The 71,712-nt window shown below is 43.4% G+C and overlaps 2 protein-coding genes across 3 annotated transcripts; both read left to right on the top strand.

Annotated features, from left to right (window-relative positions):
• The first annotated feature begins 13,518 nt into the window (after positions 1 to 13,518).
• On the top strand, positions 13,519 to 15,093 carry LOC130882514 (heterogeneous nuclear ribonucleoprotein A3). Of its 2 annotated transcripts, XM_057782697.1 has the most exons (2): positions 13,519 to 13,570; positions 13,637 to 15,093. In XM_057782697.1, exons 1-2 carry the CDS (start codon positions 13,565 to 13,567, stop codon positions 14,702 to 14,704), a joined length of 1,074 nt encoding a protein of 357 aa, XP_057638680.1. In that variant the 5' UTR covers positions 13,519 to 13,564; the 3' UTR covers positions 14,705 to 15,093. The 2 variants fall into 2 exon arrangements, with proteins under 2 accessions (XP_057638680.1, XP_057638679.1); XM_057782696.1 differs by having other exon boundaries at positions 13,528 to 15,093.
• An 18,418-nt stretch (positions 15,094 to 33,511) lies between these two features.
• Tmx1 (thioredoxin related transmembrane protein 1) lies at positions 33,512 to 43,632 on the top strand. The gene is made up of 8 exons (XM_057783085.1): positions 33,512 to 33,719; positions 36,380 to 36,495; positions 36,990 to 37,035; positions 38,462 to 38,590; positions 39,963 to 40,008; positions 40,093 to 40,194; positions 40,304 to 40,379; positions 41,545 to 43,632. Exons 1-8 carry the CDS (start codon positions 33,568 to 33,570, stop codon positions 41,724 to 41,726), a joined length of 849 nt encoding a protein of 282 aa, XP_057639068.1. The 5' UTR covers positions 33,512 to 33,567; the 3' UTR covers positions 41,727 to 43,632.
• Positions 43,633 to 71,712: the final 28,080 nt, after the last annotated feature.

Genomic DNA, 71,712 nt, shown 5'->3' with positions numbered 1-71,712 from the left:
TGTTGTTTAGGCAGTAACCGCACCCTAGACCAAGTGTTCTGAAGGCTGTCACTCCCAAGGTCAAACCTCCTATTTCAAAAAAAGGAGCAGAAGTTGCTTGAATTTCCTGACCTTTGATCAGGGCAAGGTAGATCTAGCTGTATGGGCCATCTTAATTTCAAAAGAACCAAGTAACCACGTCCTGATTCAGGATGTGTAGCCCTGATTGTTGTTAACAACTAAGCAACTTCAAACTCTCTGACCTTCACATAAGGTAGAAATAGGCTCACATTTTTGGGACTCCTCAGTCTACATAGCAAGTTCTAGGACAGATGGGGCTGTTACACAGAGAAACCCTGTCTCAGAAAAAAAATAAAAAAGGAGCTAGCATAAGATAAGGCCAAGCATTTATAACTAATAAGAAGTCTCTGTGCTTCTATGCTATGATTTAGGAGCTTGTTGGTGCCCCAAAAGAAAAAGTCTGCTGTACTACCATCTTCTATGACCCCACTAGTATGGCCAATTAAGCCCTATTTAAAGTGTTCAACTGCTTTTCTAATCCAAGATTCAAAAGTCTATATTCCTCCAAACAAAAGGATGGTCAGGCCTATCACAACAATGCCCCAGTCACTGGTACCAACTTCTGCCTTAGTTAGGATTTTATTGTTGTAAAGAGACACCATGACCACAGTAACTCTTACAAAGAAAAACACTTAATTGGCACTGGCTTACAGTTTCAGAGGGTTACTTCATTATCATTATGAAAAGAAACATGCTGGCATGCAGGCAGACATGATGCTGGAGAAGAAGCTAAGCATTTTATATCTTTGATCTACAAGCAACAGGAAGAGAGCTGAAATGCTGGGCATGGCTTGAGCATATGAGACCTCAAAGCCTGCCTCCACAGTAATACACTTTCTCCAACAAGGCCATCCCTACTCCAACAAAGCAACACCTCCTAATAGTGTCATTCCCCATGAGCAAAGCATTCAAACACACGAGTTTACAGGAATGGCCCCAATAGAGTCTTTGCTCCCTTGAAACTACACAAGTCAGGCTTCCACTATCTGCATCTCTTTTGGCATTCCCATCTTTCAAGCTCCCACAATAGTCCATTAAGCTCTGAGCATTCAATGGCTTTTCCAGTTCAGAGTATCCTCCACCGAACAACACGTTTAGGTCCATCACAGCAACATTCCACAAACCTGGTTACCAATTTTTGTCTTAGTCTCCTGTTTATTGCTGTGATGTAACACTGGTCAAAAGCAACTTAGGAGAAAGGAGTTTTTTTTTTTTTTTTTTAACTTACATATTTTAGGTAACAGTCCATTGAGATAAGTCAAGCAAGGAACTCAAGGCTGGAACAAGGAGGCAGGAGCTGAAGCAGAGACCATAGAGGGATGCTGTTTATTGACTTGCTCCCCCTGGCTTCCACATTTTGCTTTCTTATATATCCCGTGACCACCTTCCTAGGTGTGGTGTCGCTCATAGTAGCCTGGGCCTTTTGTTTTGTTTTATTTTGTTTTGTTTCTTCAAGACAAGGTTTTTCTGTAGCTTTGGTGCCTGTCCAGGAACTAGCGCTTGTAGACCAGGCTGGCCTCGAACTCACAGAGATCTGCCTGCCTCTGCCTCCCTAGTGCTAGGATTAAAGGCGTGCACCACCACTGCCTGACTGGGCCTTCTTATAGTAATCATTAATCAAAAAATGCCCTACAGACTTGCTGCTTCCAGGCAATCTGGACGGAGACATTTACTCAATTGATGTTCCTTGTACCAGATAACTCTAGCCTGTAAATTTGCACACACACACACATACACACACACACACCAAACACACCTCCAACCAGGACATTCACTTACTATTAACTCACAGAGTCAGTCTCCTCAAAGCTTTGCATATAAATACGTGCGTTTGGTTGCAAGTGGATAAAAGTCAGTCACTCTAGCTAAGTCAGGCAGAAAATAGTGTGCCCAATGACAGCAGTAGCACAAGAACCTTCAGAAAAACTAGAGAGTCTGCTCTGAATTTGAGACAGCCCCAGGCAATATGCAAATCCTATTCCTGGTTGACCTTTGAGGAACCAACAGAAGCCAGCAGATGAGTCACGCTGTGGCTGCCCCAGAAAAGCTTATCAAATGTCTTGGCTCCTCAGTCACTTTTCCCAGAATGAATCTGCCGGGCGCCAGCTTAGGTGGGTCACCAGCTTTGATTGGAGGTATTGCAGCAGAGTATCTAGTTGGGGCAGTCACTGCCACTTGCTGGTGTTGGTTGCACACGCAATGGGAAGGAGTACCTGAATTCTCTAGTGGGGAGGCCATGACTCAAAGGATGAAGAACGTATCTGCCCAGGAAGTGTTCCGTGGGTAAGGCATTAGCATGTATTAACTATCCAGGATGGGACCAATGTTTTCCTTCCAACATACTCACGCTCCTTTCTTCAAGTCTAAGGTGTGGAATACTAGAAATATTGAGATAATTTTCCTACAACAGTTGAAGAATACAAATTAAAGACCTAAGAAACTCTGAGAACTTCCTAGTTCTAGAGCAGATTTTAGGCAGTGATTTAACAGGACAGAGGCAAAGGCAATCTGGTCGGGTTCCAGTGCTGGACGTCATTAGCACTTTCAGCCACACCATCTCTTAAGTGACATTTGGTCTCTAGCTTCTCTCTCGCCTCAGTCTTTTTCTTTCCAAAGCAGCATTATATTTCTTGTTTTTCCCTAAGCATCCCTTGATAGATATTTACTAATAGTAAAATTTCATTCTTCTTGCAAAGTTATATTTTTTTCTAACTCACAAATGCATCTAAAAGATTAATTGGAAGTAAAAAAAAAACCCAGAATATTGTACATATGGTTTTATATATGCATACATCTTTAAAAAGAAAAATAGTGGTTATTATAAAGCACAATAGGATATTATCAAATTATAATGAAAAGGGATTAATTAATAAAATTCATTTGAATGATCTACATTGGTTATGAACATGATGAACTTCTAGATGTTTGGCTAGCTTGGGTCTCCCAGAGTAAGACCAGAATGCACCTGGTGTCTTTAAGAGGTGGAAGAAGCCCTGATAAGAGAATCAAGAATGAAGACAACAACAACAAAAAGGGCATGCCATCTGGAGCTTATCCATGCAAGGACCTTGGGGAGCCGCTTAGGGCCCCTGAGGAGGGAGGAAATGCTGTGGGCTTCTCCTAGGGAGTGTTCATTTCCAGGTGGCAGACTTCACAAAGTAGGATGGACCTGTTACTAGAGCCCTAACAAGCCACCACGGTGGGCAGGCTGGCACCAGGGCCCTTTCCTTTGCCAATGAGGTACATTTCTTGTAGGCAACAAACAGATGGGTCCTGTGTTTTAAGCCAGCTTACTACTCTGTTCCTTTTTATTGGAGAATTAAGACCATTGGCTTTCAAATGTATCATCGAAAGATGTGTATTAATTGAAAGAAACCAAGGACACGATCACTCCCAGGTCTGGTTGAGGAAACTTTTATTGTAGACACGAGGGAGAGAGCAGACAGAGGCATCTGCAAAAGTCCAGACTGAACATGGCCAGCAGATTGAACTGGGCCATGAGAGCAGGGGGAGAGGCAAGAGGAGAAGAAGAAAAGAGACAGGGGCAGGTTTTTATATGAAAGAGAAGCTGGGGGAAGGAAAGCAAAGCTAGAGAGATTTAGGGTGGGGGTATAGTGAGAAGAACAGAGAGGAGTCATGGTGGAGTGAGCCTGGTGGCCAGTGTGCTCCTTGTATGCTGATAGGCACCATGGTTAGCCATTTGTCCTGAGTTTCTTTGGAACCTGACATTAATTCCTGTCATTTCGTTGATTTGTCATGTTTGGTACATTCATAGTATCTACTTGTTTATCAGCTATTCTAGTGCAGCTTACTCTTTCTGGAGACTTCATGGATGTGCTTATCTTTCTTTGCAGTCTATAAAATTCCTTCAAGTGTCTTCTACCCTGCTGTCTTAGTAGACATTAATTCTCATTGTTTCTGTTTGTCAGGGAAAGATTTCCCTTCTTCTTCAATCATGAAGGATAGTTTTGTTGGGTATAGTAATCAGAGTTGACACATGCTGCCTTTCAGAGCTTGGAATACTTCCTCTCATCCGCCCCCCTCCGGCTTTTAGCCTTTGTGCACAAGTCTGATGCTTTCTGATCTTGCTGCCTTTGTATGACTTAGTTCTTCTGTGTTGAAACTTTCAATATTCTTTGTTACGTGTTCTTGGTAGTTTATAATATGATGTGGGGAGATTATTTTCTTGTCCTGTCTGTTTAGCATTCCAAATATTTCCTGCATCTAGATGACAATTTATCACCCTAGATTAAAATTAGTTCCTGCTATGATTTTATTTAACATATTTCATCTTTAGTTTGTACTTTTCCTTCTATATCCATGATTCATAAACTTGATATTTTAATGACATCCTTAAGAGCTCATGTTTTGCTCATATGTATTATCTTTCTTTAAAAGATTTTATTATTTTTAATTATGTATATGTGACTGAGTAGGTGTCTTAGTTAGGGTTTCTATTGCTGTGAAAAGGCACCATGACCACAGCAACTCTCATAAAGGAAAACATTTCACTGGCATTGTTAGCATTCAGGCATCTGTATGGGCTTGCCCTTGGGGTCCTGACAGGATGCATCCTCAGCTGCAGCTACTAAGAGCACCCCGTGCACATTCATTCTCTATGTTCCCTTTTAAAAGGTGGGCATGCCCACCTCCTCTTTCTCTCTCTCTCTCTCTCTCTCTCTCTCTCTCTCTCTCTCTCTCTCTCTCTCTCCACTTTTGTCCCCAGGGACCAGTCTCTGCCTCCCCCACCCCACTCTCTGCCCCTTTCTCTCTCCTCTTGGGGCTGGAGAGATGGCTCAGAGGTTAAGAGCATTTCCTGCTCTCTCCTCTTCCAATAAACCTCCCATGTGAATTCTACTGCATGGAGCGACTTCTCTTCATGGCATTTTAAAACTTACAAAAGGGTGGCTTACACATTCAGAGGTTTAGTCCATTACCATTATGGAACGCCATGACAGCTTGCAGGCAGACATGGTGCTGGAGAAGGAGCTGAGAGTGGAGAGGAGCTACATCTGAATCTGCAGGCCGCAGGGAGAGACTGTCCACTGGGTATGACTTGAACATATATGAGACCTCAAAACCCACCTCCACAGTGACACACTTCCTCCAGCAAGGCCACACCCACTCCAACAAAGCCACACCTCCTAATAGTGCCATTCCCCATGAGCTTATGGGGGCCAATTATAGTCAGACTACCACAGTGGGTTAATGTGTACGTGAATGAAGATGCCTTTGGAGGCCTCATATCCCTGTGGATTTGAGGAACTACAGGCAATTGTGGTATCCTTGATGTGTGCTGAGAATCCAATTCATCCTCTCTAAGAGCAATATCCACTCTTAATTGTTGAACTCTATCTCCAGATTCCCCACACTTATCTTTATTTTAGTCTAAATATTCTAATTCATCTACTTTGTTTTCAATCTGTTATATTCTGTCTTACAGTAGTTCTTTTTATTGGTAGCTTTTACATTGGATTTTTGTTTGACTTACTGTGTTGGTTTGAGTAGGTATGGCCCCGTAGACTCACGTGTTTGAATGCTTGGCCCATAGGGAGTGTCACTATTAGGAGGTGTGGCCCTGTTGGAGTGGGCATGGCATTGTTGTAGGAAGTGTGTCACTCACTGTGAAGATGATCTTGAGGTCTCAAATATGCTCTAACCACACCCAGCGGACAGTCTTTTTCTGCTGCCTGCGAATGAAGATGCTGCTTCTTCTCCAGCACCATGTCTGCCTGCGTGCTGTTCTATTTCCTGCCACGATGATAATGGACTAATCCTCTGAAACTGTGAGCCACCCCAATGAAATGTTTTCTTTTGTAAGAGTTGCTGTGGTCATGGTGTCTCTTCCCAGCAATAGAAACCCTAACTAAGACACTTACTAAGGTTTTTATTTCTGAATGTCAATTTAACTTCTTTCAACATTTCTTCTTCTTCTTTTTTTTTTTTTTTTTGAGACAGGGTTTCTCTGTGGTTTTTTTTGGAGCCTGTCCTGGAACTAGCTCTTGTAGACCAGGCTGGTCTCAAACTCACAGAGATCCGCCTGCCTCTGCCTCCCAAGTGCTGGGATTAAAGGCGTGCGCCACCACCGCCCGGCTTCAACATTTCTTCTTATTGAAGTCCTCTTCCATATCCTATATTGATTTTCTTCTTATTTCACTTAGCTATTTGTGTGTCTTTGAACTATTTAACTTTATTTCTATCCTCTTTGGTTTTGCTAAACATTCTTACATTCTTGTAATCATTTTATTAGATTCTTTTTTTTTTTTTTGTGACAGGGTTTCTCTGTGTTGCCCAGGCTGTCCTCAAACTCAGAGATTCACCTGCCTCTGCCTCTGGAGTGCTGGAATTAAAGTTGTTTGCTACACCACCTGACTCGATTCTTTATCTGGGAATTGATCTAATTTATTTTCATTGAAATCCATTACTAAAGAACTTGCTGTTTTGTGAGAAGTCATGTTTCCTTGGGTTTTCATGTTTCTGCAGTGGGATTTGCACATCTGGTCTTAGGCTGTGAGCTGTGTTTTCTGATCACCTGTGTTCTTTCAGTAGGAGTATTTACAATGTTCTAGTCCGACTATGTTGTCGGATTTAAGGCCGAGGTGTTGTTCCTCTCCACTGGACTGGCGTGGAACATGTGTGCATGGTCCTCACACAGTGCCTAGCACCACTCCAAGAGTAGAATACTAAGTGCAGAAGCAATCAAAACTGATGTATAGACCTGCTATAGAATGATCACCCATTCGGTTCTAATAAATGATACTGTGTTTTGTATATGATGTTAGCTATTATGGGTAAAAATGGAAGGAAAATAAGTGCGTAAGCCTAATGATTAATATTATACTGACAAGTAAGAAATAGAAGAAAGTTGATAGGAAGGGGAACTATAAAGAAGAAGGGAAGAGCTGATGCTGTTCTAGTTAAAGGCAAAATGCAAAAAGAAAGGGATAAATAAATACAATCATGTGACATAAAACCCTGAAATTGGGAGGCTGTGACAAAGGGATTCCCAGCCCTAGGCCAATTGTGTCCATAGGAAGAGTCCATCTCAAAACAAAACACAACGCAAGGAGAGACAGAAGACAAAGCGGCCTGCAGCGTTTTTTTTTTTTTTTTTTTTTGATTTCTCGAGACAGGGTTTCTCCGTAGTTTTTTGGTTCCTGTCCTGGAACTAGCTCTTGTAGACCAGGCTGGCCTCGAACTCACAGAGATCCACCTGCCTCTGCCTCCCGGGTGCTGGGATTAAAGGCCTGCACCACCACCGGGAATTTTTAGATATTGAGTAGTCAATGTCTTGATGTGGTCACTTGCCCTAGCACTGGGGCAAAGTGTCTCTACGAAGTCACTTGCCTGGGTAAAGGCACGACATATGTCTATGCTGTCACTTGATCTTGTCTCTCCCCCACCTTCTTTTCCCTTCTCTAACCATTCTGACCAGTGTGCTCTGATGACAGCTAACCCTTCGTGGTATTGTGCTTCCTGCATGGATCACCCTGTAGCCAGACGATGTGGCTCATGGTCCTGTAATCAGGTCTTTCTGTCTCTAGGTGCTGAAAAGGACAGACCACAGGTTTTCTGCTGGTCACTAACACTGGAGAAAAAGGAAATCCCCGTCACCAAGAGACCACACTTTTATCCTCCCCTAATTATTTCTGTCAGAAATTCCTTCCACTGTGGCCTCAGTCTAATTATCACTGCCCTGGACTACATGTGAGAATCCCTTCTACCCATTTCTGCGCATGATCGCCCATATTTCACTAATTTATTCCTGGCTTGTTTCCAGTCACCTGTATTCTGCACTGAGAATGAATTCAATGTAAACATGGGTCCTGAGGAATTTGAAATCCTAAAGCAGTTTGACATTTCCTTTTCAAACACATCACCAGTCATTCTCTGGGTAGTAATTTATCTCTGTAAACTTAATTTTCTCTATGTTAAAATACAAAGCAGATAGAATATTTATCTCATAAAGGATCTTAAGTCTGCAACTTCAACAACTTCTCCCAAAGATATTACAGGGCATACTTACCAGTCCCTGTCTTAGTTGTTGGCATGTGCCAGCCAGCAAGGTCTGCCTTGTTGGGTCAAAGACTATGCCAAAGACCTGCATGGGATAACCAGGGAACTCTAAGCATTTTGAGTTCAAAAGAAGGACAAATAAAACACTTATCATCTTTATTACTAAAGGAAGAAAAACATGAGGAGGCATTAACAGCTTAAATACAGGTACAGTGAGTGTAGACAGCTGGTGTTGTATCTTGTCATTTTTTGGCCATGTGAAAATAACCAAGAATATTCCTCCCAGGCCTTTGCCTTCCCCACAGAGATAATGCAGTCATACTGGAGGCAGAGAGAGCCAGCTGGGGCACAGGCTTTTAAAACTTCAAAGCCCACGCCCCCCGCCCCCCCCCCCCCGTGACACAAGGCCACACCTCTGAATCCTTCCAAAACAGTTCCAGTAACTGAACAGACCAAGCACTCAAACACATGCGCCTAGGAGGGCCCTTCTCATTCAAACCACCATAGTTCCCTTTACTTCATTATCCATCCATTCTTTCTAAGCATTTAAGTGTATTTTAGGAAATAAACTTTTGGCAAATGAATGTACTAGATGAATACAGAATAAACCTGAATAAACTTTAGCCTGAGGAATGCAAGATATTCTTGCCTATGTGAACAAAAAGTTATTTTTCCCAACTGAATCCATTATATTTGGAAAATGCACTGAAAGATGACTTGTTCCAGAAGTTCAGCTGGAATTAGACATGCAGGTTCATCAGCCTCCCAAGGTTTTATGTTCAGAATATTTCTGTGAACATGGGTATTTTGTATCAGCAATTTGAAAAGAGAGATGGGGATAGGGAAATATCTGAGTAATTGCTACGCCAGTGTGAGGATGTGTGTTTGATCCCTGGGACTCGCAGAACTTCCACTGTTCACCTAAACAAGCTGTAATACCCGGACTGGGGAGCCGGAGACAGGAGGATCCCTGGACTGTTCCCTACCAGTCCAGCCACTCTCAGAAAGTACAGTGGAGAGTGGCTGAGGAAGACAGTCAGTGCCAACCTCTGCCCTCCACACACGTGCATTCCCACATGGTCTCATGCCCATGCCTTACAAAACTTTTCTGAGCTAACCACAAAGCTCTAGAGGAACAAATAGCTGGGGTTGAACTCAGAGTTTCCCTCACAGTAAATCTGAGTTTTAGCATGGAGCATCCACATCCCTTACAGGAAACATTTTGGTCCAGCAGTCATCAGCTGCTGCCTGTCATTAAACTGTTGTAGTTATGCGCAAAAAAAAGGAAACCATCGTATTTTTAATAACTACTTCCTAAATAAAAGCCACCACACAGCCTGTTCAACCCCGAGTTCTAGGACTTTATGAAATTCTTTGTGTGTCTAGCTGGAATCAGTTGTGTAATCTTTTAACCCCCATCCCCAACCAGGAGCCCTTTGGCCCAAGCTTTTCTAAAGAACTCCAGAAAACATCACTGCTATTTGGTAGTTTGCTGATTGGCTTGAAACAACGTGGATTTTTTTCTTACCCACCCATATTTCACAGGAGGACACAAGACTTATTAACAGAAGCTAGGCAGGACCTTTCAGGGGAAACAAAGGCCCCAGAGGGGTGGATGTCTAGGGAGTTTGGTTTAATAAGAAGCCCTTGAATTCCCCTGGCTTCCTACCCATAATCTGATACTCTCCCATAGCACGAAATTTCTGACTCTTTTTCCCCATGTATTATTTCCAGAAAGAACATTGGCTATAATAGTAAGTAACCCACAGTGTCAGAAGAAAGAATAAATGTTAAAAAAAAAAATGGCTAGTGGGTAAATGTGGAGTTTCCTGACTCGCATATCAATTATCCCAGGTGAGATGGAGAGTGGGCGGGCTTAACAAGCCTTTAAAATCTGAATCTCCAGTGACATGTACTCACAGTCCCTCTGAACATATGCAAAGTATGAATTACTTTCATTACATGGAATTTTAAGAAAAAACAGTTTTTAAGTGTGCAGTATAATTTATTGAACATAAGACAGAAGACCCCATATTGCCCATTAAGGAAGTCAGAGCCCTTAATACAGGACTCTAATTTAGTGGCATTTACCAGTAATATAAAATAGCTCATAATTTCCCCTCCTAAAAATGTTGACTCCTGATGCATGCCAATCTTGCTGATAATTTTCATTGATTAGTAATTCTTTTTCAGATGATACAAATAAAGTTTATGTGGGACTCCCTGTTTCCAGAAAAAAAAATACAGGTACAAAATTAGTGTATTAAAAATGTCGATTATTTTGTCTTCAGGGGAGCATAACTCATAGGCGACCTTGAAATTCTGAAGACTATCCAACTAGGAAATGTAAAATCTTGCTTAATCTTTGTTTTTGAAAGTTCAGTCTTGGAGTTGAGGGCAGATTTCTCCCTGCACATTTGGCTATAAAACATTTATGCAAATATATTAATGAGTAATTTTCATACCTATACTTCCTTGATTAATTATTATTTGCCACACTATTATTTTGTAATACTTATGAACACAGAATAAATTATTGATTATTATTTTTACTGTATTTACATAAAGTAGTAACCTCTGTGCTAGGAGATATCGAGGAATCTTCAGAATAAAGAGTATGAACATATTATATATTTATTTGTATATAGATACATCTCACTTCTTTATGGAAATCTGAGAAAGGAAATACCAGTGAAAAATTGAATGCAATCCATATACATTTTCTTCTTGTTTAAGAAAAATTAATGATCTAATCAATCTACACATTTATCACATTTGAAGCCTTATACTCTATAATGAGGAAATACTTTTTTTGGGCTTAGTCTCTTTGCATAGAGAGTACATTTTTTTATTCAGAAATTTCTGGCTCTGAAGTGTGGTGAGCATATTGGTAGTGATGTGGAAGTTAGCTGGATGTGTTCTTGAGTTTTACTAGTACTTGAGCTTGGCAGTTCTCTCTTATAAAAATGATGAAAATGTGAATCTCTCTAAGATATGGTGAAAACTATGGGCATCTCTTAGTATTATGAGTACCTCCCAGCATCTAGCGTCCACAACCAAGTCTTGGGAGGCCAAGAGCCCACCCCAGGGTGCAGAAGTCACGCCAGAAACAGGTGAGGACAAGGGACTCTAGTGACGAACAAGCTGGTTCCCATCCCCCAGTGGCACTGACTCTTTCTAGTCTCCACGGCTTCTTACAGCACATTACCAGATCCTGCACGGTGGCCACACCGGCTAGCAGTGGCAGGAAAGCAGCCATGGCAAGAGAAGATGGAGGAAGGGGAAGCGAGGAAGGGCTGCATGTAGCATGAGCTCTAATAGGTCCTAGTAATAAAAGCCTGGAGTCAGATATTGGGATAAAGGCGGAGAGATCAGTGAGACCATTGAGCAAAACCACAGCCGTCTTAGCTACTCAACTTCCCAGCGGAAAAGAGACTGAGTTCCAGTCTCCTCCCGCCTTATCACTTCCTCTCTAGCCCCTGGCCACGTCACTTCCCGCCTGACTCTCCAGACCTCTAAGGGTAGCTCGTGGCTAGCTCCGCCCCCTGACCTTCAGACGTGCTTGATTTGTACTATTCGCCACCACGGTTGCCTCTCAGTCACAATCAGTGATTGTGCCGCAGCGTGGAAGAAGGGCTTGTTATACATAAGAAAAACTTAAAATCTCAAACACTTTTCCCTCTCTCACACCCACTGCTCACCGCTTAATATTTTCCTTGACAGCAAATTTGTGGCCTTTCCCCTACACTGAGCAAGTCTTGTTCAGACACGGAACGGGCACCCTATACTTCCATTCTAACATTGTCTACCTGGAGTTAAAGTCAGATTCCTACAGCTTGAGGCCTCAGCTTTTAGGACTTGGTTATGGTTATTTCACTACAAAGGACCTGAGATGAATTTCGATCTGAAGTATCTCATCTGTGCGTCTCTGCTTCTGTTTCGATTTATATGGCTCCAGAACTTCCTTCCTGAATTTTAATAATCACTGTTTACAGCTGTTCCATTGATTCCCTCTCATTTATTTCCCAGAAGTCAAGTTTTCTTTAAAAGTACCCCATAAATCATACAGCCAGCCTCCTATGTGGGCAGGATGTGTTCTTTACTAAAGATGAATGCGATGGTACAGTTTGTTCTCAATACAAATGGCATAAAATTGGCTGTGAGCCAGTGCTCAGATTTCTATTTTTGTATCTCTCCCTGCTTTTGTAAAAGACACCTCCTTAGAACACAACTCAGATTTCTGATCCCCTTCATAAGCTGCATACAACATCTTAAATTTATATTTTGCTTTTAGAAATCTTTTTTGTTCATCTAATTATAATGATCCCTGTCTCCATTGGAATCAGGTTCTCTGTAGAGTCATGTCATGTAACTGATGAATCCTCAGACGTTCTTACACTACCCGTGGATGACGGCAATTGTGTCATCTCTCATGCTGTCAGGAGAAAGCCTGGAACGTTCTTACAATGCTCACGGATGACGGCAATTGTGTCATGCTGTAAGAGAAGGCCTAACTGAGCTGCTGGAAGACTGTTCCATTTTATGAAGAGAATCAGGGGTGTTGGGTTTTAGTACCAATATCCGCATGTAGACTTCATGTATGTGGGGCTCCTCCCAGTTCAAGACCAAGAACTCTTCTCTTTCCCTCTCCCCCTTGAAACAAAAGTGGGCTCTTCCCATAGAAGCCGGAACTATCTCTTCCTGTGTTTTTCTCTTTTGTCTCTTCTTCCTCTCTCGCAGCTGTTGTTTGAATGCCTGCATCGATTATAGATTGAGGCTCACACTGACCTGTTGGAGTCCATGAGACATTTGGATCTATTTTTAAAATACTCCTCCCAGCCGGGCGGTGGTGGCGCACACCTTTAATCCCAGCACTCGGGAGGCAGAGGCAGGCGGATCTCTGGGAGTTCGAGGCCAGCCTGGTCTACAAGAGCTAGTTCCGGGACAGGCACCAAAGCTACAGAGAAACCCTGTCTCGAAAAACCAAAAAAAAATAAAAATAAAAATAAATAAATAAATAAAATATTCCTCCCAACTTCCCGGGATCCTGGAGACCTGTTCTGCTCTGTCTTCTTTATGAGCAGAAGCATAGCCTGGACTATAGTTTGAGTTTCTAGACCAAACTCACAAGCTAACACTAGGTCGCTAGTGACATTTCTGCTCTTGAAGAGTATGACTCCATAACTGTGGTCCTTCTGTAGAGTCACACACCACAAGGCCAGTGACAGACTGCATACACAACAGTTTCCCCGTAAGATTGTAATGGGGTTGTCTGTTTCACTCTAACACTTTATTCATTGGTTTGTGCTTGTTTGTAAACAAATCTACTGTCTGCCATATAGAAACACAGCACAGATTCTTGTGTGCAACATATAATACTTGAAACTACACTTTTGACATTATTTTAGAGTGCAGTACTACTTCTTAAAGAAACAGATAACTGGTCCCATATTGAACTCGAGTTGGAAGAGGCGAGTCCGGTCTCAAAATGGAGGTAAAACCGCCGCCCGGTCGCCCCCAGCCTGACTCCGGCCGTCGCCGCCGCCGCCGGGGGGAGGAGGGCCATGATCCAAAGGAACCAGAACAGTTGAGGAAACTGTTTATTGGTGGTCTGAGCTTTGAAACCACAGATGATAGCTTAAGAGAACATTTTGAGAAATGGGGCACACTTACAGATTGTGTGGTAATGAGAGATCCCCAAACAAAACGTTCCAGGGGCTTTGGTTTTGTGACCTACTCTTGTGTTGAAGAGGTGGATGCTGCAATGTGTGCTCGGCCACACAAAGTTGATGGGCGTGTGGTGGAACCAAAGAGAGCCGTTTCTAGAGAGGATTCTGTAAAGCCTGGTGCCCATTTAACAGTGAAGAAAATCTTTGTTGGTGGTATTAAAGAGGATACAGAAGAGTACAACCTGAGAGACTACTTTGAAAAGTATGGCAAGATTGAAACCATAGAAGTTATGGAAGACAGGCAGAGTGGGAAAAAGAGAGGATTTGCTTTTGTGACTTTTGATGACCATGACACAGTTGATAAAATTGTTGTTCAGAAATACCACACTATTAATGGGCATAATTGTGAAGTGAAAAAGGCCCTTTCTAAACAAGAGATGCAGTCTGCTGGATCACAGAGAGGCCGTGGAGGTGGATCTGGCAATTTTATGGGTCGTGGAGGGAACTTTGGAGGTGGTGGAGGTAATTTTGGTCGTGGTGGAAACTTTGGTGGAAGAGGAGGCTATGGTGGTGGAGGTGGTGGCAGCAGAGGTAGTTATGGAGGTGGTGATGGTGGATATAATGGATTTGGAGGTGATGGTGGCAACTATGGTGGTGGTCCTGGTTACAGCAGTAGAGGAGGCTATGGTGGTGGTGGACCAGGCTATGGAAACCAAGGTGGTGGATATGGTGGTGGTGGAGGAGGAGGATATGACGGTTACAATGAAGGAGGAAATTTTGGTGGAGGTAACTATGGTGGTGGGAACTATAATGACTTTGGAAATTATAGTGGACAACAGCAATCAAATTATGGACCCATGAAAGGGGGCAGTTTTGGTGGAAGAAGCTCAGGCAGTCCCTATGGTGGTGGCTATGGATCAGGTGGTGGAAGTGGTGGATATGGTAGCAGAAGGTTTTAAAAAAAAAACAGCAGAAAAGGGCTACAGTTCTTAGCAGGAGAGAGAGCGAGGAGTTGTCAGGAAAGCTGCAGGTTACTTTGAGACAGTCGTCCTAAATGCATTAGAGGAACTGTAAAAATCTGCCACAGAAGGAGCGATGATCCATAGTCAGAAAAGTTACCGCAGCTTAAACAGGAGGCCCTTCTTGTTCAGGACTGTCAGAGCCACAGTTTGCAAAAAGTGCAGCTATTGATTAATGCAATGTAGTGTCAATTAGATGTACATTCCTGAGGTCTTTTATCTGTTGTAGCTTTGTCTTTCTTTTTCTTTTCATTACATCAGGTATATTGCCCTGTAAATTGTGGTAGTGGTACCAGGAATAAAAAATTAAGGAATTTTTAACTTTTCAAAAAAAAAAAAAAAAGAAACAGATAACTGAGCTGGGCGGTGGTGACACACGCCTTTAACCCCAACACTCAGGAGTCACAGACAGGCAGATCTCTGTGAGTTCAAGGCCAGCCTGGTCTACAAAGCAAGTAAGAAAGAGGTAACTAAAACGTTACACAGGCAGCAGCTGTGCATGTCCTGTACCTGCCTTGTCTCTGGATTGCATCAGGAGGCCTTGATGAGTTATGCAGGTAACCATCTGGGTACATGCAATGGTAAAGCTGCCCCCCGATGTACCCCCATCTTCAAATGACTCATGCCTGTAGCTCCTACAGAAATGGGAAGGGCCTGAAAAGAAGACAGAAAGCTGTTCTCTATTTATGGTTTCCTTCATGGGGAAGAGATTTTCTAATTTCACTGAAGTTACAAGAGTTGTCAGTTTGTTCTGGATCCAGTTGCTCCTGCCGCTCAGTTCATATTCTCCAACATATTTCCTCTGTCTAAATAGTGTGTTTCCTTTGGAAATGAAAATTATAATCCGTTTATAATGTTTTTCTGTAGTCAACTGCTTCCTCGGCTTCTGTCGGCTGCACTTCATGGTGGAGAGTCGGGACAGTAATTGATTGTCTGAATGATGTAAGAGCAATCAGCATAACACATAAAATACTCTGTAATGTAGATAGTGGCCTCAAATAGCCCCACGCCTATGCCCCTCAAAAACATCAACTAAGAGACAGAAGCCCCATCCAAAGGAAGTCAAAACAAAGTAAGGCACTACAGTCATACGCTCCATTCATGAAACCAAATCCCGAATTCTGGAAACACTACAAAGTTCCGCTTTAAGGATGGAAGAATCTTTTACTAGAGTGTCATCTCTCTAAGAGAGGTGCTATTGGGTAGAACGTCAGTTGGCTGTATAAAAATGTTCATTTTTATAGAGGAAGAGTTTTACATTTTGCAAGATTAAGGTCATTAAAATTTCGTAGTATAATAGAGGGAATAACAGGGTTCCCAGCTGGACTCGGGAGTGGCAAATGGAAAACCACGAGCTCTCACAACGGGCCACAAAAAACACAGCAAGTAATTTATGGGCTTCTTCTCCTCATTTCCGCTCTACACCGTGCCAGACATGGTGACCTACAACCGTGGTGTTAATATATTTCATGTAACGTATTAATCAGGGACACCCCGATGTGTCAGGCAGCCAACTGTGACCAGCAGGTGGCTGTGACCTAGCAGATGGCCCACCATTCAAGCACATGGCAGCACCTGCTCTTGAGTGGCACTCCCTAACGCAGGCCCTTTCCCTAAATTCAAAAATGTTTTCAACAGTTGTACAAGTCACTCTCTTGTACTTTATTGCACAATAAAGGGGAACTTATATCTCGGTCTCTATTGGGAGTTGGAGAGGCAGAGACAAAAGGGAGCACTTTTGAGCCTACAGTAGTCAGTAAATAGAAATGAAACAAATGTATGGACGGAGAGAAAGAGACAAAGAGATTTTTGTAGCCTGTGAGCACAAATCCAGGCTCCCCCTGCCCCCAGCTGGCCTCTGTTCGCTGAACCGTCTGCTCTGCAACTGGGCACCACCAGAGGCTGTGGTGGACAATTAAATTAGCCCCACAGATGGCCGCTCCTGAGCCAGATGCTGAACTATCTTCCCAGAGGATGTGTTAGTGATGATCTATAATCTACTGGGAATCTTAAGATAAAAAATGTCTGAAGAGACTCAGGCACCAGGTCATTAAAAGGATCTTTCCCTCTTGAACTTTTATTTCTTCCATTCTGATTATTTGAAGGTACAAGTTTGAATGTTTAGATAAATTATCCCCAGTGGCATAAATGGAAGAACTGGGTACAGATCTCTGAACTATCTTTATCGTAAAACACCTTAGGAAGATTGATGGGGAACAAGGCAAAAAAACAAAAACAGAAACAAAAACCCTTGAACTCTGCAGTTTAAGAGTGATAAATGTCTGACACAAGTATGTAGTCCAACTGTATCAATTCAGAATTTCTATATACTCAACAGCAACACAAAATGCAGGTGCCCTTGTTGGTTTGAATTAGGACACGATGCTAATCTACAATTTAAAACAGAATATATCCAAGGTCAGTTGCATTAAAAAACAAAACAAAGTTGTTCATTAAGCAGAGAGTTGAATGAGGTCACGGGACAGGAGTTCTAGGAAACAAACCAAAGCAGGTCGCTAGGTTGACTCTTGACAGCAAAGGCAGCCGAATGGCAAGTCTCTGGGACGGAAGCTCTTAATGAAGTGTCAGCCGAGGATGAGGGCAAAGAGGAAGAACTCTGGGTGGGGGCGAAGGAAAGCCTTAATGAAGCCTTTGCGCACGCGCGTGTATGTGTGTCCTTCTCCACCCAAGAGCTACTTGGGGTAATTTTATCTAATATATATTCTAGAACATTTTCTAAGTCTTTCGGGGAACTTGGGAAGGGTTGGGGCAGCAAGGCTGGGAAGCACTGGTTCCTAACTACAAGGTGGACTATCTAGAATCAAATGGGCAAGGAGAGGGACCTGCCCTTGGCTGCATGCGGAAAGCAGGGATTGTTTGAAGGGTACTGTGTGGCATTAGTGTTGGTATGTGAGTCAAGATAGGTCTTCCTTGCTGTGGTTGGGTGCTGGGCTTCCTACGGAGGCAGTAGAGGTTAGCAGGAAAGAAAGAATAGATTTGGGCAGTTGCCGTATTTCCCCATACCCATGCTCCCATGTTAGGAGTGAGAAAGCAGGGAAAGGAAGAACAGATACGGAGCTGAATAAGAGAGGAGAGAATACTTTTAAAAGTGAACAAGTCGGGGTTGCAGTTAAGAGCTGCAGTTGAGAATTCGCTCAGCTCTGCAGAGGACCCAGCAGGTATGGTTCCGCAGGAGCTCCGGAACTCCAGTTCCAGGGAATCTGATGCCCTCTTCTGGATGCCACAGGCACTGCATGCATGTGGAGGCAAAAATAAGCGTACACATAGAATAAAAATAAGCTAAATAAATAAGTCAGAAATAATTGTTAATATAGTTTGAGAATTAAAATTGACAATTTTATCTTGTTTTATCAAACAATCATACTTGTTTGATAATATACACACACTAAACATGTTTATATAATAACAAATAACCATTGTATTTTATATTTTTTTTCTTTTTTTAACGATTTATTTTTATTTTGTGTACATTGGTGTTTTGCTTGTATATATGTCTATGTGAGGATGCCAGATCCCCTGGAACTGGAGTTACAGACAATTGTGAACTGCCATGTGGGTAATGGGAGTTGAAACCCAGGTCCTCTGGAAGAGCAGCCAGTGTTCTTAACCACTGAGCCATCTCTCCAGCCCCTGTGTATTATAAACTTATATAGAAAACACATTGTATTAAATATATTAGTAAAATTAAATATATTTAAAATATTTTAAATATGGTAAATCCTAAAAATGCTATGGGCAGTAGTTTACTGGTTAAATTTTAACAACAACTTTCAAAACAAACAAAAGTCTGAATTGCAGTGTTCACTGATTTCTTCTGACCACCAACCTGAGATGCCGCTGAACAGTCAGTATCCCAGCATTGCGTGTTATTAGTCCATATGGACACAGAAGACATAGCCAACTTCGAAAACATAGTTGTTGGCAAAATAGTCAAATATTTTTGAAGTGATGACCTTTGAGCATTTATTTTAGACTCTACATAATTTTCTTACTAAATTACTGATTTCTAATAAGAGTGACAGTTAACAATGACTTGGAAATCCTAAAATTTCAGCGAGAGCTTTTATAAACATAATAGATTAAGTCCTAGCAATACCTACGTAATAAGGACTATTATTATCTACGTTTTACATGAAGAGAAAACTAAATAATGGAGTTTAGGAAATTGCATGAGATTCTGTAAGTTGTGTGTGGCCGAGCTAGGATAACAACTCGGGCTCTAGGCTTTAGACTCTAAAGCTTTTCTGCTCGGTTGATGGAAACACACAAACTTCAATCAGTCCCAGTGGCCCCAGTGTAACTCCATTTGCAGTCTAGTTACTGATGTGGCCGGAACTGTTTTCATAGACCCCTCAAGTTAAAGGCCTACGTGAGGAAGGAGTGGCTGCTTCTATAGCCTGTGTGAGTAGGAGCTGGTTAGGGGAGAGCCCCAGAATGAAGGGGATACTGCTTCCATTGTGTGTCCAGGCGGAGGCCGCATGCTGATCAACCTCGGTGTGCAGAATCTTGTGGAACGCACTTGGGAGAGAATAGCAACATGAATCCATCTCGTTCTTAGAGTTCGCATGCGACATCATTCCTGGTTAAGACAGATGGACTGGTGGGCACATAACAGTCGCTGGGATAAATCCATATGTTTGTCAGTGCAAAAGAGTCCTCTGAGTGAGGGAAAACTCTAAATTAAAAAGACAATATTTGTGGAAGAAATATTTTCATTTGACCAGAGTCTTTGACAAGCGCTATCTAAATACTGCTGGTCATGGCCATTAATAACAACACGCAGGTAAATGGTAGGCTTTCTGTCATGATTTTTAGTGATCTCGTTTTATGCATATATCTTGAAATAATTATCTCAAAACTTAGAATAAAATAAATGCATTCTACAAAAAGTAGATTGCCTAGAGCATTTACATTAGTTTTATTATGTATGATACTCCATTATAGTTATATGTTTTAAGAACCCAACTGAGAAAATAAATTTAATCACTGGATTGCTTTTTTTTGTTGAAAATAGATTTTTTTTTCGCATAATACATCATGATTAGTTTCCCCTCACTCCACTCCTCCCAGTTCTTCCCCACCTTCCCTCCTATCCGGATCCACCCCCTCCTGTCTCTCATTAGAAAACAAACAGGTTTCTAAGGGAATATAATAGAACCTACAATATAATATGATTTTTTTTTAAAAAAAAAAAAAACCGAACACACTGGAATAGGACAAAGCAAACAAAAGGAAAAGAGCCCAAGAAAAAGAGACTCACTCATTCACATCCTCAGAAATCCCATAAAAACACTAAACTGGAAGCCACAATAGACACACAAAGGACGTGTGGAATAAATACAGAAAAGAAAAATAATAAAATAAAAATAAAAAAACAAGATAAAATTAAAATAATAACCAAACAAACAAAAGAAAAGCCCCAACATAATACCATGTGACAAGGAACCTCCACGGATGTCTTCGAATTGTTTTTGTTGGCATTTACTGCTGGGCAAAATGTAGCCTACCTACCCTGAAGAGTGACTTGTTTCCCCAGGGAGACTCCCTATTGGAGACTGCTTCTGAGCTGGGGATGGGGCCTGTGTTCATGTTTCCTTTCTGCTCTCGGACCCCATTTATATTATTTTTTTGTTGTGGCATTTTGTGGTAAGTTGATGAGTAACTCGAGACTGGTAAATTAATATTTCAATGTTTTACTTTTATATTTATAATCTATGAGCTTTGACTGCATATTTAAAAGCTCAAGCAATTACAAAACAATCCATACTCATTTTGACCAAAAATGTAGGATTATTTCAAAATCTATTATAGTGAAAAGCTCTATAAAAACATTAGTTGCGTGGAAGCAAATTTATTTGGGTTATTAATTTAAAGAGGGAGTGCCTGTGCTGGCTAATTTTTATGTCAACTTGTCCCAGGTTGATATAATTGTGCATACATATACATACATATAAACATATATACTTACATGTATGTAACAATAATCAAAGACAAAGAGGCTATCAACTTGAAAGGGGAAGCATGGGAGGAGTTAAAGTATGGGAGGGACTGAGGACGGAAAGGAAGGAAGAAAAGGGATACAATTCTATTTCAATTAAAATGTTTTTAATTATATATATATTCATATATACTGAAGTTGCTAAAATCTACAGTAAGAACGGGTATTCTGGTGAAATTGTGAAGAAGAAGAAAAAACAATGCTAGTTCTGCTGTCACACGTCCAGCTGTAAGAACTGTGGCTAAGAACTGGAGAGGTGGCTCAGTAGTTAAGAACACTGACTGTTTTTCCAAAGGTCCTGAGTTCAATTCCCAGCAACCACATAGTGGCTCACAACCATCTGTAATGAGATCTGGTGCCCTCTTCTGGCCTATGGGCATACATGCAGGCAGAACACTGTAAACATAATAAATCTTAAAAGAAGAACTGTGGCTATGGTGTGGAATGAGCGCTCAGGGAAACGGATAGTGGATTAAATGTGCGTATGTGAATATGGGAAACACAGCATGTGAAGGACTTGGTATTACCTGTGGTTTCAGTGTACTGGGATTCTTGAAGTAAATCTGCTGTGTATATGGGAAATTAAGCATAAACACTTTAAAAGTTCAAAGTGTAGGGGTGGAGTGGGGCAGGGCTACGGCTTGAAAGACCCTCCAGTCTCAGGATCAAAGACACTTCTGTATTAAAAAAGACTTACTGGGAGAAACTTCTTTTGTAGGATGGCTACCATGGGCACGACAAAGGCTACCACATGCTCAAAGTTTTCCATTTCTTTTTCTCCTGACCATGGGCTAAAATATCACTTCCTGGCCTTCCTTGCACATAACTGAATGGAAGCCAATGCAATTAGGGCAGAACCCCAGTGCCCGATCCCAGGCTTATCGAGCAAGCATGCCACATGATCCACTGTATCTTTTTTTTTTTTTTTTTTTTTTTGGTTTTTCGAGACAGGGTTTCTCTGTAGCTTTGGTGCCTGTCCTGGAACTAGCTCTTGTAGACCAGGCTGGCCTCGAACTCCCAGAGATCCACCTGCCTCTGCCTCCTGAGAGCTGGGATTAAAGGCGTGCGCCACCACCGCCCGGCTGATCCACTGTTTCTTTCTTTTTTTTTTTTTTTTATTTATTTATTGTGTATACAATATTCTTTCTGTGTGTATGCCTGCAGGCCAGAAGAGGGCACCAGACCTCATTGCAGATGGTTGTGAGCCACCATGTGGTTGCTGGGAATTGAACTCAGGACCTTTGGAAGAGCAGGCAATGCTCTTAACCGCTGAGCCATCTCTCCAGCCCCGATCCACTGTTTCTTTACAGCCCTCGTTTGCCAACTGGATGCGGAGGATCCAGCAGAGGAGCCAAGGGTTCTGGTGGAGCCCTAGATAGGAGAAGCGTCTCCCTGCATGGCGACCCTGAAGGCTGGCTCCAAGCCAGAACCCCCTTCGCAGACTGCACGACAACAGATATAAACGGTTCGGCTAAGCTGCCAGCACTCTGAGGTTTGGGTTTCACAGCAGCTAGCCCTACTTGTCTGAATAATGGGGAAGAGGATACACTATTTGGGAAAAACAAAAGTGAAAACAAGCCAGGTATGCCAGCAACCTCCTTTAATCCCAGCACAGAGGCAGAGTCAGGTGGATCTTTGCGAGTTTGAAACCAGCCTGGCCTACAGAGTGAGTTCCAGGACAGCCACAGCTACTTAGAGAGAAACACTATCTCAACAACAACAACAATACAAACACACACACACAAAAACCAGAACACACACACACACACCCTCTTGTTTATGCCTTTGGCAACACTGCCCCCTTTTCACTAAAATGAAACTACTATCTCTGATAGAGAGATGATGGTTCTTGATGCTTAGTAGGGAACTGAAGCACAGCTATTTTTAGCAGAAAAGAGGAAGGGGGCATCGGAGAGAGACAGAAAATGAGAAAAGTCCTGACAGATACACATTTTTTTTTCCAAAGGAAAAGAGAGAACAAAAGAATAAGTAAACATAGGAACCAAGTAAAACATGTAGTTAACAGGAGGACCAGTTCTGAGAGACTGCCTCTAAGTTACACGGTCCTATAAAATTCTGCACGAATTAAAACCGATAACATGTATGGATGAAACCCTTACCTTGCATGCTAACTTTAAGCATTAATTAGATAATACTATGTAAAACCAGATAAATACACACACAAAAGAAAATGTTCACTGGGTACTGGTGGTGCACGCCTTTAATCCCAGCACTCGGGAAGCAGAGGCAGGTGGATCTCTGTGAGTTCGAGGCCAGCCTGGTCTACAGAATGAGTTCCAGGACAGGATCTAAAACTACAGAAAAACCCTGTCTTGAGAGACAAAACAAAACAAAACAAAAAAAATGAATTAAACTCATTGGTTTTGGAGTGACATTAAAAATATATTATATCAGAAGCCAATATATGCCTAAACTAAAGCCATGATGGATTGAGTCTCCCCAAAATAAAACATCCCCCCTTCTGAACCTATCGAGATAGATCACTCATGCTTCAGAGTCCAGATCTGGCCGGAATCACACCCTCTTCAAGGCTCAGCCTCCTCTTCTGGATAAATGGAGAGTCTTATCTGGCTGCTGGGTGGAGTAAACAGCTCACGGTGTTACCCCTCTTATTCTGGGCCTAGTACCTAACGCACACTGAATCTCTGTGGCCTGGCTGCCATTATCCATGTCATTACCACAATACACACAGTAGGCTATTTGCTCCTAGTAGGGTCATTACAGAAATGACAAATACATCTATGACATTTGTAATGTGATTTTTTACTAAAGTTCTTTAAAACCCTTTCCTCCTGAAATTCTTAAAACTAACAAGAGGGCCCCCTGGTGGCACCACATGGTCAATCAAGAAAAAGAAACAAACAATGACATTAAAGTTACTTTAAACAAAACTATACTGTATATTTTTTTGGAAAGAAATGATACAATCAAAACACGATTTCTTAATTTTAAATATTGAACCACTGTTACGGTCTTTCTTCCCGGTATCGTGGTGATCACACTGCATTTTTATGTTGAAATGCTGCCACCATCTGGTAAGGAATCCGTGTAGGCCGTAGCTGAAGTCCTTGGCTTCTTCATGGTGGTAGTGAGAACAGCAACACACAATTATATTCTCTAAGCTTTAAAACTACAAATGGAAAAGATACTGAATTTAAAAAAAAAATGTGGAGTGCCCAAGGGCCTCTGTTTATCTCTTAACCTTGGGCAGGGGTGGGGAAGTCCATGTTTATTTTATTAGTCTTTAAACTAATTTGTATTCATATAAGAATGATGGCGCTTGGCCAATTAAAAGAAACAAGAACACAGTTTAGAGAGAGAAGGTACTGCATGTATTTAGGATTCTCCAGAACCCGCGTAAGTGTGCCTGGCAATGATGGTGGTGGTGTTGAGAGAGGAGATAGGGGAGGGAGGGAAGGAGGGAGGGAGGAAAAGAGGAGCAGACAGAGACAGAGAGACTGAGATTTGTTGTAGAGACCTGCCCAACAACCCCGGAGCCTGGCATGTCCCAGCAAGCTCAGGGGAGTGGAGACTTTAGCTTAGCTTCATCCTCCAGCCCGAGACCATGCAGAGGTCTGCGGCAGGGACAGACTCATGGAGAGCTGCTCCTGAGGCGAGGTCGTGAGAGGCGGTGCGTTCCTTCTTTGCCTTCTTAGATGGCTTGCTCTGGAGGACGCCAGTCATGAGGAGCTCAGGCAGCCTCCGGAGAGGCCGTGGTGAAAGGGAACTGTGACAATACTGATTGCCAGTCACATGACAGCTACTTTAGGGTCTTCTAGCATAGGCGGAGCTTTCAGACAATGGCTTCCTGATCAACATTTTAACACATGAAACGTTCTGATCCTGACCGTCAGGATTAAGCCACTCCTGATGTTTACTGCCACAAAGAAGCTCAGAGAGACAATGGTGGCGGCGGTGGCTGATATCTGAGGTAATTAGTGTCTCTGAAAGATAACTAATACACTATACTTTTAAAAAAATGATGAATGAGAAAGCCCTCTTACAAACGGTTTTAAATTTATTTTTGTGTGGGGGGGTTATGTCTCCGAAACCATGTGTGTGCAGTACCTGCAGTGGCCAGAAGAGGGCATCAGACCCCTCGGAACTAGAGTAACAGGTGATTGTGAGCAGGAGGAACTGAGGCCAGGTCCTCGGGAAGGGTAGCCAGTGTTTTCAACTGCTGAACCATCTTTCTAGCCCCAACACACGATAATTTTGTAAAACAATTGCCCCTGACACGCTTGAATCCAAACAGTATGCAGACTGGAAATATTAAAACCCCAAAGTATGATGATTTCCTTACTTCATTTCCCTTGAGTAACTTGACAGTTTCTAGAATTACTGAATTTTATAAAGTAAATGGAACATCAGTTTGCACACACAAAGTTTATTGTTCACCAACATAATACGTAGGTATAATTCAGTGTTGTTACTTATTTAACCACCCATACCCAAGGGCAGGGCGTGCCCTGCAGAGCTAGGAGGAGCCACACACCCACTCCTGTGCTGCCCTAATTCAAACATTTGCTGCTGTCGTCTTAGCCTTGCATCTCTTCGATCATCTTCTCTCCCCTGGGCCATCTGCCTAGCAAGGGCTGCTACCCGCGTCTGCACCTCACATGCCTCGGACTGAGAATTTAAACTCGGTGTCTATAGCCCTGGCTTTCCTCGTGTCCACTGGACAATGATAGTAACATAGAGAACTAATCTTGAGCTACAAACCCCCTGCAACTTGCCCTAAGTACTGCAGCAATTAGTGAGAAAACAAAGGAGGACAAATCCTTATTTACTAACTCTAGTTTAGGGATTCCCCTGGAAAGATCTCTGAAACTTCAAGTTTTTCTCTGGGAAAACCACTATGATTTAAATATTTTATGCAGGAGTGGGAACACTGTAAAATATTTAACAAGCTTTTTACAAGTTAAATGTGAAAGCCAATTTTATAAATTTAGGATGACCTTGCCTTGTGCCTTCCCACATCTCTGTCGGGGAGGAGAAAATGCAATTAATCTTCTGAGCCTTGGCTTAAGGAACCGTGAGACTGCACCCTGTCAAGATGACATATGGGCAGTGTTTCTCCAGCTGAGCTCTGCTTCTGTTCCAGAAGTCTCCCTGTGGTGTGGGAGGCCCTTCTGTCTATGTGTTGCTTTTATTGGTTAATGAATAAAGAAACTGTTTTGGCCTATAGCAGGCAGAACTTCTCCAGGCGGGGTAAACTAAAAGGAATGCTGGGAGAAAGAAGGCGGAGTCACAGAGATGCCACATAACCAACACCAGGAACAGACATGCCAGAACCTTGCTGATAAGCCACAGCCACGTGGCGATACACAGATTAATAGAAATGGGTTAAATTAAGGTGTAAGAGGTAGCTAATAGGAAGTTAGAGCTAATAGGCCAAGCAGTGTTTCAAATAATATAGTTTCTGTGTGGTTATTTTGGGGCTGAGCAGCTAGGAACAAACAAGCGGCCTCCTACAACACCCCTGTGCCACTAAGTAGATGACGAGAAATAACTTCCCTTAAAAATTATACGTAGATGCAAAACAACCCTTTCCCCTTTGACTATAAGGATGAGGCAGTTTGCTACTTTGCCTGAGAGGTCAGTTCCCTCTTCTAATTAACCAAAACTATGAGCACAACCAAAAAAAAAAAAAAAAAAGGTCATTTCATATACATGATGGGGAAAGGCTTCCTTATGAGAAAAAACCTTGGAGTTAGGTTCCAGAGTGCGTGGGCAGAGTTCTGACTCTGAAAACACGCTGTTATACAAGTAGACTAAGTATCCTAGACATGTTCTGACTCTGAAAGTACGCTGTTATACAAGTAGACTAAGTATCCCAGACATGTACTCATGCTCCTCAGGCTGCCTGTCGTGTCGGCTCCCTTCAGAGCTGGAGGTTCAGCAGGCCCTCTGCATTGGCAGGTTCCACATCTGTCCATTAAAACTACCGATCTGTTCCAGCAAGGCCTGGGAGGATGTGCTGACCAAGTGTGAGGACCCAAGTTCAGATCCCTAGCGACCATCTAAGTGTTGGATGGTCCAGTGCGTGCTCCTGTAAGCCTTCGGCCCATGAGGCACAGACAGGAGCCTAGGAAACACCTCCAGGCCCTCTAGTGGACTCCAGTTTCTGTGAGAGACCCTGACTCAAAAGTAAAAGAGGTGGCAAGACCGAGGAAGACACCCGACTTGGACCTTTGACCTCCACACATACAACTGTGCATATTCACAGCTGTGCACACAGGTGCACACACACACACAAACATGTACACATGCTGTACACAGATATTTAAAGAAAAGACATCTGTACTGGACAGGAAAGGGTTTTCACTATTCCTTACACAACACAGTGCATCAGCTACCTACATACTCTTAGGTGGTATCACATAATGTAATTTGAATATTGGAGAGGATGGACTCACAGCACATCACAGAAAACACCATGTCAGGATAAGAGCACTTGCTGTTCTTGCAAAGGGCTAGGCTTATAACTTCCACTCCAGGGAGTCCAGCACCCTCTGCTGGCCTCTATTAGCATCCATGTGCACACACATATATACCTAATAATAATAATAAACCTTAAAAAAGATACGTGAACCTTATATTGAGACTAATAAGCAGCATGTTACTCGTCCACTATATAGTTTAATTTTGTAATGAAATGCTCCATCTTGTGTTCCAGGAAGACTACTTTGGTTTTAGATAGGAAAATAAATTTAGTAGCTGAAGGCACAGGGTGGGGCCCTGTTTGAGCATGAAGGAACTGGGGCCAACTAAAGCTTCCCATGTTAAAAGACTGTGGTTCTACAGGGCAGTGCAGAGGCTCTGCAGCCCACTCCTCAGCAAAGCAAGAGTAACTGGCTGGTCGCATCAGACTCTGAGCACACCCTTACCAAGTCCCAACGCTGGTCAAGTGCCCTCTGAGCAACACACAGTTTTCTCCCAGTCCTGAAGGCTGGAAGTCTGAAATCTAGTTAGCGTTACTATTGCTATGATGAAACATCATGAGCAAAGCAACTCGAGGAGGAAAGGGCTTATTTGACTTACACGTCCACATCCTTTTCATCACTGAAGGACGTGAGAACAGGAACTCAGACAGGGCAGGAAGCTGAAGGCTCAAGCTGATGCAGAGGCCATGGAGGGGTGCTGCTTGCTGGTTTGCTCCCTATGGCTTGCTCAGCCTACTTTCTTTCTTTTTTTTTTTTTTTTTTGGTTTTTCGAGACAGGGTTTCTCTGTGGTTTCGGAGCCTGTCCTGGAACTAGCTCTTGTAGACCAGGCTGGTCTCGAACTCACAGAGATCCACCTGCCTCTGCCTCCCGAGTGCTGAGATTAAAGGCGTGCGCCACCACCGCCCGGCCTTCAGCCTACTTTCTTATAGAACCCAGGATCATCAGTCCAGGGTGGCCCTCCCCCCCACACTCATAATGAGTGAGTCCCCCGTCAATCACTAATGAAAAATGTTCAACGTAGCTCGCTGGGGGTCTGATTGTAGGGAGGCATTTCTCACTGGGGCTCCACCCTCCCTGACAGCTCTGTGAGACTAGTTAGCATAGTAGTTCTTTTCTTTCCCCTTTGAGAAATCTCCAGACTTGATTTCCACAATGTCTGTATTAATTTGGACCATCAATGGCATGAATGAGGGTTCTGCCCTCTCTACATCCTCTCCAACATTTGCCAACAGATTTATCAGTGGTAAACCATTCTGATTGGGGTGAGTTGATATCTCAAAGTCGTTTTAGTTTTGCATTTCCCTGATGACTAGAGATATTGAACACTTTTAGTCGTGGCTACTGGCAATTTGTGCTTCTTTTTGAAAAGTGTCTATTCAGTTCACTTGCTTATTTCTTACCGGCAGTTTCATTTCCTTGGTGTTTAGTTTCTGCACCCCTTTGTAAATTGTGAACATCAGCTCCTGTCTGGAGTAGTTGGTAAAGATGCTCTCCCATGCTGTGGGCTGTCCGTGTGCCTTCTGAAGCATCTGCTCTCCCATACTGTGGGCTGTCTGTGTGCCCTCTGCTGGGGTCTGCTTTCCCGGGCTGTGGGCTGTCTGTGTGCCCTCTGCTGGGGTCTGCTTTCCCGGGCTGTGGGCTGACCGTGTGCCCTCTGATGGCGTCTGCTCTCCCATTCTGTGGGCTGTCCGTGTGCCCTCTGATGGGGTCTGCCTCCCCACGCTGTGGGGTGTCCATGTGCCCTCTGCTGGACAGAACCTTTCTATGTCTGTGTCATTCATCTGGGGATACTTGGGGCTGGTTCCTGTGCTGTTAATCCTCTATTGAAAAGTAGTTCTATTTACCCCCAGTAGCTTGACCGGCATCCTCTGTGTCTTTTTCTAGAAGCTGCAGTGTTTTAAATTAAGGTATTTAATTCATTTTTAAATTTTTGTATGAGATTAAAAATATAAATTTAATTTCATTAAAAGTAGATATCTGTTGGAGGAAGGTCATTGGTTAAATAATAAAGAAACTACTTGACCCTCATAGGTTAGAACATAGGTGGGTAGAGTAAACAGAACAGAATGCTGGGAGGAAGAGGAAGTAAGCTCAGACTCGATAGCTCTGCTCTATGGAGCAGAGGCCATGCTCCCCTCTCCCGGGCAGATGCGATGAAGCAAGCCGCCAGGTCAGACATGCTGAATCTTTCCTGGTAAGACTGGTGCTACACAGATTATTAGAGATGGGTTGATCGGGATATGAGAATTAGCCAGTAAGGGCTAGAACTAATAGGCCAAGCAGTGTTTAAATGAATACAATTTGTGTGTTGTTATTTCTGGTGTAAAGCTAGCCGTGCGGGAGCCGGGCAGGACGAAAAGCAGGCCCGCAGCTCCACACAACAGATATCCAATTTTGCCAGCACCAGTTGTTGAATAGGCTATCTTTTTTTCCAACGTGTGTTTTTTACTCCGTTGTCAAAACTTAAGTGTTAAGTATTTTATTCTTGGGTCCTCTGTTCTATCCCATTGTTCTGTCTATTTTTATGCCAGTACCAGACTGACTTTATCATTATAGCTCTGTAGCATAATTAGCCACAAATAGCATACAATATCTTGGAGTAACTCTAACCAAACAAATGGAAGACTTGTATGACAAAAACTTTAAATCTTTGAAGAAATTGAAGACACCAGAAAAATGGACAGATCTCCCATGCTCTTGGGTAGGTAGAATTAACATAATAAAAATGGCAATCTTACCAAAAGCAACTACAGATTTAATGCAATGCCCATCAAAATCTCAGCAAAATTCTTCACAGACCTCATACAAACAACAATCAACTTCATAAGGAAAAGCAAAACACCCAGGATAGCCAAAACAATCCTGTACAATAAAGAAACTTCTAGAGGCATCACAATCCCTGACTTCAAAGTTTACTTAGAGCTACATACTGAAAACAGCCTGGTATTGGCATAAAAACAGACAGGAAGACCAATGGAATTGGAATGAAGACCCGAATATCAATCCATACACTTATGAACACCTGATTTTTGACAAATTGTGTCATCTGTAAATAGGGATAGTTTGACTTCTTCTTTTTCTAATTTTCACCCCTTTTATGCCTTTTCTTGTATACTTGCTACAGCTAAGATTTTGAGCACTATGAGTAAGAGGCAAGTGTGGGCATCCTTGTCTTCTTTCTGGTTTTAGAGAAAATGCTGTTTGTCTCCATTTAATATATTGTTGGCTATAGGTTTGCTGTATATAGATTTCATTATTTTGAGACTTGTTCCATCTGTTCCTAAAGTCTCCGGAACTTTGATGATATATATGTGCTCTAATGTTCTTCTCTTCCAAGGATATCATTTGTCTTAGGATTTCAGTTGCTGCAATGAAACACCATGATCAAAAAGCAAGCTGGGGAGGAAAGCATTTATTTGGCTAACACTTCCACTTTGTAGTCCCTCATCAAAGGAAGTCAGGACAGGAACTGCAAATAAGGACAAGAGATAGTGCGGAGGCCATGGAAGGGTGTTGCTAGCTGGCTTGCGCCCCATGACTTGCTCAGCCTGCTTTCTTATAGACTTCAAGACCACCAGCCCAGGGATTGTTCCATCCACAATAGGTGAAGCCCTTCCCCATCAATCACTAATTAAGAAAATGCTTACAGCCAGATCTGATGGACACATCTTCTTCATTGAGGCTCCCTCCTTGTGTCAAGTTGACATACTTTCCAGCACACCCTTTTCAGTAACTTCCGGCCTCCCGATGACCTCATTTTAACTGCCGCTTTCAAGACCCTTCTTCAAATGCGCTCTCATTCTGAGTTACTGGGTGTCAGGACTTCAGTATATGGATTCCTAGGGACACAGCTCATCCTATAACATGGCTGAAAACTATACAACCGAAAACTCACTCCAAGTGTCTGGAGATTGCAGACAGTAAATGATGCTCCCCCACCCCTGTGAGAATATCTACTAAAATTCTGCGAGAGCACCGCGACTCTCTGGCACCTGAACCATGTCATACTGGTATTTATGTCACCAATCTCTCACCCCCAGCTCATTCTGGTGAACATTCTACGGTAGAGGGCGTCACCAAGAACGCAGGTCCCTATCTCCTCTCCACTGCGCGCCAGTCAGAGAGCGCATGCGCATATCCAGTCAGGCAGGGAAGGCCACCGGCATCTTAATCTCTTCCAACTCTGGGTTGCAAGGACTAAATCTGTGGCACCCAGGACACCACATGCACAGAGAAAGCTCTAGGGGGAGCGGACTGAGAATACTGGTGGCGCCAATCACCTTCTCAGCCATTTTGCTCATGCGATAGAGGCTACGCTCCACTAGAATTACGTCTAGACTTAACTAAGACTAGATCCTACGAGGTGCCTAGAATAATGGCTGAGACTGCCTGGAGAGAGGAGAGCAAGTCCTCAGAAGATGGAGAGCTCTGAGAGCTCCCCAAAGAGATCGACTTTATTAAACAGAGTATGGGGGGAAGTTCAAGGCTAAAGTTACACTAAAAACAAAAAAGTTTCCCTTAGTGAAGAGCAAAACGCAAAAGCATAAGCCTCTTAGTTCACCAGAGAGAATTAAGAAAGGAGACAACGACGAACCAGCCTGGAGTTAAAGTAGATCTCAACTGTTGACCTCAAAAATCTATCAGCCAAAATTTATCAGACTGTGGGACAATGTATGCCAAGAATTAAAACAAACAAAAGCAAACAGTAATCAGCCAGCACTTCATGCTGCCAACAACAAGTGAGGTGGACATTTGTGGAAGAGGGACAGCCAGCAAGCCCTGCCCACTGTCACCCAGGTGCCTGCACGCATATCCCAGTCTGAGAAAGACTTCACTAGAATCGCCTTGCCAACTCACTAAACAAACAACAGAAGATGGAGGGCTACAAGGGGAATCGATATCCAGAGTTACAGTTCCTAAAATCCTCGCTTCCATTAAGAAATTCTGAGTTATGCAGAGACAGGAAAATTGAACCCACACACAAGGAAGGCAAAGAGCAGGCAACAGACACTACCTATGAGAAGGCCAGAATCTAATAAAGCCTTCCATTACAAACGTGAGGGGAAATGCAGGAAATTCTGCTTAAAGAGTTAAAATAAATTCATCACAAAAGACAACATAACGCATAATTCGAGTGAGAGAAACGATTCCATTTGGAAAGCTGCCAAGACAGAAAGTAAATGAGGTTTGCCTGGGGTCAGGGTGAGAAGCGAGTGACTGGGCAGGAAAGGCTGGTTATGGATGTGGGGTTTCTTGTTAGGGATGACGGTGCTCTAAATGTGCCTGTGGTGATGGCTGTGCATCTGTGAATCTACTCAGAACTACTGCATCATGGATCTTAAGTGAGAATGGTACGATGTGTGAATTATTAATTATACTACTTTAAAAAATGAGTACTATGGACTCCAGGAAAAAGACAATGGTCTGCATCGATACCCTAATAATAGAAGGAAGAGATGGATTCCGGACCAATCCAACAGGTGGTTGCTAAGTTAGTTAGCCGGGATAATTTGATTTGATTATCTCAAATTGAATAGCATTTCCTTGAGAGCTTTTATGGCAAGCAGCGGCACATTACGATCATAAAGAGATCCTTGCCCTACACTTAATTAAATCTACGTAAGAAAACAACGAAACACGTCTTCAGAGGAACAAACCTAACCTGAGAAGGATGGTCCAGTCACACCATCACAGTGAAGCTGTGTTGCTTAAACTATTGCCATAACGGAGGGGTGAGTAGCTGCTGCCTAAACCACCTATTGCCCTCCACGCCAGGAAACCTGGAACTGCTGCAGCCATCTTGGCTTCTTCCGCGAACACCTACCTTTCTTCTAAAGAGCCAACCCCGCATCACCCCGAAACTGCTTAGTACATGGCGTAGTGAGCCACCAGGATATTGAAGGAGCGGTGAGAGTTACATTCATTCCAGCTAGTGATATATGTACTGAAAGGGCAAATTCGAGAGAAAACTGTCATGGTGACCCTCCTAGCCAGGGGTGGGCACAACGTGGACATTCTTCCCCAGAACGCCATCCTGATCCCTCCGCTCGCCCCCGTCTTGCGCTTTCCCGAGGACCACAAGCCGCAGTCACCGCTTCAGTCCTGCGCACCGGGAGAGACGCACGTCCCTCCCTTCCCTCCCTTCCCTCCTCCTCCCGCCGAGATCAGGGCCCGAGCATGCGCACTGAACTGCTGGGAGGGCCGGCGCGCCTCGCAGGCTCTCTGTGCGCAGGAGCGGAGCGGCCGCCAGAGCGGAAGTGGAGCTGCAGTGGGGAGGAGGAGCGGGCGCGCGCGGAGGCTGGTGCGAGCGGCTGACATGGCGCAGTTGGGGCGTCTCCTGGTTCCCCTGGCAGCCCTGGTCCTGTTGCTCTGGACGGTCCCTTGGGCCCAAGGGCGGCGGAGCAACGTGCGCATCCTCACCGATGAGAACTGGACCTCGTTGCTGGAAGGGGAGTGGATGATAGAATTGTAAGTGCGAGGCGGTTGTCTGTCTGCTGGTGGCCGCGGCCGCCCCCTCCCTCGAGCTGCACACCTGACGGGCAGGTCTCGGGGTCCCAGCCTTTGCCACCCCCAGATCCAGGCTCGTTTCCTACCCAGGAATAATAGTCTTCTGTCAAAGCGTGCACCTGAGCTTCGTTTGCTAGGCACTTGTGGTGCGATTAAAGGATTACGTTCCACATCGAACTCTCCAGAAAAACCTTAGCGGGTTTGAGGGTGGGAGTGGGTCGGGCGGAGGTCTTGACTAGATCGATAGACTATTTTAGTGATCGTGTATAGACGTCTGGACTTTAAATCTCCAAATTTTACAGAAGATGATAGTGAACAAAATCTCGCTTTTGAGCTGTCATTAGGAAATTGTTATTTATCCACTTGTAATGTTTGAATTTGGGGCTTTTAAATTTTTTATTTTGTGGGTTTTTTCTGTAAATGCCGAATAAATCTTTATTTCCTTTTTACTCTCCTTGCCTGCATTCGTTCCGTTTTGATCTGAGTTTCATTTTTCTTTGGGCGTGCGCTTTTGCAATTTAGAGAATGGCTTGAATTGTGGCTTGTAGGCCTTTATAAAGTGGTATTGCGTATGCGTTGGTGTGATTATTAGTAGGCCCTTTAGGAACGCCAGTTCATCATCATTGGAACAAAATCACGTGTCTTACGTGATGATTCCAATTCAGTAATGTCCATTTTGTTGCTGTGGGATATAAACAGCCTTTGGCCTTTGTTTTAGATAATAAATTGGTGGTATGGTAATTAATAGACGGCATGGTTGATACTGGCAAAAGCACCACTGTTGAATAGTAACTGTTTCCTGGGCACTACTCAAGACCTTTACATACTTTTTTGTAATTAATCTACATATTCCTTAGAGCATTTCCCCCCACGCCCCCTTACAGAAAAACAGATTGGTCTGTTCAGAGGTTGCTAGCGTGGCTTTGTTGGGCCTTGAGTAAATATGCAGGCACCGTTATTGGCAACCCTTTAGCAAGATTCTCCTGTATTCCTATATTATGGTTATATTTAGGGTTGTTCGTTAAGGAAAAGGTGTTTAAAAAGGAAGGAAGGAAGGAAGGAAGGAAGGAAGGAAGGAAGGAAGGAAGGAAGAAAAGGTGGAGTGGATTTCCTCAGATCAGTAACACCTGAGTCATAGAACAAGAGGCCATGTCTGGAACATTTCTGTGGAGGGTAAGATAGGGAGAACGTTCAGTGGACTGACAGGGAGAGGAACTATATCCAATGGTGATTGAGTCATTGTCATGAATGACTTAGATTGTGCCCGGAAGCTGTTTTAGTGTTAGTTAAAGCAGTAGTAATGAACTTATATGTAAAATATATACTCAGATATTATAGAAAGATACTTTTACATTTTTTGTCACACTGTAAATAGAATATCTGGAAAGGGTATAAAAGGGAGCAAAACTAGCAAAATATTGGATATGAGATAAAACATCGATCTGAAATTACAATATCTAGTGCTTCCCTTTCTCCTTGGCCAAAACTGGGGGATTTAAAGAAGCTCTTTAAAAGCATAAAGAAACAACACACTTTAAGAGGAAGGATCCAGGTAATGGTGGTCACCACCTATATTTAATTAGGGAGTTCTTTTCTCCCTGGTGAGCTTTATTATAGAGATGCCTTCCTTGTCATTTTACTGTTAGTCTGGCTTTTGTATGTAACACTGTGTGTCAGGCTTCGTATGCCTGTCTTAGAAGCTTGATTTTCCTAAAACAGTTGTTGAAACTGCAGGCGTGTTTTCCTGGGTGTGGGCTTCCTTCTTCCTGGGTCTGGAAGCTGAAGCAAATTATGATATGCAATGAAGTAGAGAATAAAATTCTGAGGAGAAACTTGGGCCTGGAATGACCATGTGTTTCAGAGCCATGCTAGAGTGCCAGTGCCTTGGCCGGTGGGTTGTAAGCTCAGGGTCTTTGACTCAGACAGACGTGTTTCTGGCCAGTAGAGTTTTGTCTGCCCTGAGTGTTTGTGTGAGGGTTAGGTTTGGAGTAATATTTGTGCATAGGAACGCAGGTCTCCAGCTTAGTTTGTTATGAAATAACCTGCCTTCCCGGGGCAATCCCTGGGTAATCTTCACAGTCGATGGTGTACCAGGCCGCAGCTCGCACAACCCAGGCACTTGCTGTTTTTCCAGTACCTTGCTCCTTGACACTGCTTGTAAATTTAGTGAACTTAGTGACCTTAGGGGGAAAAAGCCTTGAACTTTCTGGTTGCCACATTTAATAGAAAAAGCTCAAAGAGTTTTGAAAACTGCTTGGCGTGTTGGACAGCTCTTGTGTATTTCAGATTGTATTCCCAGGCTTTCTTTCCTTGTGAATGTGTCAGCGCATCTGCTCAGCACTTGCTGACGGCCCACACTGTCAGGCGCACTCTTCATCCGTGTAAAATTACCCAGTTTGTTTCCTTGTTTAACACAGTAGCCCCTGTTGGGCCTGAACTCCACAGTCCTCCTGCCTCAGCTTCCCGAGTTGGGATCACAGGTATGAGCCGTCCACGTGGATCATTTTCTGTGTTATGAGTATAAACCTATGTGCTATAAGTACAAGCAGTCTTCAGAAATTCTTCTTGGCAGTTAGGTCTTTAAAGTCCTTACTGTTTGTGTCTTTAACCGTATCTTACAGTTACGCGCCTTGGTGCCCTGCCTGTCAGAATCTTCAGCCAGAATGGGAAAGTTTTGCTGAATGGGGAGAAGATCTTGAGGTTAAAATTGCAAAAGTGGATGTCACAGAGCAAACAGGTACCATAACTCTGACTCGCTGTGTTTCTTTGCTAATGCTGTTGATGGTATTAACATATGGTTAATAATACATGTCGGCTGCTGTTACTATTGCCTGTCAGAGTACTCACGATGTGATAGCATTCCCATTCTTAGCAACAGTAAAGCTACTGTTGTTCTTGAGTGACAGATGCATTTTGGTTTGAGACCTTAAGATGGCCTTTTCTTGGCTGGTCATAGCTAGTCAGTCACATTGGGGTATAAGTAATCCTCAGGTAAACTTAACTATTCACAGATAACCAGTATTCAGGCTTCACAAACCTTTTTGTTGACTTATATACATTGATGCGTCCTTAAAATTACTTTAACAACTATATCATATTTTCACTGTCGATTACGAAACTCACCTGTAGGTGTTTTCTTGTTCTTTTTAGCATTTAAATAATTTAGAATCAACTCTTAAGTAAGCAACTGTCCCTCACAAAACTCTGCTGTGTGCTTTTTGTCATTTGTAGGACTGAGTGGACGCTTTATCATAACTGCTCTCCCTTCTATTTATCAGTAAGTATTTGAGGCTCTCAGTCATGGAGAGGATTATATCACTAGAAAAGTAGGCCTCTGACTTGGATTATGTTTGAAGACCTGAGGTAATCTCACTATATTCAGCAAGAACTTCAGAGAGCTCGATTTGGTTTTAATGGTACCCTAAGTAAATAACTATACATAAAGCACCCCTGTACTCAGAGATTTGTGACTGCTTTAGAAAGTGACATTCTCATGAAATGGTGTGGTCTCTTCAGTAGTCAGTAACTATGAGTCCTGTAGGAAGTCTGTAGGCAACTGCGTAGTAGAGAGAAGCCACAGCTGGCCAGAGCAGTTCCTGGAGTCCATGAGGACTAAATGAAAACCCGGGAGTAGAATTCTCACGTGTGCAGGGTAAGTATTCTTTTCTGAGTAATCTCAAACAGGAGGACCACGGCCTGTTAGAACACCGGACAAAGGCTATGGTGCTGCTGGGGAAGCTAGGCGTGGTCGTGCAAGTTAGAATCAACAAGTTTTGGCTCGCCACTCTCACTTTTTCCCAAACTAACCTGATGGGAAATAATTGCTACTCTGTTTACTTGACCTCCACTTAAGTAGCTGTTGGCTAAATGCCAGGAAATACTTTTTTTCCCTGTTTAAAGTTATAGTAACAAAAGTAACAAACTAGGCCCCAGGCGGTGGTGGCGCAGGCCTTAAATCCCAGCACTCGGGAGGCAGAGGCAGGCGGATCTCTGTGAGTTCGAGACCAGCCTGGTCTACAAGAGCTAGTTCCAGGACAGGCTCCAAAAGCTACAGAGAAACCCTATCTCAAAAAACCAAAAAAAAAAAAAGTAACAAACTAAATCTTCCTCTCCCCCCATCTTTTTAAAACTTAAGCAAAACCCTTTTCCCTACTTTGTATAAAAATCAACGAGATTGGCAAACTCTTAGCCATATTAACTAAATGATAGAAGGTCTAAATAATAAAGTTAGAGACGAACAGTCTCTACCGTGTAAGGTGGGACACTATTGACTGAAGATCTGGGAGCTGAGAGAGTTCACATGGTGCACATGCTAGATGTTGAGGGTGTGAGGGTGGGCGGAGGGGAGAGTGCAGACTTGACCCACAGCTGCTGGGCCAGAGGCCTACTAGAGTGCTGAGATGATAAAGTTAGGACTCAGAGAACTACAGGAATACCTCAGAATTGTAACACTTGATATTGTAGACCAAGCACTGTTCTAGTAACTCCCTAACTGCAGTGTTTCATGATTTTATTATTTGAAAGAATAAAATCTTACAGCTCATCTTTTTCTATGTTTGTGGCTATGATACCATCACTGGTAATAGCATGTTTTGGTGTTCTGCTGGTGTTTTTGAAGGTTTGGTTTAAATAACCTCAGAATAAAGAAATGGGGAAACACAGTTGTTTCTTGCTACCAGTTAATATTTAGTTCTGGTGTTTAGTTGTAAAGATGGTGAGTTCAGGCGCTATCTGGGCCCAAGAACTAAGAAGGACTTCATAAACTTCGTAAGTGACAAGGAATGGAAGAACGTTGAGCCTGTTTCATCATGGTTTGGCCCAAGTTCTGTTCTGTAAGTATGAGGACTTTATTTCTTTAGAACTAATCGCTCATAATTGTATTTTATGAGAGTAAAGCATGCATGCTGTTTCCTGGTTTTTATGGTTTATTCAGATAGATGTTTCCTGTGACACCGAAAGCAGGAATTTTATTCTTGTGAGCTGGAATTAGGCATGTTGTAAGGTCACACTTTTCAGGTATTTTAGCTTTGACTTGGTTGTGCCTATCATTGAGAACCCGATCCTTTAGAAACTGAATGGCATAAGGGTAAGACTTTTCCTTGATCGTAATTTAACTGGAAATGAGAGCGTTCAGTCATGTGCTTCCATTGCTGATGTGAGTGACTGGATGGCTGTCCTGATAGCGTGTATGAACAGTGTGTCTAATCAGTGAATAATGGTGTGAGCTTATACGTCGCTAGAATTAGGTCCATTCGCCAGAGCAGTTAGGATTGAGGATGACAAGCATGTTTCCTGCTGCCCTGGGGAGAGTTGGCAGCGTGGGCTTTGGTGTGACTAAATTACTCCTACACTTGCCATCAGAAGATGGAGACTTGGGATACTAACTGTAAGAACACAATGCTGCAGTGGATTCTGGGAGTAGGGAAGAATCGGCCCTTGTGCTGTTTGGAGGTAGAGCTTCCCTTTTGTGTCTCTAACATCCTTCAACCCTCAGCACTTGCCCACTGGGCAGCTGCGCCCAGGTTGGTTACAGAGCCTGGAAGTACTGGTGCTTACTACAGTGAGGCTCATGTTTCACTTCCCTTCTGTTCTTGACAAGGTCTTGCTGGATAGCCCAGGCTGGCCTCCAACTTGATTCTCTTGCTACTGTCTCCTTTCTAAACAACACAAACCACATGCCGAGAGTGCTTTTCTGTGCTGAACTTAGGCAGCAGCTCGAGAATCTCGTGACCCACTCACTCTCAGCAGAGGAATATGGCTGCCGTTAGTTTCTCCTGGATCTTCAGTGCAGCAGGCTATCCTTTTCTATCTGAATAGGGGCCGCTCCAGGTCAACAAGCTACTCACCTCAGCAGTTTGGCATTTGGATCAGATGGAGCTAACTTAGGCTTTTGTGGCACGAAGCCCTAGGCAGCAACAGTTGTACTTGTTTCAGGAAACTAGTTGTAAACTCAACACTTTTTATTAAGTTTAAAACAAAACCAAAAATCCTGCTCATCCAAACCACCTGCATTTAACAAATGTGAACGTAGTTGTTTTTTATACTGTACTTGACGACTTGGTGTTCATTTCTTACATTGCTGTTTATATCTGATTAATAGCAGTGAGAAAGCCGTGTTGGAGAAGTGGGGGGTAGGAGATACAGCGTATAGACACAGGTGAAGCTGTGTGTCTTTGCTCACGTGTTCAATCCTCTGTCTTTCAGGATGACTACTATGTCAGCACTTTTTCAGCTCTCTGTATACATCAGGGTATGGATTAAGCTTTGTCTATCTTAACCATTTCTAACTCCTGTTGTAATGAGCATGGTTTTAGCTTACTTCTCTTTATTTCAGACTAGTCACAGCTATTTTGTTCACGACCTTGGCATACCAGCGTGGGGCTCATACTTGGTGTTTGCTTTCGCGACTGTGCTTTCAGGACTGACGTTGGGACTTGTAAGTGCTCTATTTTCAGAGTACTAAGAAAAATACTTGAAAACATGATGGTGTTGTTAATATTAGTTGGATTGCACGTCGTACAGTTAGATTTCTGCTTATTTTGCAGTTTATGATATTTGTGGCAGATTGCTTTTGTCCCTCAAAAAGGCGCAAACCACAGCAACCACAGCAACCCCCTACAAGTAAGTCACTGTGTGCACGTGCATGTGTGATACCGAGACTGCGTGTGTGCCAGGCAAGTACTGCGTTGCACTACACCCACTACGCAGCCTGAACACTCAGTGTTTCCCGTTCTGTAAACACAGTCTCAGGCTGACCTCAGCCGGACCTGTTAATACGGATCGAGGACCCTCATCAGCTGTGGCTGAAGGGAAGGTGAGAGAGAGTTCATGAGGAGTGACACTTCTGGTCTAACATTGTTATATCCAGAGCACGGTAGTGTTTCCTGCGGCTTGTAGAGACCATAACCAGTGTCCAGTCAGTGTATTTGAAAATTTTACTATATCCTTGGATCCATGGATATATTTTTAAAAGTTAAATATTTTCCACTTTTGACATCACTCATTATGACAGTGGCCACATTTGAAGATTTTTTTGTATCTAATTAATTTTCTTTCTTTTTTTTCCCTCTGGTACAATAGTAGGAAAAGCTGATGAAGGGTTAGCTGGTGTTGGTGGTGGCCTTTGCTACGAAATGAGTTTACATAATTAGAAACACTTACTGTTTCCTACTAGTAATTTCCTGCCACTAATTTTTAATCCTGGATAATCTGAATTGTTCAGTTCACTTTACTTGCTGTGTACTGAATTCTTCCCAGTTAGTGTAAGGTGAACGTAGAAGACCATGCTCATAATCCTAGAGTTGAGGAAATTCTGGTGCAGCTCGCTTCTTGACACTTGCTCTATTTTAGATACCTAATTCTGCTCGTGATGGGCTCTCTTTTCTATCTACAAAGTGGTATAATGTGGAGTGGTCAGCAGTATTGCACTGGCCCATCAGATGTGACATCCAAAAGATGTCTCTAGACATTGCTATTCTTTGAGAGAACAGAATCATTTTCCTCATTGAGTTAAATGAAAAATTAACATCACGTTGTCCCGAGATGGTTCTGTTTAATGGAGTGTATTTTATCACAGCTTTTATATTCATTGCATTAAAGATGATTCATTAATTTTGGGTTAGTTTATGAACACATAAGTAATTAGAATTAATTTGGTAAATGAATCTTTATAATATCTGCTTTATTCTTTTTTGGGAATCTAAACATGGCTTATAAATCCTTGTATCTTGATTTTATTCTAAAGAAAATTTAGTACATTAACAAAAGCACATTTCTGATCTTTAAGAAAAACCATCACCGGAACTTTCTCAGTCTCTGAACAAAGTGGAGGAGGAACAAGAGGCTGATGATGAAGGTGTTTTGGAAGAGGAAACAGAAAATAAAGAGGAAGCAAGCAAAGACTCTCCACAGAGTGGCGTAAGACAGCGCTGTGTGGGCCAGTCATTGGCCACAGATGATAAATCCTAATTTTTACAGATGTCTTAATATTATGGTTTTGACAACACTGAAGATTGCTATCATTTCTCTGTTTTAAAGTGAACTGTGACTTGCTTGTACATACAGTCTAGGTTGTCGTTAGGTTGGACAGTTCATTCAGAAAATAAAGCAGTTAGGCATAAGAGTTTGAAACATGTTTTAAGAATATTATGATGTTTTAAAGTTGTTCAATTTCAGAAGATCCTGGTGCCAAGCAGTAAGATTTGTGTTTATATTTAATGATCTGTTTCGTGTGAGATTCAAAACTGCCTTTCCCAAGATTTGCATTACTGGGTTATTTAAGAAAATCACTTTAGAGAGAGAGATTTCTCATTTCACATCATTTTTCTCAGTTTCACTGTGTGAAAAAAGGAACATATTTCCCATAACTGGGAACGTTGCCCATTGTTTCAAGATGTTGTGTACTTCATTGATAACATTGCGCTTAGGTAGAGTCCAAAACTTCCTCATAGATTTTGGATTATCCAGCTAACAGAACTACCTTACTGTATAGCTTTCATTTCTATACGTCACACTTAGGATATGCTGCTGATTTAAGAAGTTTTTATAAGTCTATGGCCTTGTGTTAATTCTTAAGGTTGATGACCTGTTTTGGTCTCTTGTTCGCTATATTTGTCAAGGGTTATATTTTTAAGTTGGATAAAATTAACAGTATCACTGTTGTGTTTACTGTGGGTAAACAGTACTTCCTATTAAGTTGAAGTTTACTGAGAGAATCATCAAATTGAACTGTTCACTTGAAAATGTACAAATTTGGCTATACATTCCAGATTTTAAATTATTTTTGTTGAGTGTGTTCTTAAAGTTTTCTTTGTTTTTCTCTTTTTAATGTGAAGGTGAAACTTTCTGGTTTATAAATTTGATGTGGAAAAGCTTTGGTATTTTATATTTTGAAAATTCAAAGCTTAATTTGATGTAAAATGAAGTCTGAATTCTACTTGAGAAACATCCATTACTATGTGTTTTTAGCATGTCTGTCCTCTACATGTCCTTGATGAATTTTATAGTCAGTATATTGCTTTGTGTTTGAAAATTGTAACATTGTTGTTTTAAAGACAAATTTTGTATTGTTCTTGTCTGCTGGTACTGTGCATCATCTCACACGTGGAAATCAGCAAGATGGACTACATCGATTTCATCTTACAGCAAGAGGAAGGACATTGTGGGGGGCGGTCTTGATGTCTCGAAGGGGGAAAGCAGACCACATTCTCGGAATGAGCCATCCAGCCTTTATGGAGTAGATGGTTTCTGTGGCACTCCCTCTGCTCACGTTCTCTGTGAACTCCTTAGACTTGCCGTGTTGTGATGTGCAGCAGCTTCCTTTTAGGCCTCTCCTTTATAATAGTACATGTTCTGCTGTCAGAGTTTGATATGTAGTTTGTGGTGGCTTAGAAAAACATTCTAAGCACAAAATAAATGTTTCTAAGCACTTCAATAATGTTGGAGAGAAGTATGATTTCTACTGACTTCATTTAAACAGTCTCATGTGTCCAGGCCGGCCAAGAATGACAGAACGGACGGTCCTCCTGCCCCTGCTGACTGATCGTAGGATTACAGGACTGCACTATCTCCAGTGCTGTCCTGCATGCTAGGCAATCCTCTACCTGCTGAGCGCACTCTCTAGCCCAGCAGTGATGGCTAGACTCATGTTTGAGAAGTGCTTAGCCCCTTGCCACTCGACAGTGCTTCGAGTCTTGGATAGACGTGTCGCTCCACGGGAACTCAGAGGCTCGTCTTCTGAATCACTTCAGGAGGATAATACTCTGTAATCAAACATTGTTTGTTTTAGTGTTTCTGTTGTATCTTTGACATTGTCGGGTTTTTAACTAGAAAATGGTTTATTATAGAAAATTAAAAGTATCCTGAATTAAGATACCGTGTTCTCATAAGCATATTTCATGATTCTCTAAGGTTGTCACAGTAGACATCTGAAGAATTTTGGTTTGTACCACCAGTGTAGAAAACTACATGGGTGGATTTACGAATGGTTCTAGAATGGATATTGTGGTGCAGGTAATGTACTAGAGAATTCTGGTCCATTACCATCTCTACCTCTCCATCAAATGCTGTAAATTGGTCTCCTGGGCCATACCATGTTCTGCCGCATACCGTCTAATGATGACTGGGCAAAAAGATGCGCAAGTCTGTGTAGCAGCTGCTGCCCATGCATAGCACACCCGTTGGAGCTTTGCTAAGATTTTTCTCTTATCAGTTTAGCCCCTGTGACTACCATGTAACACAGGCAAACATCTTTCAAGAGAACACCTTTGGGGAGGCAGTAGAAGTAGGTAGAATGTTCTGGTTAGTCTTGTCCTTTTTGTCACAGAGAACTGAAACCTGAGAAACCCGTTGGGTTTTTTGTTTTGTTTAAATCTTACTTCTCCATAGCAGCAAATGCCTGTCTACCATCATTTGGAGCTGCAGTGGGCATGAATGGTGCTTTTGAAATCAGTTTTTCTCTTGTCAGTTTTTTGTCTTTTTCTTTTTAAAATCAAGTTGTTAACTTTTGCCAGTTAAAAATGAAGTCTGGAGGATGGAGAGATGGCTCAGTGGTTGAAAACCCTGCTGAGACCAGTTTGCTTCTCAGTACCTGCCGATGTTAGTTAGTTAGCTCCCAGCCGGCTGTAACTCCGGCTCCAGAGGATGCAGCGCCACTGTCCCCCCCCCAGGGCCGGAGCTCACATAACGAGAAACAAAGCATCAAAAGTGTCAAGCCTCTGACGCCACAGAGGATGCTAATGACCAGCTGGTCAGGTGGCAAAAAGCACTTAGGTCTTTGGTACCAATCTTCTAATATTGTAGAATTTCACACCTGGGTAATGGCCACGCCGGATCCCGGTAAAATGGCTTCCATTTAGTCAGCCTAGAGAGCGTGCAAATCTGATGCCTGCTGCCGTATGCCATCTTGTGTTTTTGTTTTCTGCCTTAACCAAAGTTGAGGGCATGCCAATGGTGAAGTGTTTATTGACCTTGGTACTGGCTTCCCTTATTCTCTTGCCTGTCACCCTTATTCAGCTGTCTGGCGAGGAGCACCTGAGGAATTGCGGCTTGCAAGCCCGCACACTCTGTTCTACTTTACCGTGCTGTGGGCGGGGACGGGAGGGTGACGGTGACCACAGTGCCTCATCTAGGTGTCTGGTAAAGGGACTCGTTGCCACTGGGCTGCTCCGGGTGCACTAAAGTCTATTCTCCATTCTGCAGAAACACTGTTTTTCCAGGTCTTTTTTCGTATGTGAGCACGTTTGTATGTGGGTGCGCGCGCATGTATGGGTGTATATTTGATCGTGCTCTGAGGATCTTGGAAGTCTCCCTCCTAGCCCAACGGTATTGACTGTGGCAGGTTCTCACTTGAGCCCGAAGCCGTTGATAGCGAATGCGCTGGCGCACAGAGGATCTCGGGTCTGCCTTGTGACCTCGCGAGGCTGGGATTTCAGAAGCCATGGCCCACCCAGCCTTGCTGTGGATTCTCCAGAGCAGACCTCCAGGTTTCACGCATGCGTAGTAGCGATTTAGTGGCTGTGCTGGCTCGGTAGCCCCACAGCCTAATTGTGTTCTAATAATTATTTTACTGTGTGTGGGTTTTTGCCTGCTTGCATGTCCTTGCACCGCATGTGCCCACAGAGGTCAGAACAGGCTGTCGCATCCCTTGGCCTGGAATTAAAGAGGTTTGCGAGCCACAATGTGGGTACTGGGATTCGAAATGCCGCCCTCTGGGAGAGGTAAGAGAAGTGTTCTTAACCACTGCCATCTCTCCAGCGCCAAGATCGCATAATTTTTAAGGTAAATTTTTTTAGTTGAATGTCCTCCTAAGTATAATCTGATACCATAAGAATAAAAATAACCTCGGTAGTAAAGTTGTTAATGGTGAGAATAAGCCACGTGGGTGAGGGTGCTTTCAGCATTTGGTATCTTTCTGTTTGCAGTATCACACACAGACATACAGGCACTCAGACAAAAATACAGAGACATGTAGGCACGTAGGCACACACGTCCAGTCTTTGGTTCCTGAAACCTTTGTAATTTCCTCAGGGACAGGGATTGCAGTGCATGTTTTGGTCTTTCCCTGCCTTCTGATACAGGAACTTCTAGGCACTTTGAATCACTGGGAGTGAGTGGTGAGGGTGTGTATTAATAGGTGAAGGCTGAAACAGCCCCTGCTGGGGTGTGGGCCGATTTCTAGAGCGGCAGAGTACATGATGAGAAGCTACAAACTCCTTTACCATTCCGTGAGGAGAGGAGCTGAAGACTGAAGTCATGCGCCCTTCTGTCCAGTGAGTCCAGGATCCCTCTGTAGCAGAGCCCCCGCTAACACTCTAAACAAGCCAGGGTGGGTAAACACATGGGGATGATGGGGTGGGATGCGGCGTACTCAGAAGGTATGGGGATGGCTTCCCTTCCCACGTGCCTTATTCCTTATTTCTCTTCTCTTTACTCTTATGAGTTGGATCCTTTAGAATAAACCAGCAATAGTAAATGAACCATTTCGCCTGAGTTCTGTAAGCTTTTCTAGCAAGTATCCAAGCTGGACAGGGCCTTTTTGGGAACTGTTTTTGTACCTGTTACAAGATTGGGAGGCCTGGACTTGGGGTCGCCATCCTGAAGTGGTGGGAGAAAGTCTATGGCATTAGCTTGTGGAGTGGGCACTGACTCAGGGTCAATAGTGTTAGAATTATGTTTGCAGGATATCAGGTTTGAGGCCAGAGAAGAACCCATGTATGGTGTAAATCCCCCCCTCCCCCCGTTTGGTACGGAGGTCTGATTATAGCTGATACCATTTTCCTATTCACCCTTTACTGTGATTCTTTGGCTTGTGCTGCGGACATCACTGCTGGTCCTGTGATCCATGCCCACCCTCACCGCTGTGGATGTCATGTGATCATATATAAGAGTCCCCTGATGATTGTGTCAGTGTCAGTAAATGTTAGGTTTTCTCATCCTTCTAGGAGGAGCGGCTGTTTAGTCATGTGCTTGCGTAAGAGTTGCACAGTAGCATTAACCTGCAGCCAAGCGTCTGATCCCCATCTGGAGATGGCGCATGCTCAGAACCCGTAGTCTTCCAAGCCGTAAGGCAGGTGTACGAGGTAATCTCCAACAGACTTCAGTACTGCAGGACCAGCCACAGACTTGTTAATGACATCACCTCCTTTTTGTTTCCTCTTGTTTGAGGCAGAGTGACATATAGTCCAGGTTGAGTAGAATTTGTAATCCTCCTGCCTCTACCTCCCCAGTGCTGGGATTGCAGACACTCACCACATATGACCATATAAATTATCTACTTTTATAACTTGTTAGTGTCCAAGAACTCTAATTTTTTTCTTTCTTTTTTTCAAGACAGGATTTCTCTGTGTCTAACCTTGGCTGTCCTGGAACTTGCTCTGTAGACTAGGCTAACCTCAAACTCTTTAGAGATCCACCTGCTTCTACCTCCTGAATGCTGGGATTAAAGGCCCACACCACCACTACCTGTCTCTGATATAAGATGACTGACCAGACCCAAAGTCTACACATGCCCGGGACCTTTCCTGCCGTTAGAATAGTCATTCTGAAGCTATGCTTTTATTTTTCCTTCTGAGATTGTGAAACTTTGCTCAATATACACTTTAAGTCTATCCATCTTTCTGAGAATTTGTGATTTCACTTTCCTTTAGAGCTGACAAGTATCCTTTGTTATAAATATCAGGTTTCCCCGTTCATTCACCTGTTGATGAGCAGCTAGGTTGGTTCTTTTTTCTTGCTCTACAGAATAAAGTGCATGTATCTCTGTGATAGGGTATGGAATTCTCTGGGTATGTGCCTAGGGGTGAAGTCATTAGGTCTTGTGGTACCCACACTGACATACCAGACAATTTGAAACAGTGTAAGAATTTGTATGAAATCACCAAAGACCTCAAATAGCCAATGCAAATCTAAAGAGTAAGAACCCTGCTGAGGGCTTGGCAATACGTGGTCTCAAATTATACCACAGAGCTATAGTGACAAAGGAGCCTGGTCCTGTCAAGGGATAGACAGACCAACGGGATAGAATAGAGGACCCGAAAATGAATAATAGAGCTGTGACCACCTGTTCTTTGACAAAGGAGGCCAAAATATACACTGGAAAAAAGACAGACTATTCAACAAATGGTGCTGACAGAACTGGATATCCACCTGCGAAGAATAAAATTTGATTCTTATCTTCCACCTTATACAAAAATCAGTTCAAAATGGGTCAGAGATCTTAGTTTAAAACCTGGAATGCTGAAACTTCCAGAAAGCATAGAAAGTCTAATCAAGATGTTAGGGTAGGTAGGAACTTTCTGAGTAGAAGTTCAGCAGCACAGGAACCAACCCCACCTATCTACAGACGGGCGACATGAAAATCAAAGTTCTGTTCAACAGAGGGTGCCATCAGAGGGCACACGAACAGCCCACAGCCTGGGAGAACAGACCCCATCAGAGGGCACACGGAGAGCAGCTTTATCAACTACTCTTCAGATGGGCTGATGCTCAGAATTTACAAAGGTTTGCAGAAACTAAACACCAAGGAACTGAAACTGCCAGTTAACAAAAGAGCTAATTAATGGATCTAATAACCATCTTCAAAGAAAGAAACACATATGGCCAATAACTATTTAAAAGGGTGTTCAGTATCTCTACCCGTTGGGAAAATGCAAATTAAAAACTACTTTGAGATACCACCTTACTTCAATCAGACCGGTTGTCATCAAACACCTGAGAGCAAATGGTGGAGAGACGTGGAGAGAGAGGGATCCTTGTTCACTGCTGGCAATGATGCAAATACCGCATCTTCCAAGACGCCAGTGCTAGATCTGCTGGGCTCTTACTCAGTTTAGTGTCCCGAATCTCTTGACTGAGGCGTTGACCAGCCTAAGTGGCATTGTATAGCTGTTTTGCTCCATTTTCCTGCCTCTAAAGCCTCTCGTAAGCTGAAAAGACTTAGAGGCGAAAAAGAAGGCAGCCAGAGTTTTCCTGGAGTGGTTAGGCATCTGTTTGTCAGATCAGAGCTTATCTTTACTCCTTCCATCGAATTATATAATCTACTCTCAATGAGCTGTTGGAGAATCAAAAAACCTTGGGTGATATCAGGAACCAGAACTGGGACACATTAATTTACCAAGATAACAAAGCCCTGTCCGCCTTGCAGTGGGTAACCAATAAGTTTTTGTATTACTCATTCATTGGTGGCTAGTCTGCTTTCTGTCCAAATTTTCCTCCTTGGGTTGTCAAATTCTTTGTTATGATATAGGGTCACTTATGAGGAGTGTTCTGGTCCAAGCAATGAAGCACACAGTGCCGAGAGTATTAGGTGTCTGGGAGGTAAGAGAGGGAGTATACATTCTCCATGTCAAATTGGATCGCCTGGGACGGCCGTTAACAGTGTGTCGTCTGTTCTCCAGTTCTTTCCTGTTCTGTGTCTGGAAATTCAAGCGTGAAAGTTGGCCCTGAAGGTCTGGGGCACAGTTTTGATAGAGACAGGAGTCTCTTTTTCAAGATAAGGTGCTAGAGGATTATTCTTTTATATTTATATATAAAATATATATTATTCTATTATATTTATATTTTACCATGAGACTTGTGGTTTGTTACCTCTTGCTTCTTGGGTGGCTACAAGTCAGGCTAAATGGCATCTGCCTGACTCCACCTTCTTTCTCTCTGCATTCAGTTTAATTTTCTCACCTAGCTATATTCTGCCTTGCTGTAGGCCAAAGAAGGTTCTTTATTAACCATTGGTAATAAAACATATTCACAGTGTACAGAGGGGAATCCCACATCACTGTGTGTGCCATGGCCTTAATGCTTTTATTTATTTATTTATTTATTTATTTATTTATTTATTTTCTGAGACAGGGTTTCTCTGTGGTTCTGGAGCCTGTCCTGGAACTAGCTCTTGTAGACCAGGCTGGTCTCGAACTCACAGTGATCCACCTGCCTCTGCCTCCCGAGTGCTGGGATTAAACGCGTGCACCACCACCGCCCGGCGGCCTTAATGCTTTTGAAGGGCATTGTCTGCTGCTTCATAGACTTTCTATCTACTGGGGTTCATGTAGCATTTTCTCTCGATTAGAATAACATTAGATTGTTTTTATTTTTCAAGTATGCCAGAGATGTCACCTTGTGCCCTTTCTCCAGGTTCAGTGTCTGGGAGTAGCTGCTTTCAGAATGTCTTCCCACAGGTGATGCTTCCTTTAATCTCTTTGAGCTGGTGTACTGGACTTCTGCACTGTTAGGTGACTGTGTCCCCCTTTGTAAGCAATGTGTGTTTCAAGACTAGTGACCTATTCTGTCTCTCAGACTACTTCAGCCCGCATTTCTATCACTCATTGCTGGTTACTTGTAATATTTGCTAGTTATTTGTAATTCAAGAGATTTGCTTGATGATGATCTTCTGCTTATATTATTTCATTTATTAATCAAAATGCTAATTTATTTTGGGTAATGGGCAGAAGTTGTGATTGCACTTGGACTGTTACTCAGTGTTCAGCCTTGCTGTTGGGTGCAGCGGCATTTCAATTGTCTTTTAGTAAATAAAGACTGCTTGAAGATCTGAGAGTAAAACAGTCCCACTGGTCAGCCTTACAGACCCGGTTATGGTAACATACACCTTTATTCTCAGTAGCCATAATGACACACACCTTTAATCCCAGTAGTCACACTAGTTGCCATAGAAACTGGGTGGTACATGCCTTTAATCCCAGACCTAGAGAGGATTATAAAATGGGAGGAAACAGCTCTCAGACACAGGCTCATTCTGAGATTCCTGGAGGCAGGATTGCCATTTCAAACTGAGGTTGAGGTAAGAGCCAATTTCGGACCCTGAGTTTTTATTAATCGTGCTTCAGTTGGGAACATCTCTGAGTTAGCACCTTAGCCCTTTGAATACCCCTTTCTTACTTTGAACGTTTCCTTTCTGGTAGGTATCATGTTCTGTTCTGGGACTGGCATCAATATTTTTTTCCAATGAGATTTGGTTCTGATTATTAGAGAATGTCTTCTGTTTTGTTTTGTTTTCATACTATGTTACCCTGGCTAGCCTCTAAGTCACTTGTGGTCCAGCCTAGCTTTGAACTCTCAGAGATCCGTCCGCTTTTGCTTCCCAAGTGCTGGCATTGAGAGTGTCCTTCACCACCCTATCCTGAGAGTAGTGTTTAGAATCTAAGCTCTTCGAGCCATGTTCATTGCTTCTAGGCTGTTGTGGTTTGAGCTTAATGTCCCCCGTAGTCTTGTGTTTTGAATGCTTTGCCACCAGACTGTGACACTATTCTGGTGAAGTTGGAAAACTTTGGGAAGGGAGCCTCGCTGGAGCAGTCAACCACTATGGGTGGGGTCCTGATAGTCTCTTGTCCCTGCCCCCTTTCTGTCTCACTCCCTGTTCCTTGGCAACTGTGATGTGAGCTGTTGACAGGCTCTCTCCACTGTGTTGTTCTTCTGAGCTTGTGGGGCCAAAAACAACTGGACTGAGGTCTCAGAAACTATGGGTCCAAACAAAAGTGAGCTCCTCTGAGATTTTTCCTCAGGCATTCTGGCCACAGTGACACAAAAATCAGTAATACAAAGACCCTCACAGAAGACAGAGCTTGGCAGTACACGGGTGTGTATCAAATACACACATTCACACTGCACAGTTTTTAAAGCATTTTTATGGGTAGTCACAATACTTGGGATCACTCTTTTCTCCTTCATGATATTATTTACCCATAGTGCAGCTAAATTCATTTGCTACTATTTATTCCACTACGAGCTTCCCCCAAATCCGCTATCATTGCAGTCATTTATTTATTTGAGTATGGGAAACATTACATGCCTTTTCTCCTTGTTTATTGGAGACAGGGTCTCACTGTGTAGCACAGGATGACCCCAAATTGCAACTAGCTGTGATGGTTCATATTGATGGTCATCTTGATAGGATCTAGAATCTTCTAGGAGACATGTCTCTGGCATGTCTATGAGGGGTTTTCTATACTGCTCTAATGAAGATGAGGAGACCCACCCTGCATATGGGTGGTACCTACCCATGAGCTAGGGTCCTATAATGAATAAACTGAATAAACTGGAGAGAACAAGATGAGCACTAGCCCTCATCTCTCTGCTGCCTGACTCTGCCTGACTCTGCCTGACCTTGCCTGGCTCTGCCTGACTCTGCCTGACCATGCCTGACCATGCCTGACTCTGCCTGGCTGGATTCTCAAACTGAGCCAAAACAAACTGTTTCTTAAGTTGTTTTTGTCAGGTATTCTGCACCGTGCTGAGAAAGTAACTGACACCTAAGCTTGACACTGGGAAGCAGAGTCCTTGCTGTGCTAACCTGACCAAGTGGCTCCTGTACTCTTGGAGCTGGTTTGTAAGAGGAATGCGGAAGAGTTTGCAGCTGCCGGCTAAAGAACTAGAATGCAGCAAGCAGAGCTCAGTGAGCCAGTCTGCTGGGGGTTTGGAAGGTGAAAATGCTGAGAGAAATATCGGTGGTGGAGGCTAGGCTATACTGGCCACTCCAGCTAGGAGTTGACAAAGAATATGGCTTTACTTTCCCATGGCCTGAGACCTTCGTTGAAGCTGAATTTAAAAGTGATTGGATTGATGGAAAAGTGTGAAGACCATCTTTGTATGAGCTGGGGGCACAGACTGCATGAGGAACACCAGCATTTATTCCGCTTCTCTTCCTGACCATGGATGTAATGGATTTAATGTGTGTGACCAGTTGATTCAGCCTCCTGCCCTGACCTTCACCGTGACTTCCCCTTGAACTTTAATCAAAGTCAAATTTCTCTTCCCTTAATTTCCTTTTGTCAGCTGGGATTACAGGCATGCACCACCAGGCCTGGTTCTGTGCAGTAGAATTTGTATTCCCTGATTGAAGAGGGACGCTAAAAAAAAAAAATCCCACACTAGCTCAGAATTGAATATAATAAAGGGTTATTTATTTAGAGGGAGAGTCACAGATCACAGTCCTCTGCTGGAACAGGGAACCCAGCAGCTGGAAGAAGAGAGGGAGAATGTGATTTACATCAGCATTTGTACTATGAAATTCCATGCCCAAGTGGGCGGGTAACTTAAAGGCTGAAGGATTTCCTACAGCATCTGATCACTACAGGTGTTGGACATTTTCTCAAAATATTTATTGACCATCTGCATCTCTCATTTTGAGGCTCCTCTATGGTTTAGTATTCTGCTTGCTTGTTGGAATATTTTTTGGTGCTTAATTTTCATGCTCCTTTGCATATTAGAGATATCAAGTCCCCGTTGTAAAGTTGACAACAAATTTTCCCTATTTTGTAAGCTTTCACTGTCATGATTTGCCCTACAAAACCTTTTCAGTTTCCTGTAATCCCGTTTGTCCGTCATCGGGATTCTTTCCCGCGCTGCTGCAGTCTCTTCAGAGAGTCCTTTCCTGTGCCCGCATCCTGAGTGTGCTATCTGTGTTTGCTTCTGGCTGTTTCATAGCTTGGGGGCCTCATGTTATTACTCTAACCTATTTAGAACTGATTTTTGTGCCAAGTGTGAGAGATCTCGTTTCCTTCTTCTGTGGTGGATTGCTGGTTTTCCAGCACCATTAGTTAAATTAAGTGGCTCTTTTAATGTGTTTTTTTTTCTTTTTCTTTCTTTCTTTTTTTTTTTTTTTTTTTTTTTTTTTTTTTTTTTTTTTTGATTTTTGAGACAGGGTTTCTCCGTAGCTTTTTGGTTCCTGTCCTGGAACTAGCTCTTGTAGACCAGGCTGGCCTCGAACTCACAGAGATCCGCCTGCCTCTGCCTCCTGAGTGCTGGGATTAAAGGCGTGCGCCACCACCGCACAGCTTAATGTGTATTTTTGACCCTTTGTCAAAGCGTAGGTGACTGTAGGTGGCTGGATGCAGTGTCTGTAGGTGACTGCAGGCGTGTGGATTTATTTCTAGGTCCCTTATTCTATTCTACTAGCATGCCTGCCTGTTTTGTGCTGATTATGTTATTAAGAATCTGGAGAATAACCTGAGATTAGATACTATGATATGTCCAGCATTATTCTTCCTGCTTTGGCTATTTGGAGTCTTTGAAACTTCCATATGAATCTTAGGATTATCTTCTACTTCTATGAAGAATGTCATTAGCATTTTTATAGGAATTGCATTGAACATGTAGACTGCTTTTGATAGTATGCTTTTGCAATATTAATTCTGCCTATTCATAAGCGGGGTGGGGCTTCCCATCTTTAATGTCCCTTCCATTTCTTTATTCAGTCTTACAGTTTTCACCGTAGATGTATTTTAACTCCACTAGGTTTATTTCTGGGTTATTTATTTGTTTATTATTCTGAAGTTGGTGTGAATGAATTTTCCCATCTAATTTCTTTCTTGGAAAGTTTATTATTAGTATATAGGAAAGCTGCTGATTTTTGAATGTTGATTTTTGTTAGTCTACTGCTTTTCTGAAAGTATTTATAGGTTTTAAGAGTTTTTCACTGTTTTCCCTCCTCCCTCCCTCCCTCCCTCCCTCCCTCCCTCCCTCCCTCCCTCCCTCCCTCCCTCCCTTCCTTCCTTCCTTCCTTTCCTCCTTTTTTTCCAGAGTTTCTCTGTGTAGCCCTAAGTGTTCTAGAACTAGCTCTGTAGATCAGACTGTATTCTCAAACTCAGAGCTCCTCATGCCTCTTCCTCCTGGGTACTGGGATTAAAGGGAGATTTTAAGGCTTTTCTAGCAGTCTTTGGGGTCTTGGTACTTATTAGACCATGTCATCTGCAAATAGGGATAGTTTTTCTACTTACATTGATTTTATTTCTTTTTCTTCTTCTTTTGTTTATTTTTTCAAGATAGGGTTTCTCTCTGTAACTTTTGGAGCCTGTTCTGAAGTCTAGTGTTTTCCCTCCCACGTCTAGTTTATGGGACAGTTTGAGAAGAATATCTGCCAGCCCTTCTTAAAGGTGTGGTAGAATTCAGCAGTGAACCATATGGACTCAGGATCTTCTTTTGGGGAAGACTTTTTAGTTGTTGTGGCTTCAATCTCATTGCCCATTATGGATTTACTTAAGTTGCGTATTTATTCCTGACTTAGTTTTAGTAGGTCGTAGTATTTAGGAATCTATCTAGTCCTTTTGGGTTTTCTAATTTTTAAAATACAAGTTTTAACAGTTTTCCTTAATGACTCTTGGGATTTCATTAGAGTCTGTTTGTGGTACCATCTCCTTCCCACTTCTACTTTTATTAAACCTAGTCTTCTTTCTCTTTCTCCTGGTTAGATTGGGTAGGGAGGGATTTGTTGATCTTGTTTACCTTCTCAGGAAACTAACTTGTAGTTGGAATTTTCTTTGGGCTGTAACCAGCTCCCAAATAAAGACATGGAGACTTACTATTATTTGTGAAAGCTTGACCTTAACTTAGGCTTGTCCCACTGGCTATTTTAACTTAATTTAACCTGCTTCTATTCATCTATGCTTTGCCTCGGGGCTTTTTACCTTCCTTTCATTCTGTATGCCCTACTTTCCTGCTTCTGTGTCTGGCTGGCTGGTCACTGGCTTCCCTTTTTCTTTCTTCCTCGAGTCTAAATTCCTCCTCCTACTTACTGTCCCTGCCTGGAAGTCCTGCCTCTTCCCCTTCCCTTGTTGTGGTCCATTCAGCTTTTCACTGGACCAATCAGGTGCCTTAGGCAGGCAAGGTAAAACAACAACACATCTTTATGTAATTAAACAAATGCAACACATCTTTACATAGTTAAACAAATATTCTGCAACACTATTTGATCAGTTCTATGTATTGTGCTTACAGTCTCTGGTTCATTGATTTTGCCTTAGTCTTTATTATTTTTGGTGTTTATTGCATTTATGTTTGGTTTGTTCTCGATTTCTAAGACCTTGATTGAGGTACATCATTAGGTTATTAAATCAAGATCACTCTGATTTTTAAATTTATTTAATTTTTAATCATACACATGTGTGCATATCTGTGTATGGCTTTGTGCACATGAGTGTCATGCTTGTAGAAGCCAGAAGAGGGCATCATCTCCCCTAGAGCTGGATTTACAGGCAGTGTTGTGTGCCTGATGTGGGTGCTGGGAGCTGAACTTATCCTTTGCAAAGGCAACAAGTGCTCTTAACCACTGAGTCGTCTCTCCAGCGGCTCTCAGTTTTTTTTAATTAAATATTATGGCTATAAAATTGTCTCTTCTGCCTTAGCCCGGATGTTTGGGTAAATTATAATATTTTCATTTGACTCAAGGATTTTGAAAACTGTCTTCCCTGACTGAGTGCTTATTTGGAATGAATTGTTCAAGTATTTGTGTAGTTCCTGTGGTTTCTCCTGCTGTTCACTTCTTGTTTTAATTCACTATGATTGGAGTGGATTGAAGTAATTATCATTCACGATAGTGTTGTTAAGCATCATCTGATTTCCTTCCCGAAGCGTGTACCAATGCTCATTCTCACTATATAAGATCATTTCCCACAACTGTGCCAACAGAGTATGTTGTGATATATATGCTACCCAATAAGTAACAGATAGCATTACAGTGTTCTTTCTGTTTACATATTTCTGCCCATCCTGATTTTCATGTATTTAAGGGTCATTGACATATTTTGGAATGATTCATCTACTTATATTGTGTTTTTCTCTTCTAGTATTCAAGCGCTCTTTACATAAGACGGATATGTGTAATGTAATTCCATACACCATGTCTATAATTGTCTTTTGCCTGTTTATAATGGCTTATTTCCTTTCTCTCTGCTAAATCTTACTTTGTGTTGTCAACTTATCAATAGTGTATTGCCTTTGTATTTTAAATCTTAGTCTCTACTTCGAGATTAGAGGAGTTCATGTTTTCTTTGGACTGTTTTTTATAATTTTATTTGTTACGCTTAAATCTCTGATACACTTCAACTTTATTGTTTTGAGTGGCATGAAACATACATATAATTTTTTATTTTTCTCCAGTGGCCTCTCATTTGTCTTGATACCTGTGCTGGCTAGTCTTATGTCAGCTTGACACACAAACTGGAGTTATCTGATAGGAGGGAACCTCAGTTGAGAAAAATGCCTTCATAAGATCTGACTGTAGGTCATTTTCTTATTTAGTGATTGATGAGGGAAGACCCAGCCAGTTATGGGTAATTCCATCCCCGGGCAAGTGGTCCTGAGTTCCATAAGAAAGCAGACTGAGCAAGTCATGGGAAGCAAGCCAGTAAACAGCAGGACTCTGTGGCCTCTGCATCAGCTCCTGCTTCCAGATTCCTGCCCTGTTTGAGTTCCTGTCCTGACTTCCTTCAGTGATGAACAGCAATGTAGAAATGTAAACCTAACAAACCCTTCCCTCCCTAACTAAGACAATACCCTTTCTTAAACCTGGTCTTTAGGTCAGGCGTGGTGCTGCACAACCTTAATCCCCACATTCAGGAGGTAGCAGGTGGGATCTTGGTGAGTCCAAGGCTAACCTGAGGTACGGAGTGAGTTACAGCCAGCCAGAGCTATATAGTGAGAACCACCTAAAGAAGGTCATCTTTGTCCCCCTGGTCTGAGATGACACTGTTGTATACATACCAAATTTCACGGAATTGCCTTTAAATTTCCCTTTTTCTTCTTCTGTAATTTGCCAGTGTGCTTTTTCATAGGCTATAGGAAGTGCGGGAGGATTTGATGGCGGCTGTTCATTGCCTCCGGCCACAGATGCTGCTCTGGTGTCTGTTCCTCAAGAACAGTTAGCTACTGCAGCAGTAATCTTTAAAGCTGGAGAAAGTTTCCTTCCGGCCGTGTATTGATGAAACGCCGTCACCCAAACTGAACCCACAGCTCTGAGACACTCCGCCTGTCTGCAGCATTGTGCAGCCATTAGGACTGGATGGAGCTTTCACAGCCTCAGTGCTCTCCCAAATCCTGGCTCATTAACGTTTACTGCCCTTGGCTCCAGGACGGGTTTCTGAGATTCAGCTGCTGCACCCAGGTGGACAAACCCTAACTCGGTGATGGCTGCCGGAGTGGAACCCTTGGAATTATGGGACACTTTACCTTTGCTGTGGCTCTGCATTCAGAGACCAAAGTTGCCTAGGAATCATGATGTCCTTGGTTAGCTGCAGAAAACCCAAACCAAGTCCAAAGAGTATCTTCCTGGAATGACTTTTCACCGGGGTAGGAGAAATTCCACGTAAAGGAGCCTTTCATCCAGATAATATGATTAACAGCTGGGCAGGAAGATGAGTAGGGGCCCATGTTCTCACCACGTGAGGTCAGGATGAAGTACTTGTTAGTGCCGTGGATGTGGCCTTGCTTACAAAGTAAAGCCTCCCGCAGAGATGTTATTCGCTCTATTGGCCTCTAGAGGGAGCGCGAAGGTTGCAGTTTGTTAAGTAGTAAACCATCTGAAGAACTCAACATCTCATCTCCTCTGTAAACCATGGAAACCTGTTTCAGCAGGTGGAGCTCTTCCCTTAAGATTTTTATAGCCTTAAAGATTTTTTTCCTTCTCATTTCTCTGCTCTCCCCATCCTTGCTGGCAATTAGGATAAAGAGGTCTATGAATCCTTTTCTTCTCGATCCTACCAAACAATAACAACAAAATGTTAAGGTGCAGGACTCCAAACTAAACCATAAGATATTTTGAGTAACTGATGAGTCCACCCTCCAGGCGGCTTCTAGCCTAGATTGTGTGTATCTTAAAATCCTTTTATCGGAGCCAGGAGTGGTGGTGCACACCTTTAATCCCAGCACTGGAACGCAGAGGCAGGCAGAGGCAGGCAGATCTCTAAGAGTTCGAGGACAGCCTGGTCCACAAAGCAAGTTCGAGAACAGCCAGGGCTGTTACCCAGAAAAACCCCATCTTGCAAAACAAAACAAAATCCTTTGAGTGGGCCTTGTTCCTTTCCTGCTTCTAGCTTTCCAGGTGGTTCCCAGTAAGCATCTGTAACGTTCTCTGGAATCAATATTTAGAGAATAATGATTACCTAGTTCTAAATACCTTCTCTTCCCTCCCCCGGCCAAGGCTAAATTCATAGTGGGCATGAGGTGGCTGTGCTGGGATTTTAAATCTTCTGTGAAACCCAAGAGCTTGCCTTGAGGTTGACTTGGAGTCTGCTTGAGATTTTGTTTTGCCCCCTTTGTCCCAGAGAGTTGATCCACAGAAATTTGAGTCCTCCATAGCTAGAGACTGTCTTCATTCCGCGTACCCAGTGTTAAGGCTCCCAGATTTCTGTCCCTGGTCTCTCTGGGTGGGATTTCAAGTTGTTTACAGCCAGAGCCCCTGTGTTGCTCACATTAGCCTGTTTCTGCCCTCAGTCTCCTCCAGAAAGTGGCCCGCCATGTGCTTATCACTCCTGCGCCTTTCCTTCATACCCACTACTGTCAGGTGCATTGGCCAAGTCTGGAGGTTCTGCTCGGGAAATATTTCTTTATCTGTTTCCTTCTCCTCTTTCCTTCTCTCTGCTCTACTCTGATAACAGCAAGCCACAACTGTCTCACCCAGAACATCCGGATAGCTTCCCCCAGGAGCTGTGATGGCTGCGATTTGGAAAAAGCAATGTGCTTTTCTTTTTCCTGATTCTGTCTTCAAAAATGCAAGCAGAAAAAAAAAGTGAAGATTAATTTCTGGCATTAAAAAAAAGTAGAGTTTTGCAGAAAGACAAGAGGATTTAGAGTTTGCCTTTGAGGGAGACAATAAATTTATAAATGTTTTTGGTTTCCATTCACACAGCAAGGATTAGCCTGAAAGATTACAAATTTCTACCATAAAATAGGAAATGTGTATTATATCAGTGCTCAGTGGTAAGACTGTGCTTCAGAAGTGGAGGGCTATGACCCTGGAGCCTGCCCTTCAGCCTGACAAGCCAGCGGAGGTGGGAGGGGGAAGGGGATGTGGTTTGTGGACTTCTCACTTTCCCTTCAGGCTGTAATCTGGGGATAGGCAGGAAAGTGGAAGAGAGGTTCCCTCTTAGGACCAGGCTGGTCACCAGGAGGCCAGCTAGGGGACCTTGTTGGCCACCTTAAAGGGTGATGAGATGAAATAAACTCAGAGATGTCAGTTTAATCATGTCCCTCCACCCTTCTCTTCTCCTAGCTGGAATTGAGAGCCCCCAGTTCCCCAGTGGGCCTGTTGACATGAGGGTATGACACTGGGGCCTGTAAAACCTGTGAGAGCTTGGTGTGGGAGGTCCTTCTGTCTGTGTGTTGCTTTTATTGGTTAATGAATAAAGAAACTGCTTTGGCCTATAACAAGGCAGAATTTAGCTAGGCTAGGACACACACACACACACACACACACACACACACACTAAATGATGCTGGGAGAAAGAAGACAGAGTCAGGAGAAGCCCTGTAGCCCTGCAAAGACAGACACAGAAACTTTACCCAGTAAGCTACAACCTTGTGGCGATACACAGATTAATGGAAATGGGTTAATTTTTTTTAAGGCTTCCAGAATTTATTTAAAATGTAAATAAATAAATAAATAAATAAATAAATAAATAAATAAATAAAGGCATAATTAATGGTTAGTTTCACCCATTGAATGAATCAGATAGCTGAATAGCATATTTGTTTATTCACTTGTAGCAAAGGCCCTATAGAATTCTTTTGTTTTTGTCTGGTCAATGTAATATTTCCTGTTCCAGTAAAGTGTGCATTAATTAGAAATTATTGCAAAATGTTTACCACTCAAACAGAGAAAATGGGTTAATTTAAGATATGAGTTAGCCAGAAATACTTCAGCAATTGGCCAAATAGTATTGCAAATAATATGGTTTCTGTGTGATTATTTCGGGGCTGAGCAGCTGGGAACAAACAAGCGGCCTCCATACAACAAGAGCTGAAGGGAGGGAGGCAGGCGGAGCCCCACCTAGGACCCATGCAGCTGAATGGGTCGACAGGCAATAATGTTTACCAGCTGCAATCTCGGTCATCTCCCCTAATGACACCACTGAGGCCTAGCAACAAGGGGAACAAAGAACACAGCTCTGGAGCAGAGGGCCCTGTGTGGTTTTGAGGACTCTTTGCTCCTAAATCCAGGAGCCATCCCAGCCCTTAGGGACAGAGCTGTAGATAATGCACATTTCCCCCAGGGGTGGTTAGACCTGTGTTGGCCTGGCCTGGGGGCTCTCCCCTGACCTTTTTGTCTCCTTGGACTGTGGAGGGGCTAGTGAGCTAGAGCAGATCTAGGCAAGTCTGGGTGGATTTCTGGGGTGAGTTCGTTAAACCCCAATTCCTGTCCACCCTTAACTTCATAGAGCATACACTCCACACAGCAGGCACAAGACTTTTGAAAGTGTGGGAATCTGATCGGATCTCCCACCCCAGCCTTAAGCCCTTCCAGTTAGACACTGAACGAAACACCAGCGCTACATGGAGACATCCAGAGAACTGCACTGAGCCTGGCTTCCTATTGCCCTCATCCTACCACCCTGTGTAGACACAGATCATCTACCTCTGATCATCAGCAGACTGTGGTGCTTGTCCCTGCCTGCCCGCCCCCTCAGCCTTACATAGTTAAAGTTAGTGAGCTTCATAGGCTCGCTCACACCCCCCATCCCTGCACTGTCCTTTTGTTGTATGTACTTCCTGCCAGACTGTAGCCTCCCGCCACCCTGCTTCTTCTGCAGCCCCCTCATTGAGATGTCTGTATGCTGTCTCCTTCACTGTCTTTCAGCTCTGACGCTCTGAAAGGACTCTTTAGGCGACCTTAGCATTGGAGTGTCCCGAGACACAGTCTAAAGGTTTGGTGGGCAGTCTGCGCTTTATAAAAGTTCCACGGGTACATCTGGGATGCAGCCAGCCTAATAGCCGCTGGACCAGCAGGAGGAGGACAGACTCTGTTAGCGCCATAAACCCTGGGAACTAATTGTGCTGTTTTAAATTTCTCAATTAGCACAAAGCCAGTGATTCAAACCCATTTTACCTTTGAATCTATAGACATTAGCTCTCCTGGCTTTGGATGTATTTCTCAGTAGCAATTGGAGTCTTCAGAGTTTGCCATTTGAATGAAAATTATCAGTTTCAACTTATAACATAAGGAATGGAAATTGAAAAGGCTTGCAAGCATCTTTCATCACGGTGGGCTCCAACAGTCTCTTTCTCCCTGTAAGCCATATAACTCCAGTCTACTGCATAAAGCCCCTTTTACTTTAAATGAGATCCCCGCTGGGTCCCAGAGACAGTTAGCTGTGTTTCCTCTCCTTTCTCTCAGTACTCCTGGGCCTTATCTCTGTAATCTGTCATCAACAAGATTAGCATTTCTGGATAAGCCCTGGCCTCCGGACTCTTCTCCACTCAGCTCTCACTCATTGCTGCTTGTAAAATGGCCGTTGAGCATCTGTGAACTAGGTGGATGCAGTGTGTGTGTGTGTGTGTGTGTATGTGTGTGTACGTGTGTATGTGTGTGTACGTGTAGGGAGGTGCAGAGGACAAAGTCGCCATCATTTCTCAGGTGTTATTCACCTTATTTTTTGAGACATGACCGCTCACTTCCTTGGAGCTCGTCAAATAGGCTAGACTGGTTGGTCATGGAGCCCCAGGCATCCGCCTGCCTCCACTTCCTCTTTACTGCAGCGCTGTGAGTGCATGCCAACACACCCAACTTTTTTTTTTTTTTCCTAATGTAGGTTCTGGTGGAATAGAGCTCAGTTCTTTATGCTTGTAACACAAGCCCTCTACCAACTAAGATATAATCTCAGTCCCTTCAATTAGCACAAAGCCAGTGATATTTAAAAGTATCTGAGGTAAGGCAAAACTGATCCACAGTAGACTATACCCATTTAGGTGCAGGCAGTTTTGTTACCAAGGAAGGGTTTACAATTGTATGTGGCAACTTTCCTCATGCCTGCTGGGGTCGGTCCCTGATCTCTGGCCCTAGGCAACAGTGATCTGCTTTCTGTCACTACGGGTTGATTGGCATTGTCTAGAATTGCAAACAAATTATATCACACACCAATGTGACTTTATATCTAATGTCTCTTGCTCATCAGACTATTCTTTTAATGTAAATGCTTTTCATTTTCCTCTAACCTTTTGTTTCTTTACTGTCAAAATTTTCTTTTCCTGTTGCTCTCATAAAAACCTCTGACAAAAGCGACTTCAAAGCTTGAACTCTGGTTCAAGGGTACAGTTGGTCATGGCAGGGAAGCCAAGGCACGAGGAGCTTGAAGCAGCTGTCCGCATTGCACCCACAATCAAGAAACAGAGTGATGAATGAATACTGCTACTCAGCCCCCTTTCTCCATGTGTCCAGTCCAGGATCCCATGTGGGATGCTGCTGCTGCCTACAGCGGACAAGCCTTCCCACCCCGTGAGCACAGTTAAGATGACAATCCAGGATCCCATGTGGGGTGCTGATGCTGCCTACAGTGGACAAGCCTTCCCACCCCGTGAATGCAGTCAAGATGACAATCCAGGATCCCATGTGGGATGCTGCTGCTGCCTACAGCGGACAAGCCTTCCCACCCCGTGAGCACAGTTAAGATGACAATCCAGGATCCCATGTGGGGTGCTGATGCTGCCTACAGTGGACAAGCCTTCCCACCCCGTGAATGCAGTCAAGATGACAATCCAGGATACCATGTGGGATGCTGCTGCAGCCTACAGCGGACAAGCCTTCCCACCCTGTGAGCGCAGTCAAGATGACAATCCAGGATACCATGTGGGATGCTGCCTACAGTGGACAAGCCTTCCCACCCCGTGAGCACAGTCAAGATGACATACCACAAGCATGTCTAGAGGCTTACTCGTCTCCCAGGTGGTTCTACAGTCTATCAGGTGGAAAGTTAGTACTAACCATTACACTTAGGTCATTTTTCCAGTACCATCGCCATCCGACTACCTTAAATCTGATAACTTAAGTTTGCTGTGCATATTTTCACTCCTTCTGTTAATATGCATACTAGACATCTAAGAGACCCTGGATGATTCAGCCTATAGAGATCATTTTTGCAGTATGCAAAATAGGACAGAGAGGGGCAGAAGAATGTTTTTATGGGGCTAATGGAGAATATTCAATAGCAATAGATAAATATTCCTATAAATCCGATAACTCAGAAACTCAGGAGATGCCTGTCAGTGACAACATCAACAGTGCTTGCTAATTCCGAATCCCATCTCATATTTCTTCCAAGAAGGTTTGACACTCCATAAAATCTGGAAATTCTTACAGGCCATGAAATCTAGGACCTGTGGGAAAGATAATGGTGTCAGTGATGATGAGGTGATACTGACGATTGTGATGAGGGTACCGACGATGGGGATGATGGTGGTGATGGCGGGGAAGATAACAAAGATGGGAGTAATGATGACGGTGGTTGTGATGATGGTGGTGATGGCGGTCATGACAAGGGTGTCTGGATGGCAGAGATGATGGTGATGACCATGATGATGGTAGCGACAAGAATGGCAACAGTATTCATCTCTCCAGGGAGAGCTGAAGGTAGATAAAACCCATCCTCCCACCGTTCTTTCCTCTTCTGTTTTCCCATTTCGCTTTTACCACCTGCCGTGAGATGTGCGTTATCATCCTTCCCATTTTAGAGGCGGGGCCTGAAGCCAATGCAGTTTCCCAGCGATTTCCAAAGAGAAACTGCATGAAGCACTTAACTAACTCACTCTTTAGATAGACTTCAGTGTTTGTGAAAATCAGCTACGGGCATTTTAGTGGCATAAAAACCACTGATTTTTCAAGCTTAAAATAAAAGCACATTTTCTTCACACCAAATTATTTCTAAGCCTTCGAGAGAGAACAAGTTGAAGTAGGTTACCTTGGAGGTATTTCAATTTTGCTGTTACCAGTGTTAACTCTTAGGTGGTGAAGCGGAAATACAGATGAAGGCATAGAGTACATTCTGCTTGTTTTATTAAATGAAAGTTCAAAATATTGTCCCCTGGCTTAGCCAGTCTGTAGCAGTTTAGCTCAGCCTGTGAGATGAGAGAGTAGTGGTGTGTGTGTGGGGGGGGGGGGGGCAGGGAGTGGCCCCTACCCGGCTCGGTTCCCATCTCCCATGGTTATGATTTAGATAGATAGCCATAGTTCCTGTAAGGTAGCCCATGTGCTTTGTGTAACATGATTCGAAAGGCCCTGACAAAGTTCCTCTAGCACTGTGCTTCCCAGTCTTCCTAATGCTGTGACCTTTAATACAGTTCTTCATGTTGTGGTGATCTCCCAACCATAAAATTATTTTTGTCACTGCTTCATAACTGTAATTTTGCTACTGTTATGGATGTAATATAAATACCTGAAATGCAACCACCATCACCTCCCACCCCTGCCGTGAAAGGCTTGATCAGCCCCACAGGGGTCATAGCCCATAGGCTGAGAAATGTTGCTCTAACCATTCCTTCCCTTTGCCCTCAGGCTTAGGGGTGCTGCCTCCTTCCTCTTGTGCCATCCCTGTAACCTAGCCATGCTACGTGCTCAGTGCCAAGCTAATACTATTCAGCTCCTCAACCATCCTTCTCTGCCCTGCTCCTTGGTCCTTAAGACTTTGCCCGTCCCCTCTGCTTCAAGGAGCTGAGGAGGCTGGAGGAAGCAGAGGGCTCTGTTTCTCTCTTTGTTCCTCCTGGCACATTCCTCTCAGCAGCCACCCCCGCCCCTGCCTGGGCCCTGGTGATGGCTCCAGTCTCTGGGTCCTCCTGTCACCCTCTGCGTTATCCTCATGGTGCACTGGTAGCAACAGCTTCCCCTGTCCTTCAGGAGCTGAGTCCAAGATCTGCAGCTCCATTTGTGTTCTGGTCTGTGACGCCCAAAGCTTTGCTCCCCAGTCTTGGGGTATTAGCTGCTTTTTCTCACCTTTCTTTTTTTCTAGTTTTGTGTGTGTGTGTTCTCCCTTACACATTCGAATCCTATTCCTCTCCCCCTTTTTATTATGATGAAAAATAAGTAACAGAATGTATGGAAAATATGTCACAGAATGCATCATCCTGACCATGCTGGTTGCACAGTTGGGTGGTATTAGGCATGTTCATTCTGCACCTAATCTCCAGGATCGTTCTCTCACGACTGCAAACCTCTACCCATCCATCACTCCCCATTTGTACCTTCTAGCCCCCTAGCCATCACTCTATGTTCTGTCTCTACTAATTTGGTTACTTTTCATACATCATATAAAGATCTCCAGCCATTTAAGATGGAAACCTTCTACCCAATTCATCGTATTAAAATAAGTGGTGGAGTTTCTGTTTTCTTGATCGCTTCATTGCTCTGGCTCAAGGTTGGTGACTGCTTCCTGTGGCCAGTTGTTTTATCACGCTAAGACCCTGCTCCCGCTTTGTGCTAATTGAACTGAGAGTCGTGTTAGCTGCTCTGTCCCTGGAAGTAGTCCTATCTTTCAAGAATTTTCAGCTAAAAACTTGGAATGTGTCACCTGAGTCATCTGATTCCTGCTGGGACTGTGACAGGTAATCTTGCGGACTTGTTGGGAAAGAGGATTAAATCAAGATCAAACTGAAGTGATACCAAAGTTGAAAGTTGTATTAACTAAGAAGCGCTATGTAGTGTCATTGCGGCTGCTGGTGGTAGTGCTCCAGATGAGACTGGTTGGGGGTTCTCCATGTTTCCAGTGTCCCTTGAGGCACTGCTGTCTGCAAGAGGAGAACAACCAACAACCAAATGGCTGCAGCTTTCATTTCCACAGACCCTTTAGGACCAAAAGAGAAGCTAAGGCCAGAACTCTGTCTCCTGCCTAAGAGAGGATGTGGGGAATATAATTAAAAGCCCATATTTCATATTCTCAAGTTAATGTAGGGGAAGAAGCCAGCGTGTCTGTGTCCTTAAATGATACAGATTCCAGGCTCCGACCCCATCTGTCAGTCCCCAGCACTTCCGTGTTGCCTCAGTGTCCTCACTTAAAGTGAAAACTGGGGTTGCTTCTCCAGACTAGTAAGAGAGTAGAAAACCGCCAGCCAGCTCAGAAACACCAGGAAGCCTAGCCATGGCCTGAAGTTCCCCGAGCACGGCGGATCCAGTCCCTGGCTCTTTCAGGAGGGGTCTTCCTTCCCAGGAAGCAAAAGATGAAAGGAGTTGCAGCGTTCTCCCCAGGAGCTATAAGGAGGCTCAGGCGCAGGCGCACAGCGCAGAGTGGGAAGGGGCCGGGAAATGTGGCTAATCCCAGGGAGGAGGACCTTGGTTTGCAAGGTAGTTTGGGGAGTTGCCCATTTAGAAAAGTAGTCACTGTCAGCCCCTGCCTCAGACCAAACAACACCTAGGTGAGAAATCTCAGCAGTGTCTTTAGTCACTGTTGATGAAGAAAACCTGGATATCTTGAGCAGGATTTTTTATCCTCCATTGCTGGTTTGGTCTCTTTGAATTCAGGTGGAACTAAGCATGTAAAAAATATCCTCATGTATGTGAATGCTATGACACAGGTGTCCATGTGGCTCCTCAAATGTCCAGGAATCATGTGAAATTCAGTACAGCATTTGCAAGATCTGTGTGTATGTGTGGGGCTCCAGGACATTTTGTGGAAACTGTCATTGAGTCTCAAGATCCAGTACCCACTCCCTGGTTCTTCTCTCATCCAAGAGTTCACCACTGAAGGACATCAGGACTGTCACCTTGAGTGACGAGTCAAGCATCCTGATCAGCGTGCTTCGTGGAGTCATTCACTGAGCAGTCATTAAATGGAGCATCCACAAACAGGCTTCCCTCATCTTCCACTAGTGCACAGCAAACCCTTCCCACCACGAAGGCTGGTTTGTGATGAGGGACTCTTTGGGCGGGAGGGGGGGATCTTCGTAACAGTTTCTTGTTCTTTTGGGATGGCTCTTCCCACCGCGGACTTGAAATCAGAGATTAAACCCAGGCTTGGAAGACTGAATGTTAGGCTTGCTTTTCCACCCTTCCCCTATATTCATCTACAAAATCATACTTTCCCCTTCCTACTACTCAGTGAAAGTATGATGGGGAATCACGATAAAAATGAGAAGAGGGGATTCTGATGATTCATAGTGCCAGCTTTGCCAGCTTGGCCGTGAGTCTGCCATCTGCACTAGCTCTTATGTCGCTGGAGGAGAAAAAGACAAGTCGAGGCAGAGAACAGTAGTTGGAAAGTGTCATGAGATCCCGATAGAATAATCCACTGTGGGTGAGTAGGTCAGAAGGAGCTTCAAGAGGGAAGAGAGGATGTGGCTGGAGAGATGGCTCACTGGTTGAGAACACTGGCTGCTCTTTTAGGAGACCTGGGTATGATTCCTAAAACCCACATGGTGGCTTACAACTGTCTATAATAACTTCAGTCCCAGGGGTCTGACACCCTCTCTCTTCTACCCTCTGGGAGTACCAGGCATTCACAGTCCTTCACAGATATAGATGCAGACAAAATAATATTTTTTTTAAAAGATGGAATAATGGGTGGGGGAGCTTGAGATAGAGTTAAATGGTGTATCACCTACCTAGCATGTGGAAGGTCCTGAATTTACTCCCAAGAACAATAGCAAAGGCAAAGTAATGGAAATATGGGATAATATTGTAGGAAGGGGGGTATTCACTTCCCATTATCCTAGTCTTGGTTGGAGTTATTTTCTTCTGCTTTGCTGTGACTACTGATGGGCTAGAACATTAACACGAGGGTAGGGTTATTGAGTCGAACACTACTGAGTGATTCCAGAGTGCACATTTGCACATCCCAGAATCTCTGGGATCAGCTGAGGGTGATTCAGGAGCAGCGGGCATGCAACTGTTAATAAGGCGTAGCCGTAGCAGTTCCTTCTGTCATCCCTTCAGTTGAACCGAGTGTGTTGAGAGGATGGTAGGATTCGAGTTCAATCGCCATTTAAAAGGTCCTCAGAAAGATTACACTGTGATTTGACATTGAAAAGAAAAATACTGCTTCCCTCTCTGAAACAGAGCAGCGGGGCTTTAATTCGATGTCTGTGAAGGAGATAGCATACTCCGAGGAATGAACACATCAAAATGCTTCACAGGATCTAAAACCAGACGAGCTGTCCCTTAGGTCGCCAATGCTGTTGTTGGGGTGTACGAAAGGGTTGATTATCACAACCCAGCCAGATGGCAGCAGAAACTGGTCTGGAGAGTGAAGCATACAGCCACCAGAGGCTGCGAAGGACTACGGTTGAGCATCGCACCGTGAAGTTTAAAAGAAAGTGGTTTTGTTCCCTCCCTTAGGGGTGTGGAAGAAAATACACTTTACAGATTATAGAAGATAGTGTGCAGATGCGGTATTACAATATTCAAGGATCTATCACCATCTCTATAGAAAAATGACGATGGGCCCTTTACTGGGAGCCCCCTCTGCTGAGACTGCTGCAGAGTTGGCCTGTAGTTGCTCAGACGGTGAGAGCAGGGACATCTTGTGTACAGTCTTCTGTGCCCATTTCGTGAATGGGGAAAGGGTCTATCCTCCTTTTAGACATGAACTCGTGATTCACAAAGGATCAAACAGACAGGTATAGACCTTGATTTACGCAAAGATGCTGAGTTTGGAAATTCCAAACGAACCTACAGTTCTCAAAAGTCTGGCTGTTGCAGTCCCTCACAACACATGGAGCCTGTCTTAAAGCAAACCTGACTGGTAAATATTTAATTATCTCCAAGATTATACCTTTGAATTTGCCAAGCATGATTATTTCATGAACATATTAAATTCCACATAATCAATTATTAATATCTCTAAAATAATAAAATTGCTTGACATTAATAAAAGCAACAGCAAATTAAATGTTGCAAATAACTTCATCCCTGCCAAATTCCAAATAAGCAGAACAGGAAGACGGAGAATACTAACACATTGGTCTTATTCAGTCTACCCATCACACCCTGACTTTCCTCAGCTAGATTAAAAAAATCCAAGACATTTCTCCACCATATGTATTATAAATATTAACCTGGGTTTCTGGGCAGAGTGCCACGAGTTGGCTCCAAGAAAGCCATGGATCTCTGTAGTCATCTGCAAACACCTGGCTAGCTTAAGCTATATGGCGATGCTGGGGTGAGGGGTGGATTTTGAGTGCGGCAGATGTATTAGATGTGTTTATTCCAAAGGAAGATAGGATCCAGGGACCATTAGTGAATATTTTGGATCTGTTGTGTCCTTGGCTCCTCTCAGAAAATGGACACTTTAGATGAATATTTTGATTTAACAGGAGGCCAGGCAAGGAGCAGTGACAACTGACAAGGAGACTCATGAGTGACAAGGCGCTTAGAAAATGGCCTTTTGATTCTGTCTTGGTTTGGGACTTGGCAGCCAAAATGTCCCTGCTCAAAATAAGCAGGCAAAGTCCATTGCATTCCTATGCCACTCAGGCCTAGGCTGGCACTTTGAACTGTGCTTTTCAGTGACAAAGCCCAGACCCAAGCCATTTAGTTGTCCTGTTTTTCTGACTGGGTCAGAGATACTCTGTGTGAGATAAGACTGGGGTATCAGGGGCTGTCCCCAGGCCGCTTTGCTGTTTCCTGTAATGAAAATACGGTGAGGCCAGGCCTGGTGGGCTATTGTTTCCACAGGTCTCCTCAGCCTCTGGACGTCCTTCGCTAGGAGATGAGTGGGAAGATAAGAAGGTCTCAGAGTTCAGCCCAGAGCAGCAGCTATTCAAGGGCTTGTTCAAAACGGATGCCTGGCTCACGTGCAGGGCATGCGTGTCAGGACTCGACATTGGCTTTTGCTACTCTGAGTCTGCAGGTGACTTTAAGACAGAAGCTGTAAAGAATCTCGGCCTCCGAATGTCGAGATGAATTTAGAGGTAGACAAAGACAATGATGATGAGATGAATGAGTGACAGCGAGGAGGAGGACACCGTGCTTCTTGAATGTTCTGCCCTTCCTGTGTTCAGTCTTTGGAGAATGGCCTGAAAAGGAGCCCTAGGAGCCTTCTGCCTCCTTTGAAATGTTGTGTTGTGCTGCAGGGCTTAACCCCCCCCGCCCCCCCAGCAGCCAGGACATCCCTGCTCTGCTCCACCTGCATTATCATTTCTTCTGAGCCAAGGAAGAGCATGCGATGGGGTCACTGGGCCAAATCCATAACCAAGAATTGTGTGTCCAGCTGTGCCTTTCCAGGGCCCTGCCCCATCAGGGCCATGCATGCATGCAATAGAGGTCCGAAGAAGAAAATGCCGATTGCAACAGTTCCCTAGTGGAGATGTTGAGTGGTCTTGGGCCCTTCTTCCCACCTCCCCAAACATAATGCCTAGTCCCTTGATTCCTACAAAAATCTTGAACAAACCCATTTTAAAAATCAATCAGTTGGTTGTTTAATGATAATCGTAAGTGCTAAGAGACATCACAAGAACTCATGGAAAGATACCTGATTCAGGGTCGGACATGAAGCAGAGATTTCTCACACAGCTAACTCAAACCAAAAGCAGAATAAGAGGAGTGTGGATGAACGCTATACTCGGGACCTCAACCAGGAAGACTAAAGCCTGGGAAGGTGTTCCAGCAAGGTTAGAGGGAAGCAGGTAAGGTTGCAGAGATCCTCTTTCTGCTTAGTGTCTGTGATCTTGAGAAGTTTTCTCATCTGTAAAATGTCCAACCTGACCAGTTGCAGCAAGGCTTAAATGCACCTATGTTACTATTAAATGTTTTAATTGTCTGTTCATTGCATCTCATTCCAGACTACAAAAACAATAAGTCTCATGTTTTAAACTGGTATGTACTTTTAAGTCTCTTACAAAAAATACTTTATATTTAATTCAACCTTGCTTTAAAATATATTAAGCTGTTCTTTACTATTGTCAGTTCTACCATTAACCTTCTATTGCAAGCAGTTTTTTCTTCTTTCTGTCTTTTTATGAGTGTAAATCTTACCTGTTAAGTTGAGAGCCAGTACAGTGAAGCTCAGACTCAGCTCCCCAGGCAGATTCTATACTGTAGTTATATTTGATAAATAGCCTTCAACTGCTGATTATGGAAAGCCTGTCTTTTTCACATGTCCCAGGTCAGAATTCATGTTCCTTTATCTCCGTGAAGGGGAATTAAGTGACTTCCTGAACCAAGATGGCTTCCTGAATCAAGATGGCTGGCAGCTGCCAGAGCTACAAGCGCCAGATAGCACAAGATCTTAAAGTGGCAACTGTCCCAATTGTCATTGAT

Source organism: Chionomys nivalis, chromosome 10, assembly GCF_950005125.1.
Source record: "Chionomys nivalis chromosome 10, mChiNiv1.1, whole genome shotgun sequence".
Lineage (NCBI taxonomy): Eukaryota > Metazoa > Chordata > Mammalia > Rodentia > Cricetidae > Chionomys > Chionomys nivalis.
This window is presented reverse-complemented; position numbering and strand designations above follow the sequence as displayed.

What these genes read in the sequence shown, in the direction of transcription:
- LOC130882514 (XM_057782696.1), top strand. Translation starts at nt 13,565, where the DNA reads ATGGAGGTAAAACCGCCGCCCGGTCGCCCCCAGCCTGACTCCGGCCGT.
- Tmx1 (XM_057783085.1), top strand. Translation starts at nt 33,568, where the DNA reads ATGGCGCAGTTGGGGCGTCTCCTGGTTCCCCTGGCAGCCCTGGTCCTG. An exon ending in GGATGTCACAGAGCAAACAG is followed by an intron (nt 36,496 to 36,989) that starts GTACCATAACTC and finishes TGTCATTTGTAG; the next exon opens with GACTGAGTGGACGCTTTATC. An exon ending in TTTGGCCCAAGTTCTGTTCT is followed by an intron (nt 38,591 to 39,962) that starts GTAAGTATGAGG and finishes TCTGTCTTTCAG; the next exon opens with GATGACTACTATGTCAGCAC.